Source organism: Haliaeetus leucocephalus, unplaced genomic scaffold, assembly GCF_000737465.1.
Source record: "Haliaeetus leucocephalus isolate CR32 unplaced genomic scaffold, Haliaeetus_leucocephalus-4.0 Scaffold687, whole genome shotgun sequence".
NCBI classification, from domain to species: domain Eukaryota; kingdom Metazoa; phylum Chordata; class Aves; order Accipitriformes; family Accipitridae; genus Haliaeetus; species Haliaeetus leucocephalus.
The window spans coordinates 4,125,446-4,177,130 of record NW_010973123.1 but is presented as its reverse complement, the minus strand read 5'-3'; the positions used below and the strand labels follow the sequence as shown (position 1 = coordinate 4,177,130).

At 47.8% G+C, this 51,685-nt stretch overlaps 3 protein-coding genes across 3 annotated transcripts; 1 reads left to right on the top strand and 2 right to left on the bottom strand.

Annotated features, from left to right (window-relative positions):
- Positions 1-6,527: 6,527 nt before the first annotated feature.
- On the top strand, positions 6,528-27,680 carry LOC104839578 (core histone macro-H2A.2). Its single transcript, XM_010579942.1, has 8 exons — positions 6,528-6,752; positions 14,926-15,032; positions 16,399-16,596; positions 18,215-18,325; positions 20,086-20,185; positions 21,135-21,224; positions 23,222-23,396; positions 26,951-27,680. Exons 1-8 carry the CDS (start codon positions 6,581-6,583, stop codon positions 27,114-27,116), a joined length of 1,119 nt encoding a protein of 372 aa, XP_010578244.1. The 5' UTR covers positions 6,528-6,580; the 3' UTR covers positions 27,117-27,680.
- Positions 27,681-28,090: 410 nt separating this feature from the next.
- Positions 28,091-34,283, bottom strand: AIFM2 (apoptosis-inducing factor, mitochondrion-associated, 2). The gene is made up of 8 exons (XM_010579941.1): positions 34,105-34,283; positions 33,128-33,243; positions 31,561-31,680; positions 31,069-31,161; positions 30,645-30,753; positions 30,281-30,433; positions 29,314-29,514; positions 28,091-28,550 (listed from the first exon to the last, which is right to left on the bottom strand). The coding sequence occupies exons 1-8, from the start codon at positions 34,277-34,279 to the stop codon at positions 28,396-28,398; spliced, it is 1,122 nt and encodes a 373-aa protein (XP_010578243.1). The 5' UTR covers positions 34,280-34,283; the 3' UTR covers positions 28,091-28,395.
- A 9,302-nt stretch (positions 34,284-43,585) lies between these two features.
- Positions 43,586-45,140, bottom strand: CHST3 (carbohydrate (chondroitin 6) sulfotransferase 3). The gene is made up of 2 exons (XM_010579940.1): positions 44,974-45,140; positions 43,586-44,816 (listed from the first exon to the last, which is right to left on the bottom strand). The coding sequence occupies exons 1-2, from the start codon at positions 45,108-45,110 to the stop codon at positions 43,586-43,588; spliced, it is 1,368 nt and encodes a 455-aa protein (XP_010578242.1). The 5' UTR covers positions 45,111-45,140.
- Between the last annotated feature and the right edge of the window lie 6,545 nt (positions 45,141-51,685).

Sequence of the window (51,685 nt, the reverse complement as noted above, 5' to 3'; positions counted from 1 at the left end):
CCTCGGGGAGGTGGGGTCGGGCGCGCGGGTGCTCTGAGGGGGAGCGGGCGGGGCGGAGGTGTCCAGGCAACGGCGTGGCGTGCGCGGGGCGGGGCTGCCAACGGCCGGTAACGGCTGCGCTCCTCAGCCGGCAGCGCAGCGCAGGGCGGCCGGGGTCGGTCTGCCGGTACGGGCCGCCTGGCCCTGAGGTGGCTCCGGGAGCCTGGCGGAGACAGGGTTGGCCCCCGCGAGCTCGGCGGCTCTCAGCAAGATCAAAAGAAGACTCGGTCTGAGTCAATCGCGAGGGTCATCCCCTCAGCCTGCGAGCTGTGTTGTGCCGCCGAGGGTCAGTCTCAGCAGTTTGTGAGGAGAAGTTGCCTCTGCAAGGAACCCCCGGGTTTTTCTGGCTTCAGTGTGCCCGTGAAGCTTCTTTCAGTAGGAACACGCTGTGTGTCTGCCAGTTTGGAGTAGGTTGAGTCCAGGAAGCTTACTGCTTGCCTACTGAATAAAGCTATGTTTGTGCATCGGTTGTGCCTTGCTGATTTATTCAGGTAACAAGCTTTAGGTCTTCTGAGTTATTTTCACAAAGTGGCATTTGTATATGAGTGCACAGTCTAAGCTGACCCCTAGATGTAATGTCTTTGGGTTGCTTGTTGATTCCTAACTGTTCAAATAGATCTTAAGCTGGAGATGAGGAAAGTGCAGGCATGTTAATAGTCCTGCGTGTCCTTGGTTTCAGTCTTTGTCTGCTGACTTCAAGTTTTCTCAATGTTTGGAATTCAAGACTCCTAGATGCCAAGTACATGTGAACCATCTGTAAATGGTGTCCAGTGCATCTGTGGTGAATAAATTTGGTAGAAACGGTTCCCATACAAAGCCTTGCAAAGGCTCCGGTGTTAGTTCTGTGAGCCAGGACACTGAGGTCAGCATCTAGCAGTGCCTGAGCATTTTATCCTGTGTCAGCTTCTGGTGTAGCTCCCAGTGTAATGTCCACTTCTGAATCTCTAGTTGTCTGAGGGAGGGCACTTGGCGCACTGTGCTAAATTTTAGTCTGCCAGATGACGTTGTAGCCACCTGTAAAGTCCAGAAGGGTAAGCTGTAATGCCAGCTATTTTAATCTGACCAGGAATTTACCTAATTATTGCTCAAATATTTAGCGATAACTAGTTGCTAGTGTGCGTTTCGTATTTGGTGTAGCTGTTACCTTAGCTTGCCTCTGTCTTTTGTGTGATCTGGGATGTGAAGAGGAACAGCCAGAATTTACTTTTCTCCACCAAGGCTGCAACAGTTTTGGTGCACACTAAGCTTTCCGTTCTTTTGCTGTTTTCTGTGACTTTTCTTAGAGAAAAATTTAGATTTGATGTAGCTTAGGCATTTTGTACCGCACTGAACTTTCTGATGTGCACCCGTGCTTTCTTGCCAGATCTTGATGTGTTAATCTCTGAAATTGTTTCGTGGCCAGCTTTTGAAATTCAGGCTCACTTGGAGGTTGCAATGTGTTTCCGTGTCTGCAGGCTGTTCTTACTTTTCTAAAAATTATATGTGTCCTTACCACCTAAAGATGATGATGAGATTTTGTTCTTCTGAGCATCTGTGTAAGAAGGACTGGAAAGTGGTTTTAAGGTTGCTTTGGTAAAACTTGATCCGTTGGGATGTGGTGTGGGATGGGGATTGCACAATAGTGAGAGGAATGGCCCGGGGTGGTCTGTTGTTCCACTGTCCTTGTGCAGCAGTCAGCACCCTCTGCAGATAACCATGGTGGAAGAAAACAGGGTGGTGGTGTCTGTAGTGGAAGGACCCACCTGAGAGTGGCAAGAAGGTAGACCTCTTTTCCCAGCACGCAGAAGGAAAATATTGCTGCTTGTTTTGGGCTCTGAAGAAGATTTAATTCACAGAGGAAGGCCCAGCTTGCAAAAGTCTGCCCCATTTTCATCATGCTGTAGAGAGCTCCTGGAGATCTGGTAGCTACTAAATCCCCCATAGCAACACAGGGATGTTGGAGTCATGGCAGAGTAGGAGTGTGCCGTGACCAATTAAGGGATTGGAAAAAATTGCTTTAAATTGCCCAAGCCTCATGATGTTGTCGTAGCCAGATATAGATGCAGTTGTTCTAAATCAGCGAGGATGGACCACATAAATGTCATGGCTGTATTTTTTATTGGAGACTGTAGTTTATAAGGGCAAATGTAGAGATGATGAATCAGCTGGCAGTGAGGGAACTAATATGGGTAGACTCCAGTGCTTTTCAACTGATAAGCCCTGAACGCTTAGCTGTATCACCCAAAGAGAGCAATTAGGACAGCAGTACTCAACTTGTAGCTCTTCAGCTGTTGGCAGCTTTAGAGCAGTTCAGGTGAGTGCCTCATGTAACTGTGTCAGGGCTGAGCTGATGTGCATCCTCCAAGGTAAACCAGGCAGGGACCTGTGGGAGGAATGAGCCGGCAGGGCCTGAACTCCTGGGGCTTCGCTGCAGACCAGGCGTAGCTCTTCTGTGCAAGAGAGCTGTGAGATCCCAAGGACTGTTGGTCACCTGAGCCTGTGAACCATTCCCTTAGCGTCCACCCTCCAAGGTGCCTAGATCGTTGGCAACCCCAGCATACCACATTTCTTTGTCCAGGTCCACAGGAGTTGTATTCTAGTAGATGTGACTATGCCATAGCTTTCTACCAAAATTTGCCTCCCTTAGGATCCAAGACAAGATAAGAACATACTGTTGTATATGTCGGTCCCCAGTATACCCTGATCTACTGTCTTGGTTTCGGCTGGGATAGAGTTAATTTTCTTCCTAGTAGCTGGTATACTGTTATGTTTTGGATTTAGTAATGTCCATAACACACTGATGTTTTCAGTTGTTGCTGAGTAGTGTTTAGACCAAGTCAAAGATTCTTCAGCTTCTCATGCCCAGCCAGCAAGAAGGCTGGAGGGGTGCAAAAAGTTGGGAGGGGACACAGCCAGGGCAGCTGACCCAAACTGGCCAAAGGGGTATTCCATACCATGTGATGTCATGCCCAGTATATAAACTGGGGGCACTTGGCCTGGGGGCGGATTGCTGCTCGGGAACTAACTGGGCATCGGTCAGCAAGTGGTGAGCAATTGGATTGTGCATCACTTGTATATTCCAATTCTTTTATTATTATTATTGTAATTTTATTATTGTTGTTATCATTATTATTTTCTTCCTTTCTGTCCTGTTAAACTGTTCTTATCTCAACCCGTGAGTTTTGTTTTTTTTTTTTTTCCCCCGATTTTCTCCCCCATCCCACTGGGTGGGAGGGAAGTGAGTGAGCAGCTGTGTGGTGGTTAGTTTCTGGCTGGAGTTAAACCACGACATCCACATAAGTTGCAAAGAAGAGAGAGAGAGTGTTAGCACAGTTTTGAAACCTCTTTTGTATTTAGGCTCTCACAAAATCCTGCAAACATACCTGATCTGTTACCTGCAGTGTATTTGGAAAAATATTTTGGGATTCCAAAGGTTGCCTTGGCAGCAGGGGAAAAAATGGCTGAGACTTGCTGTGAGAGAGAAGGGAGAAATAAAGGGATAGACAGGGGTGGAAAGTTCAGTGAGGCAACAGAAGAATGAGCCAGAAGTGATTAATTAAACAGAAATTTATATAATGCAACAGTATGCACCAAAGCAGTGTGCTTAGTTATGCAAACACGTTTTGATTTTCTATAACAGAGATCAAGTGCAACCACCGTATTTTCTGTAGATGTAATCTCATGATGCTTGCCTTTTTTTTTCATTGATTTGGTACTATAGGAGCAAATATACAAGAGGTTAGCTCAATATGATTGTGATACATAGTTGGTTGTAGTGTACTCTTTCAGCATGGCTCTCTGTAGGGATTTCAGTGCAGGACTGAACTCTCGGGTGATGAAACTGTTGTGCCGGTCTTGCAGGAATCGGATTGTAGCCTAGTGCATACATTTATTAAGTTCCACCTTAAAATGAGTTATTGTTGCTCATATTACTCATAAGAGAAGGCTGTTCCAGAAGTTTGCTCCTTTGATGGCTAGAAACCTAATTCCCAGCCTACGTTTATTCATTAATTTGAATGTCAGTTATCACGAACTGAAAAGGACACTTTATAAAGGTTAATCAGTAGCATAATATGAAATTGAAAGTTTATATAGGGTTCGTCACAAATTGCAAATTTCATTGAGCAAAAGGGCTGGGAGGAAGGGACCTTGAGAGATCACCTCATCCAGCCTCCAGTCCCAAGGCAGATCCAATGCTTCCTGTGCCATTTCTGACATATATTCTCTAACCATTTTAAAGTTGTCCTGGCAGGAAGATTCTGCCACCTCCCCATCTGACCGAGTCTAGTGCTCTGCTCTTTTCCCTGCTACACAGCTTTTGTAACAGTCCTGCTCTTCTCCTGTCACTTTTATAGGGAACACTTACTCCTTCCACCTTTGAAGCAGCCTTTTACACCTCTGAAGACTATTATCATGTCTTTCTGCTTCTTTTTGCCTTCCCTTTTAGTTTGTGTCAGATGTCTGATTGTTCTTATCATCCTTCTTTGGATTCTCATTGCTGCACATGCCTGAAGTGTGGTATCTGCGGTTGGACATAGCTTCTCAGCTCAGCACTGGCTGTCCTCTTGCTTATACACCTTGATGCAAGGTTTGCCTTTTCACAACAGCTCTTCCCCCCGCCTCCTGTAACCTGCTGGTCCTAGTCAGCGGAGCTGCTTCCTAGCAATTATTCCCTGTCCTGCACACGTGGTTACTCCTGCATCAATGCAATTAATGGATTGCTTGGGAATCTTTTCCACTTTTATCTGTTTGAAGTGGCCATTGCCTTTAATCTGTGCTTGCAAGTGGTAGTTTATGAGCTCTTTTACCACCACTCGTGATTCCAGGTTGGCAGTTTGCAGGGAACTTGGAGTGGGATGATGAGCAACATCAATTTTGAGGTGTCCGTGTCTGATAAGTTTACTGGTTTAATCTTTCCCAACTTTTGTTATCGTGCCCACATAATATACTGCATGCAGAAAGAAAAAAATTATCTGGCTGATAGACAAGGACATGCCAGGGTGTTATAGATCCCTGCAGACCCTGTGGTGATTTTATTTCCTTGATATTGTAAGTGAAACCAGCATTCAAGTTAGGTTATCACAGAAACCAACCCTTGACTCTGGCTTTTATGGATGAGCTGGTTTCTGTGAATGTCTGGCTTTGTATGGGACAGGTACTTGATTTGTAATAAGCAGGATAAGAACAAAACTCAGCTTTCTATCCCCTCCTCGGATGAATGTTAATTGTTTCCAAGGGCTTGCAGTGGTGTCAAACAACTTTTTTTTTAAGGATATTTTGCAGATTGTGATAAAATTTAACAATATCATCTGAAGTCATGATAATGTTTTTCAAATTATCTCCCTCCTTTTGTTTCCTTGTTTCATTGGGGTGGAAGAATACTGGGAATTACATAGCTGTGCCTTCACTGACAGAAATACCATCTGTGGCAGACATACTCGTCATTTACTTCAGAGGAGTAACCAGGATGATAATTAGGCCACCAAGGCAGCTATCAAAATGGAGTTAAAAACAATTCTTGTAAACAGTTAAAACTTCCCCATTATCTGAGTGAGAACTAGGGGTGTAACTACGACCACGTGCACACTTTGAAATGGAGTGGCAACTCCAGGGTTTGTCAACTGTTTGCCTGCAATCTCACAGCTGCCAGAAAAACAAGGAAAAAATGAGATTTGTTTTCTTTGCTCCTATGTATAGACTAGATTTGGCTCTTAACGCAGGGAAAAAACATATCTTCAGGGATCTTGATGGACAGAAGAATGTGGTAGCCAGTCCTTTTAAGATGAGAGATTAAAGACCTCCTCTTAGCTCCGTGGAGGAAGGCTTCTGGGGCTCCCAGGAGCTGCTGTGAAGGTGATCTGGGGAGAATTACGAAAGTGGTGAAGCCTGTGAGCTGGCCTCCAGGGCTCAGTTCCTGAGGCCAGAGCAGCACAAAGGGAGGTGCTTGAAGCATAGCTGCTTGCCTGCTTCTCCTCTTCAGCCACGCTTATGAAATTCCCCATATAAAAGACCTGTGAAGAAGCAGTGTGTTTGTAGGTAGGTTTTATCTTCTCCTGCGCGAACAGTATGACTTCCTCTACTTATAGGTAGCACCAGTATCTGCTTTTCAGCTTGTTTAATGCTGTCCGTTATGCCAGTACTTCTCAGCTGTTTATGATTTGTTAAACTTAACAATCAACATGGAAATCTTCCACGCTGCAGATGTCTGCCTTGGTGTGATTTGGTTTTGTTTTTAAAGATTCATTTAATGTGCATTTGATTTTTTTTTTTTTTTGTTATATTGTCCAAACGACTTTTCCTGTGATATTGCAATGCTGACAGTGCAGTAGTCTAAAAAAAAAGTTATAGCAAATGTTCCAGTTATTCAACTTTGAATGAGTAATTCCTCAGCTTTAATAGGTACTGAGAATGGGTTTGAATTTTTTCTTCTGGAAGAACAAGGTAATGTATAAAGATGTTTCTCACATGCTGAACACCAATCCTGTTTCTTTTCTTTTGCAGCTTTTGGATTGGAGCAAGGGATTAAGAATCACCAGCACATTGAAAAGCACAAAGCTGCAAGATGTCAGGCCGAAGTGGGAAGAAGAAAATGTCCAAACTCTCACGCTCAAGCAGGGCGGGCGTTATTTTCCCTGTGGGGAGAATGATGCGCTACTTAAAGAAAGGAACATACAAGTACCGGATAGGTGTTGGAGCACCAGTTTACATGGCAGCCGTCATAGAGTACCTAGCAGGTAAACCAAGAACCTGATCCTGGAAGTGCTGATCATGCACAGAAGCCAGGGATATCCATGGGCTAGGATACAAATGTGTTCAGCACTTTTGGTGCAGGATTTGTTGAAATTTGCTTAAAATGCTAAGGAGGTTAGTTTGCTTCTTGAAGAGGCTAAGGATGGAAATTTTCTCCTTTAGAGGCACCATGCTCGGTCACTAGTTGGAAGGATTATTTTCTGTTGCTTTGCAGAGTAAGGAGTCATGTCTAGATAGTTTCTGTCCAAGAGAAAACCGATATGAAGTAGGCTTTTGATACACCTGGATGTAAATAACAGGAGAAAAAAAAGCAAACCCACCTTGTACATCTATGGTGCTTTTTAAATGAACAAACTCTATTTCGCTGGCTGCATTTCTCCTTGCAGAGCAGTGTCAAAGTGTTATGAAGTATGGAGGCTGTTAATTTGTATTTTAAAAATCCTTTTGGCTTGCCTAAGTGTATGAAGAAACTATTTCAGGCTTTAAATCTTCCCACATACCCTGAGTTTTCTTTTCCCTTCCTTTCTGAAATTGACCCCAAAGGAAGGGGCAAATGTCACATGGTGATACAATATACTGCAATATACTGTGATGTATTATAATATTTCAGACTGTCCTACGATCATATCTGTTTGGTTTCTTTCTTCATTGTGGAAAATAGCACCTTAGCAAATTGTTACAATGCCCAGTGCAGAGAGGATTCTGGTTCAGGTTACTTAGGTGTTACAGATCAAGACTGAGGTGCATTAGAGAATCTGTGAGGAGTCATAAGCCTGGATGGAATTAGTTGAGAGGGTCGTGTTTCAGAAGCATAGTTTATTGCCAAAGTGGCATGGATGGAAGAAGCAGCTTGCGTGGAGCCTAGTTGTCCATATAACAGCATGCCAGTTTTTATGTAAACATTGCTGTCTTTTTTACACATGAAAGCCTGTTCTCGCTACCAAACGGTAAAAGCACTATTTCCTTTCAAAGGTATAGAGAAAATCTGAAATAGTGATAATTTCACTATTAATTTATTAAATTTATGATTATGCGTAATAGCATGTTACAGAAACTTCCACATCTGTACTGATTAATTGCAAGAAGAGAATCGATTTTTTTTTTTTTCCTGAGGCTACTTCTGGAGTTGGAGTGAAAATGTATTGCTTATGTGGAAGAAATGTAAACAAAATGTTTAAGCTTGCATTTATGTTCACCCCCAACTCCTTCAAGAGGTAAGTCCAGAAAAGGAGCTGATTTTAAAATAAAACAAAACACCACTGAAAAGCAGAATCAAAAGCCAAGATGGTGAGCCTTATCTCCCACTCGTTTGATTTTATTTTATTTTTTTACTGTGTAAGAACAAACATGTTTGTATTAAGATCATTTCATCATAGAGAAAGATTGGTTCTCTAAAGTGATTTTGGAGAAGATCTTTCACTTCATTAAGAACATATGTATACTCATATTTGCACAATCCAGTTTCATACACTTAGAGTGAAGTCTTGTAACTGCAGAAATCTCTCTTTCAGTGAAGCTGGTGCAGTTGTGCTGCACCGGGGAAGTCTGTGACTTGTGGAGCTTGTTTAGCTGGCTGCAACATGGAGTGCGACTCAGCAGGGATGCTTCAGAGGCTGCAGGGAGTTAGGGGGAAAGGTGGAGACAGAGGATTCATAGCTCTTGTAGCTCCCTTGCTCTATTACAGTGATTTTCAGCCTTGTTTTTGTTGGTAGGCCCCTGTATGTTTGCTAGTGGAGGTTCAGGCCTCCTCAGGAATGTTGTAAATACGAATTTCTCTATAGCAAGTTGTGTTTGCTTTACTTTATCATCGATTGTGAATTGCTTATAAGTCATCTACAGACTTCTGGATGGCTGGGTATTGCAAGATGAAAACCGTATTATATGGGTTTTGGAAATTGCACTAACTTTTCTAACTGAATAACATGCTGCATAGTGACTCTGCTGACCTTCAGTCTGGGGAGGAATACTTTGCTTCTTTTCCCACTCCACAGGGATCCATAGCATTCAAAGGAGTTTCTAGGATAAACATTTGGAGGAGCTTGTTCTGAGCTGTGGCAATTACTACAAGGTGTAGTAATAAATTGTCAACAGCATATCTGGTATCTGCAGCACTTGGGTAGCGCAGACTGAGTTATGGTCATCTTTCTATAACACACAGCACAGCACTGTTTACCTGTTACTTGAACTAGAACAGTGTGTATCTTGGCTCCACTTCTGGCTAGTAAGTGCAGTTTAATTTAAATCATTAATATGGTACGGGCAGATTATGTGTGGGCCTACATTTTGTTTTAGAAAAAAAGAATGTGTAGTCAGCGGGGCAAGAAAATTGCTAGATGTGTAGGCTGGGGGCCTACACAAATTGTTAAGAGAATGTTATTTTAAGCTGCTTGGTTCAGCAGAGAGGGAACCCCCTCTCACCCCAACCCTTTATATATTGTAACAGAATGGAGTAATGTTTCTGAGCAAACACCTATTGCTTGTGGATAGTGGTCTTTCCAAACCAAACTTTCTGTACTCTATCCAGAGTTTTGTTTGAAAAGTTTACAAAGGTGGATATTTCAATTAAAACATCTAGCAAGGCCTAACCCTGCTGATCTAGTTACTCCTAATACATATGTGTGAATATAGTCCTTGCTTTTGGCAAGCCTTTAGAAACAAAATGTGGTTTTCCAAGGCTGTTGTCGGAGGGCTTATTATATATCAAACTGGTAACATTTCTTAACATTATCTGATACTTCCTCCTAAAAATTCCAGTTCTGTCTCATGGACTTGCAACTATGAAGTGGTGGCTACTCAGAATGAAAGGCTGCATACAGGGGAACTACTTCAGGCTAAATCTGGGAGGGTGGGACTAAGGGAGTCTGGTTCTTAAGCTGTTTCACAGAAGCGAGTTGAACCATGTTTTTTTGTTAAGTTAAAACAATTCATGTGAACTTCTCTAAATGCCTGAGTGCTTCTCTGCGTTTGAGCAGAGAGTTCATGCTTTACAAAAGGGGGAGGGTGGTCTCTGCCATCTCAGAGAAATCTGCTCTGTTTGGCCAAGCTGTAACTTTGAAGAACCACAGGTTGCTCGTGCTCAGAAGACACTTTGATTTTTAACAGCTAAAATCTCTGAAGACTTGGTCCTCACTGAGCATGCTCCAGCCTCTCTCAGCTCCCAGTGCTGCCCAGACTGCCTATGCCTTGTCCCCCTGGAGTGATGGAGCATGTCTCAACCTCTCAGCTCCGATGTGTGACAGGACTGCGCATAGGCCACTCCACGCAGTGGCTGAGCATGCTTCAGCCCATGGCTACAGGTGCTCAGAAGGACTTTCCTCTCATTGCTGTCCCCGGCTGCTCCTGGTCACAGCACTGAGAGCAGGGAGTCTGCTTTCTGTGGTCTCAGCGGTACCAGGCAGCACAGGGGAGGAAGCTCCCTGTTGTGAAGGCAAAAGTCGCACCAAGGTGGGTGGCAAGAGGTCTGGGACTGAGGGCAGGGAGTACATGAATAGGAGTTGAAAGAGAGGCTAATCCTACTTACTCTCTGTGAGGTGGGAAGGGCAGGCTGGAATTAACTGGATAAGCAGACTGGGAGACTGGGAACAGGTTCTACACTGGTCAGAGAAGGAGACTGGGAACGGATCATAACATTCTGGGGAGACGATGGTAATGGGAGAAGGATATTAATGTTAGAGACAGAGCCGGGAACGGATCTGGCTAGTGGGGAGAGCTGAACTGATGACCAGTGGGCAAATAAATGGCAAGGCATGTCCAAAAATCCTGCCAGGAAGTTGAAGAGGAAGTTGGAAAAATAGGGTACAGGCCAAGGATTGGATGGAGGGGGTGCTGATAATGAAGAACCTAGAAAGGAAGATTGAGCCTGAGTGTTAAAAAAGCTGAGAAGAGTAGACGGGAGAGACAGAGACTGTCTAGGAAAGGCAACTGAGATATAAATCTCAAGTGTGGATTGCCAAGGAAAGGAGAATGGGCTATGGAGCTGGGAAAGCAAGTCATGGCTGGAATAGGGGCACGGGGGATGAGGCTGGAAGGGTCAAACAGGACCAGAGTTGTCTGATTGCATTCATCCAGGGCCTAGCATGGACCAGTGATTCTCCTGTGAGTGATCAGCCATGCACATGGTCTGTTAATGGCCTATATTTGTGTTGCCCTGAAGCACTAAGCCTCTTGACTAGCATCATCCAGATGGTGCATATACCTCTTGAGCATTCTTATTCCCAGTTGCCGCATGGTTCAGAGTGCCTTTTGGCTTTGGTATGTGTTCCGTGTTATGAGCCAATAGATCCCCATTTTTTCCCTTTGTATGCAAGATTGCTGCACCCCACTGCCATTATCAAGGCCAAATCTGCGCTTTGGCTTATCAACCCCATTGTTAAAATGCCAGCAATCACCGTAGTGTGTCTCGAGAAGAGGTACTTTTACCTCGACTGATTAGCTAATGTGAAGAAGATCTCATCAGTGTTCTAAGGCTTTTTTTTATAATCTCTCTATGCTGTTTTATATCTTAGGCTTGAATATCATATTGCAAAACTGCAGCTTAATTCCTATCCAGAAGGTTGTGTTTGCTGGAACAGTGTTGGGCTCCACTGGCTTCAGAGTTAAAACTCCCTGAAAAATTGGCCTCGGTTCCATTGGATTTATGGACTTTGCAACAGATGCATGCCAGACTATGCTCTGAGTGTGCATGGGGCTGACTACAGTCATCATCATCTAAATCAAACATCAACTGCATGTGTCCCATAATGCACCTTCCCAAAATGTAGGCAAAGAATACAGATGCCTCTTGCTTAGGAAGCAGAAGACATGAATGGTGTGCTGGTCAGAGGAACTCACAGAAGATGTCAATGGAAAGCCATCTTCAGTAAATTAGGGCAGAACACAACACCAGCAAATACCTCCTCCTTCAAAGGACATCAGGTGGCATACTCCTCTGTCTGTTTCACTCATCTGCCATCAAGAGAAAATCGAGCAGATGCTTTTCCACTTGCAAATGGAGGACCAAGGACTCCATCATCTGATACGTCTTTTCAGAGAAAAGGTATTATTGGGTAGATTTGTACGTGGTAGTGTAACAGCAACTGTCAAAACCTATCCTAAAGGGGAAGTGGAAAACAAGGTAACCTGTCTGAAATCTTTCCAATTCTGCTATCAGTAGTTCTCATATATCTTTCTTATCAGTCCAGCTGAGCACTTCACAAAAGCAGGCTGAGCTCAGCTGAACAAATAGCTTTGGCCTAGCTAGGATGCTTTTAATTTCCAGACACTCCAAATCTGTTGATCCATCTGCTAAAGAAACCTCTTTTTCCTGTATGTCACAGGATGAGAAGATGTAATCCCATTCAGGTCATAGCATGGCTGCTGTTTGTGTTGGCTGGAAGACAGTTATGTTCTTCCTTGGTCCCGAGCGCTTATCAAACAGGAGAAAAGTCTCCTTTAAAAACACTAGGTGTTGTGTAGAGTCAGTGGATAGTTCTGGGCATTACTCTGTTGACCAGCATTCGATATCTATCTGAGGCCAAGGTAAACTGTGGAGGGCATAAATGAGCTAGTTTGCTTGTAGCTATCTACGTTGAAGATGTCTGAATGTGAAGTTATGCTTCCAGTGTGGAGGTATCTTTGTGGATTTTGAATCTTGAGGGAAGCAGGATTATTTCAGATTTCACTTTAATTCTTAATGCCTGCTGCTGAGAGCACATAAAGATAAAACAGCTTACGTCTGAGAATATCAAGATGCCCGATTTCAAGAGAGCTTGTTATAGTATAGCAATTTATTATAGGACCTATATTCTCAGTAGAATTTAGGTAACCTCAGCTGTGAAGATGTTTCCACTTGAAATGTAAAGCAGTTTCTTTAGGGTCCTGTTGTTATCGGCAGAGGATGTGATAACTGAAGCCTACAGATTTGATGTTGCATTTTGCAAGTGCCATTTTACATTCTTAAGACTATGAGTCCCTGCCTCCAGCATTAGAAAAATATGCATATAAACAATCGTTAGAAGGAGGTAAGGCAATTATTCACCTATGCAAATAATTCGCATCCTTTGATAAGTTATATGCGTATTCCACAGTCTGCCATACATCATCTCTTCCTTGGATTCCCTTCCTCCCAATGTCCTGTGGTAGATGGCTGGCATTTGAGTGTTCTGCGTTTTTTGCTCTTAACATTAGGCAGAGGAGATTTGAGTGCACCATCAGGATGCTGCTGGCCAAAGGACCCAGAACCTGGGGGAGTGGGGTGAGCACACAGGTAGCAGGATGTGCCTGTTGTTGGCACATCTGAAAGAACTTCAGTTACCACGCAGGTAAGTATGTGTTGCTTTTTTTTTTTCCTGATGCAATTTTCCTCTGCTATCAGCACACATCTGCAAAACCCACTGGAGAAGTCTGGGTCTCTTTTCTTGCTTTATGCTGGTCTGCAATGGATGGCAATCTGTTCCTACTGTCTTCTGCTGCATTAGCTCCACTGGCAGAGGTCTGGGAGGAGGGTTTGAAACTTCCAGCCCTGCAGCCCTGCAGGGGTGAATATAGCTGAATTATGTGGGATTTCTTTTCAGTCTCCTCCTTTCAAGTCCAAGTCAAATGCTCCAAAGTTGGGAAATGCCAGAGCCGAGGTTGCTGGCCTAACTTTTAATGTAGACCCAGTGTCTGTCTGTGGTGTGATACTATTTCTGATTGTTCCATCGCATACTTTTTCCTTATAGCAGTGGCCTAGTTATTGCAACCATGGTTCTAATATTTCCTAAAATTTAAGTGCTTGTTTTTGCGATTTTGATAATGTTTCTTGAAAATGGTGCATGAATAATTGTGAAAATTTGCAACAGACACTGGCTGTTTCTTAAACAATTCACTGTGAATATGCACATAATTCTAAACAATGGCTTTTACATCTCCAACATTCAGTTAAGTATGCATGCTGTATAGTAGTGAAAACTGGATGACAAGTATGCACTTTTGTTATTCTAAGTGAAATTGAAAGCATGTATTTTTCCCATGAACTAAACCTCTTGTTGAAATCCTTTGGATTTTAGCCAGAGAGCATTAGGTAGATTGCCACTAAATTTTTCATGAAAGTTCTTCTTTTTATAATAGTTATGGTTCTTTATTTAGTTGATAAAAAGGAGTAAGATATCATTAGTAGGACACTGATAGGCTGTAGCTTTCTTACCCCTGTTACTGGTAAATGTAAATACAAAAACAAAAAACAGAAGACAGGGACACTGGATACTTTTAAAATGAAACAAGATGTGAATATGATTTTTATGATTATTTGGAGCAAAACATTCCCTTCTCCTTCCTTCTCAGTGTTTCAATAGAGTTCTTACATGAGAAATAACTTCTGAGTAGGGGCCAAACTGTGTAAGTTAATGAATTATACTGATTGCTATGGTTTAAATAAACCCAGAAAGATGTGTCTGTGTTTCCTCTATAACAATTAGAAAAAAGACCAGTGACTTTAATCACAGTATAAAAGTTACTGCAAATCTACAGAAGCTACTTTTGACGTGACCTGCTGTTCCTGGAGATATAGAAGGAACTTTCTACCAATAGTTCATGCATTGAAGCTCTTACGTTGTCTCTGCTTGCCTATAAGTCAAACCCTTCATATCTTGTTCTGAAATGAAGCTTCTCAGATTTTCAATGTCCTTTAATGCAGAATTGCAGCATTGCCTGGCTAGTTTGTTGGCTTTCAAAGTATTTCTTTAAATGCACCTCAGTCTTCGTCTTACCTGGTCCTGAGAATCCTTTTTGTTTTGTCAGAGCTGTCTGTACTAGGTTTGGGGTTTCATTGCATGCTTTACTGTTTTGTTGTTACAGGGTTACTGCTAAATTTTGGACTGCTGATGTACATTTTTGTAGGGTGTTTCTTGTTTTTTTGAAAGAGAATTCTGACTTGGGACTCGTAAAAGAAGTTATGTGAACCAAGCTTAGCATATTTTCTTCTAGCTATCCTTCAGGGAATTAGGAAGGACAGATTATTTTATGTAAATTTACAAACACATTGAGTGTGGTTTGGTTTCTGCCTTTCTGTAGCAAAGACCATTTAAATCGGGAAACGCCCCTGAAAAGGTAAATGGATGTTAAGAAGGAATGTAAAAAGTGTTTACAGGGTGTATATAAGCTGCATTTTTGTTATTCATTTTTATCTCAATGTGTTTACAGCTGAAATTCTAGAATTAGCAGGAAATGCAGCGCGAGACAACAAGAAAGGGAGAATTGCCCCCAGACACATCCTCCTGGCAGTTGCAAATGATGAGGAACTGAATCAGGTACCTGCTTACATTTCAGTGCAAGAGTTACGTGCTGTGGCATGAATGAAGCTGCTACCATAGAAGGTTAGAAACAGTTTAGTGTGACACATGAATGAGAACACAATTATTAGAGCAGAAGATGACAAGATTGTGCCCACCAGAATAAAAGCAAACAAAAAAGAAGATTCTAAGACATCTCATCTTAAATCCTCTGGATATAAATGTTGCTTCTTTTGTAGCCTGTGAGTCCTGTTGAAGTGGGTAAACTTGATGCTTAATTTTTCCCTCAGGGACATCCAATACTTAAAGAAATAAGTGCCTTATGGAAGACCTTTTCCCAAAAGCTGTAGAAATGTGTGTTTTCTGTTATACTGGCTGCAAGGCCCATCTTGTGTAGGGATCTAGCTCATTCTCTGTTATTGCTGCCTCCAGGAGTGCCTCCCTGACTGTATGCCCAAGTCCTATCAGCAACCAGACTGTGGGTTGCAGTGCTGTGACTCTGAGGATCTCTTGTGGGATCACATCTGCTAAACTTGTTGAGTTGAGAAGAGAGATCATGGCATGAGCTGTGAATTGCAGCATTCAGGGGTGCCAGAAAGGTTCAGTCAGCATCAGAGGATCTCTTCTTGGTTGGCCCCATGTGAAAGATTACTGCACTTAATTTGACCACTTTAAATAATGAAAATGCAGGGCCCATAAAGTCATCTAGCTCTGTTTCCAGTCAAGGTGACTGAAAAGTCAAAACAGAGGCCAGAACAGAGGGAAAAGCATGTTAACACTACCAGCCCATTCCCTGCTCTGTGGTGTTGGTCACTGGCCTGTGAAGTGGGGACTAGATCTAGTGCTGTCTGTTAGGAATTAGCCAGACTTTGTCCTCCACATAATATCACAGCCCATTCCTGTTGTTCGCTACTGCAAAGCAGGTTCTTGGGGCTCATACTTGCTTTCACTGAATGTTTCCCTGCCAAAGGGATCTGCAGCCAGTCCTTCTTTGAGCAGGGCTGTGGTCCAATCATTTTTTTTTAGGTAGCCTGCAGGCGCTTATCATCTCTTACCCTCATTCACTGCTTGTAAGTCACCAAGGACAGGTATGCAGAAAGACCAGCACTGGAAGAGAGAAGAGCGATTGACCAGTACAATGATAGAGTTGTCTGGGGTGTGCTGGCTGACCTCACCATCACCTGTCAGGTTTCTTGTTATTGTGGATTTTCTCCCTAATAGTTTTTTGGGTTGTTTTTTTTTTTTGTCATGATACAGGCATAAGGTTCAATGCTTTAGGAAGTGTGGACTCTACTTGTGTATGTGTAATGTAGTCAGCAAAAATAGCTTGAGTGCAGACTAAGAGAATCTGTAATGTGCTCCTTCATACTGCTTCTGCTTGTAGTTGCTAAAAGGTGTGACTATTGCAAGTGGAGGTGTCCTGCCCAGAATTCAGCCAGAGCTTCTAGCCAAGAAACGGGGTGCCAAAGGCAAATCTGAGACCATCCTTTCCCCTACTCCTGAGAAGAAGGGAAGGAAAGCCATGGTAAACAAAAAGAGTGGGAAGAAGGCAAAGTCTACCAAGGCCCGGACACCCAAAAAGGTAAGCATGAGGCAGATATGGGATTCCAGAGGTGTGGGAGAGGGAGTAGATCAAAGCCAACTAAGACCATGAGGAAGAATAAATTAGCACTTCTGCATTGTTTGTTTGTAACAACTGGAAATAGGAGGTAGGAGTTGATAATAGACACACCAGGATTTTTTTTTCCTCTAAACTTTAGAAATAAAGGCGAACACAGTGTTTTTTTAATGAATTTTTGTAACAAAAACCTTTAAAGCTTTGAGGGAAACTTCAGATTTCCATGTCACCCTTTGCAGTACTTTCTTGATAACTGTAGAATCTCTTTATCTCCACGCTAATTGTGTGGCAGTGAACTCTAGCTTTTAAAATAAAGGAAGCTGTTTTTTAAAGCATTTTCTACTTGAGATATGTCATGCCTTCAGCCTTGTGCAGTTACTGGGTTGCTGTTAAAAGACTTTTTCACTGTCCAGAGAACATGTCCTGACATGGTACATAAATGTTAGTTTGACAAGCTCTTTGTTTCATGTGGTCTTAGGTGTGCTGTTAATGGTTTTTAAGAGTTGCAAGAAGAATAAATGAATCAGAACTTGACCGATGCACCTTCTCTTATGGTTGCCCATCCTCTATCACCATCCTAAACGATTTAATTTGGTAAAGCAATAACCCAGATCAGTGCTCTTGGTTTGTCATTCCAGAGCATGCATCTTAAAATGCTGCTAAATTTTTGATTGGTTAGGATTAAACGATATTAAGCTTTGACCTAAGCTTTTTAAACTTGTGTTAAGCACACCTTTCTGGATGCCTCTAAGTTTAATACATTTCCATAGCTGAGAATACACAGAAACAACTTTTAAAAAGAAAACAGCTGCATAATAAGATGCTTAATAGGATGCCTCTGTGTATTGATCTCAGCTACCACCTTACTTTGAATTGTGCACGTGCAGAGTTTGGGACTTGTTAGGAAGAGTTAGCTTCTTGACATACCTTAAATCAAATATTGAGAGATGTGAATATGTGCTCCTGCAGCTCTGGTAGGAACAGGTTTCCTGCTCCTGGAGCTAGGTTGCATAAAGGAGTGTCCCCCACAAAGGGGATTTTGCCTTCAAGCTTCAGCTATTAGTTATTTCATTTTGTCATTCTGACTGCTTGTATGGAGGTGTGATGACTTGCTCCTGTCGATATGGATTCAGATGTATGATTTATTAGCTGAGACTTTCGATTTTTTTCAGATTATAAAGATGTTTCCTTCAGATTGGAGCATTTGACTGGGTTACTAAGTAACTAAGTTTGATTTAGTATGAGCTCTGCTCTGTCAGCAGCAAAAATAAACTAGCATACACTCACACATAAATACAACCTTAATTGTTAGTAAAACTGCAGATGGATGTGGGCGCCCTGACTCTTAATGTGACTACGAACGTATGTAATGCCTCAGATGAACCTCTGATGTTTTAGCATTATATAAACAGTGAAGACCTCTGTTGTTACATAATCTTTGGGGATTAAAAGGCTATGAGTAATATATTGATCTGAGAAATGAGATTTGTAGTAACTGATTAAATCCATCCATTACTGAATAATGGTAAATGCTGATTATTTTTTTCCTTTGAGAGTTATTGCTTTTTTCTCCCCCAAATAGAACAAACAAAAGGACAATGAAAAAGAAGGGGCTTCAAATTCAACATCTGAAGATGGACCTGGGGATGGTTTCACTATCTTGTCCTCCAAGAGCCTTGTGCCAGGACAAAAGGTAATACAAAGTTAGAACAGATTGGGATCACAGCAATGAAGCCTAGCATAAGTGGAATGATGCTTTTGATCTAACACCAGTACAAAATCTTCTCTACATTCTCCCTTAGTGGTCCCAAATTTAAGGCCAAAACTCACTCAAGTCATGGATGGAGTAGAGGGTCTCAACAAATATGTCTGCAGATAAAAGATTTCCAAGAATAATGTTGGCCAGTCTCTCTTCTGTAGAGAGTGCCATACTGATTCATTTCTTGGCCTAAGCTGTATTAGTTTTGTTCAGTTTGGACTTGGCTGTGTTGTGCCTGGCATACTGCCAAACCAGGTTTAACCTTCTAGACTATTTATTATTTATAAAAGAGTATTTCTGGGCCAGGTCCCAGGATCACCCAGCAACTTCCATGTGTTGGTTTGTGCCAGAAGCCTGGGTGCTCTGTCTGAAAGTGGGCTGTGTGACGCCGCTCTCTCACTGTTCAAATTGAGGACCTCACCAGAGCTGCAGGGCATGCCTACTTCTCCATCTCAGCACAGACTGTGACACCTTGCCTGGCCAGAATTACAAAATTGTCCCACCAAAATACCCACGTGTCCTTGGTGTCCAGCCAACTGTTGGTCCTGTACTTTTTTTTTTTTTTTTCCTGTACTCACCAAGAGGGAGAGTTTTTTGCCTGCCTTAATTTTTGGACCCTTTGAGTGAAGCTAGAGTTTTTCTTACAGATTTAACTATGGAGATACAGCAAAGATTTTATTATTATTATTATTTCAAATAGTAAGGTCATCTGGAAAAAGCGTTCTTCCTGAAATTGCTTCTGTAAGCCCCCTGTACTGATGGTGTACCCTGTTTTATGAAGCAGCACTTAAGAGTTCAGCCTGTCTGATCCTATCTCTTGCTAAAACAGTGGTCTAGAATGTGCCAGACACATAATAGATCCAAAAGATTGCTAAAAGCTGTAATCTGGCTGGGTAGGTGCAACTTTGATCTCCTTTATTAGACTTCAGTCCTGTCCTAAGTTCCTCCAGAATCTGTGCAGCTTCTCACTTTCTTCTCTAAAATGGGCAGTGCTTATTGTTCTGGTTAGGACTTAAGTACCACAGTGTATCTTGGAAGGAATGAAGTGTGCTGGGCACATGTTCAGCAACTGTAAAGTCTTTTTAATGATTTTTAGGGTTTCTGTCCTGTGTTGTTGCTCAAAGTGATGAGGCTGTGAAATCTGGGGAGCAGCCTTTTCTGAGCACCTTGAGACATCAAGTTTTGGCCAGTTCCTATATCCAGATGCATGGGTGGGTAAAGCATTCCATATTTTATTTATGCCAGGAACTGAAAGGGTAATTAATTAGTGGGATGGTGAAGCCTTTATAGATCAGGATAGTGTCCAGCCCTTCTTCTCAGCCCTTACAGTAGTTTACTGGGGGCAAGTGTTTCTACAGAAAAGCCTTCTAATTTTAGTGTTTTTCTCTTTAAACAAAAGCATTTCCAAAGTTAGCCTTTTCTCTTCAAAGTGTGGTGCTAGAACATGAATTTTCTAGCAGTAACTTCCTTTGGAGCAAGCTCCCAAGCTGTGGGCATATCACAAAATGATCTGAGTGGTTTGCAGATTAATTAAAGGCTAAAAATCAGAATCACACATATTGAACACAGTGAGACTACTAATCTCTGAAAGACTGAATCCAGCCTTCTTTCATTTTAGTTTTTTGGTATGAAAATGATTTTGCACTTGGATTACTATTTTATTTTTTTTCTACTCCCTCATTATTATTTTACAGCTTTCTCTGACACAGAGTGACATCAGCCATATTGGCTCCATGAAAGTAGAAGGCATCGTTCACCCTACAACTGCTGAAATAGACCTCAAGGAGGAAATAGGTGAGGCTCTGCTACAGGCAATAAAAACAGATCTAGAGTTGGAACAGTAGCTGGTCTACTAGCTGCCTGCTGAGATCCCATCATGTTTCATCTGAATCTTCCCCAGGCCATAAAATATCACTTACAACACTTCTGAAAATCAGGCTGGATCTGACTAGGTATAACAGGCTAATCACTAATTTATCTTTTTTTTAATGATGCCTTACGACAGTCAAAACACAGATAATTTGTTGAAGCACATGAGCAGCAAAGGTGTAAATAATCATTATTGCAGTCTTTACTGAATTATTTTTGCATTTGCCTCTAAAAATTCCGTGACAAAAATTATATATTAATAAGTTTTCTAATTATGCTTTTTATTGTAGGATTTTACATACTTTAGAAATACTCATGTTCAAAGCCTTATACTGCTCATGTGAAATAAGGAAATATTATTACAAATAATGTAATAATGTGTACAAATATGGAAATTTAAGCAAGGGGGAGGTAAAAAAGATATGCAGTTAGTCACATAGAGAGGCAACAGAATCTAGTAGCGGGCTTTTGGATCATTGTTTTATACAGTCAGTCATCGAGACCTTCACTGGCATCCCAGCTGTGTTTATTTAAGAAAGTAGTAGGGTTTGTATGTTGAGTTGATTTTGGAGGCTGAAAATCTGAGTTCTGAAAATCTCACTCTTCACTATTTTAGCCATAAGTCAGAGTAAGACAGCATTCTTACAGGTAATTCTCTTAAAGTAATTTCCAGTAATAACATGCAGGGGTTTTCAAAACCAATAAAAAGTAAACTTTATCTGTGGCTAGATACAGTGGTAAACATAAACATCAGTTGCCTCTGATAGAGGGAAACAGGATAATATGTGTACAATGTTCTTCTTTTAAATAATGTAGAGTTGTTTTTTCATACTGATACTTTGAAACCAAGGCCTTTTGCTCTGTGTCCTTGCAGGCAAGGCATTGGAAAAGGCTGGAGGGAAAGAGTTTTTAGAAACGGTGAAAGAGCTTCGCAAATCTCAAGGACCTTTGGAAGTTGCTGAAGGTAAAAAGGATACTACGCTCTCTTTTGGAAACAGCTCATTTCATATGTTCTTTTCTCTGGACATTCTGATCTGTTCTTGATTATATACGTGCCTTTGCTTATGTGATGTAAATGTTTCCGTTTCTTCTTCAAAGCTGTTGCTGATATGGATAGCCTGCTTAGATGAAAAGAAAGGAAGAATAGGATACCTGTGTGCTGTGCACATTCTGTCTTTGGGCTTCTGGGTGCCACCATAAGTTACAGCAGGCTGATTAATTTATCTTGGGCAACTCCTGCCTGTGGGAGTCCAAAAATTAAGGAAAACTTGTGCTGTCACCTCTGTGCCATCTTTCCTGTCCTGTTTGTACTGCATTCCTTAGTGAGAATCAAACAACTCTCAGTCTAACATATGAGGTATAAGAACAGTGGTAGTTTTTAAATTATTCTGCTTTATGCATATTTGATGAACAGTATAATCCAAACAATTACCTTACTTTGAACACAAATAAAGATGTGATACAATCTTTAGAACTGGCATGCTTTTTGGGAAAGCAATTACTGCTCTTCTCCCAGGCACTACAGCTACATTATAGAAATACAAATTACAGAAGAGCTCCCTTCAAATATTTAATACATCTGTAGCAGTGAATAGTTTGGGATTTGAGATTATGCCTTCCTTTGTGGACAAATTAAACCAATTTATAGGGGTTGAAGGTGGCTGGAGGGAGGATTGAGCAAAGTTACAATGTATCTTCTAGTGCTTTATTTGGCTTAGTATCTCAATAGTCAAGAAACTAAATGCTTTAAATAGTCTAGTTTTGGAAATTTCCTAAATGAATAGCCTAGTTTTATAATCTCAAATGACAGGGAAATTTTTGTACAAGGTATTTTGCTTCACTTTCACATTGAATCAAAAATATATGCCATAACATCAAAGTAAACTACTTTTCTTTGTCAACATTATTACCTAACTAGAAAATAGACTCCTTTTAAGCTATTAAGGCAGTCACAGGAAAGAAGATAATCTTAGTTTAATAGACAGGAAAATGTATACTCTTGAGCATTGTGTTGTGTTGCTGTATTTGAAATTGCCCCTTCTGGTTTTGAAGCAAGTGATAATAAATTGTTGTTAATCACTGGAGGTCTGCTGCAAACACTTGAGCTCCAGCCTAAAGGGCTTGAATTCAAGCGCTGCGCACAGGATACCTGTGTTGTTTTCAGTCAATTTGTTCCCTATGGTTAACGGCTTGACGATTCTCTCTGATTGAAATTTAAGTAGCACAGTGAAGCATTAGACAGAATTCCTCTGTGCCTGCAACAGACTTCCTCTGCAATCATGGACAAGTGAAGAAATCCAAGTTTTTCATCCTTGGGCTTTAATTGCACAGCTAATTTCAGGCTGTTTAACCTGAAATTCCAGAGACTCAGATTTCCAGAAGTGCTAATGGTCGCAATTGCAGCAAAAGCAAACTGTTGCCATGCTGTGGACTCTGCAGGTCCTGGAGAAATATTAGGCTTACTGAAAAATTAATCTGAGATTTCTAATTGGACATAACTGGTGGAGACTTTCAACAAACATCTTTGATTTTCATGTCATTATCTGAAATTACCCAGCTGTGAAGTGCGTCTAAATATCTGTGCAAAGCATTCAGATAAGGCTGTGACAGCACTGCAGAAATGTCTACTGGGGGATTAGTGATACTGTGTTCAGTGCAAGGTTTTGATACTTTGCATAAAATAAATCCAGAGGCCATGCTGAATGAGAAAGCTAAAAAATATTATTGAATAATTGTGTTAACCAAATAAACCCTGGGTTCTTTGGTCTCTGAAGAAATAATAATTGATTACAAAAGTAATGACGAGACAGATTATGATTGCAAGTGAGCCATTGTGGCATATTTTAATTCCTAATGTATTTCTTTGGAGAGGTAATGTAATTAAGAAAGTACGTTGGATTGAGAGGTCATTGTGGGGTGGTTTCTATTCAAAACTAAATGTTATATTTTCATTTGTGTTAGCTGCACTTACTCAGTCTAGCGGCCTAGCAGCAAAGTTTGTCATCCACTGTCACATCCCACAGTGGGGCTCAGACAAGTGTGAAGAGCAGCTTGAAGAGACTGTAAAGAACTGCTTAACAGCCGCAGAAGACAAGAAGTTGAAATCTGTGGCTTTCCCCCCATTTCCCAGTGGCAGGTATGACTCTTTCTGCATAAGAGGATTCTGTATCGGGTAGCAGCAGTATAATTAGCTGTCAGAGATGTGCTGCTGTGATAGACAAGTACCCTCTGGTCTGTGGCACAAAAGGGGCTGACCCTGCCTCCAGACAGGGCTGTAGCAGGTGCCTTCTGACACTGTGCTTCTCCAGATTAAAGGACCTTGAAGTGCAGTGTTTGCTTGGAACAACCAGTAAGCCTTTATAGAGAGAAATTAGCTAACCCACAGGAGAGCTGAGTGGACTTACTGTGTTTTCTGTTGCTAGGCAGTAATTTTCATTCTTCTACTATGGGCCTACACCACCTCAGTTTTTATGTCCCTTTATTTTTGCTGTGGTGAATCTTATTAAAACTACATTTGTACTAATAAGATTATACCAGCATAATACTGAAGAGAAGTAACAGTGATGCACCCTGAGCTAGGTAAGTGGGGGGTGTTCACTTAAGTCATCCCAAGAAATATATATTAAAAAGACTAGTCACACAATGTTTTCTTTCAAAAGAAAATCACTGTTTCTCAAATACAGTTCTGCTTTAAAAAGGGAACTATGAAACCAACTATGAAACTATACATTTCTTTCTCAATAACTGGCAAATAAAATGTGCTTGACTAAGAAATCCGAAGTATTTATCTTTTTCTTTTTTTCTTTTTTTGTGTTTTTTTTAAACGGACAGTTCATTAGTCTTGCTTGGTCTCTGATCACAAGAAACCTTACACAAACCCTGCTAACTGCAGAAGTTGTTCTTTCATGCTGGAGTTCGCACACTTATGTTTAATTTGAAATGTAACTACTGATTTTGTTAGTAAAGCCCAGAGAGTAGAGTACATAGTACAGTCCAGTTGTGTTGGCCCAGTAGTGAATAAAATGAAAGTAAAACTGCATTTTGATCAGTGAAATCACCACACATCACTGAATACACAGGAGGTGAAAATGCCGTTTTTGCACAGACACTTTAATATTTTGATGGATCAGGGCAACAGAATAAATAGAGGGGCAGTGCAGTTTTTAATGATTTATACACAGATCTTTCTGTTTATAGTGTTCAGTCAAAGCAAAATGTGATAAATTATTTTACCACTCTTTAATAATAAAATTCAGCTTTCAAAAATTAACTGTAGCTTTTAATACCAATAGAAATAGTCTCTGTAGACCTCATGTCTCCTATGAGTGTTACCTAAGAATAATCCAGTCTTGGAGCACATTAGTCGTAGTGCAGATTCTTCTGCTGCTTAGTTCCATTTCACTCTCTGTTGCTCTTACAATTACTCCTGCTAACAGAAAATAGAGTAAGTCTTACCAGGTGCTGCTGGTTTACACTTTATTTGTCAAAGGACCTCAAAGTTATATGAAAAAAGGCAGTGTTTTTCAAATAAGACTTAATGGTTTTGCTATCATTTTATTTCACCTACACGTCTGCTCAAGAAATGCTAGTTTTGTTGAGTAGATCAGGAATTATGCTGTATCGGTTCTGTGAATTTTCATCTTTCCTCTGTCCCATCTTAGGGACTGTTTACAGTAACTGATGTAATGTAGCAATAGATGGGATATCTCAATTGTGCCAGGGTTTTTCACCTGTATGATCTTGTCATTAAAAAGTTGAGAAATGCAGTTTAGATGAAATTACTTGTGCTGTGAAGCAGATATAAATTAACTGAAAAACAGTTTCAAAAGTCCTTGTCAATAGCTTGCTGCCAGAAAGGCGTATTAGCTGGGTTGCTGCAGATGCTGTCCAGGGACTAAAAATAGGAAAATCTGTTTGCTAGTAATCATTTAGATTACAATGAATATGGATACAGCAGTTGTTGATGACTAGTTTCCAAGCTCCTTTTTGGATGGTTTTTAATACAAATATGATAAGTAGTCTGAAATCACTAACATGAAGTAGAGTAAGGAGAAGTGAGTAGTACTACACTTAGAAAGGGAATTATAAACAAATGCACGTGACAGTGCTATCAGTGGGCGGGGGGAAGAAAAACCACTGCAAAGGCAGCAGATGCTATTAAAAGAAATATGTATGTAATTTTTCAAGTGTAAGGATTGTTAGGCACTGAGATGGCTTATCTGTGTATTCTGATGTTGCCCCATCACTGAAGGTCTCTTAAGTATAGGTTAGACAAACTTTTCTCAGAAGCAGAAAAGTTATATGCAATCCTGCCTCAGAGGAAGGACATGGGCTAGGCTGTGCTGGCCAATTTTTTTGGCATGGATCTAACTTCCTCTGGAGCATTATGACGCAGCAGAATATAAGTAGGAGGCATTAAACTCAAGAGCAGCCAGCAGAGTTATGCCCAAAGACCCACCGGAAATCTCAGCTGGGTATTAACTCGCCTTCAGACAATTCAGTATGTCCCAGTAAAGTCTCCTCAAAGGTGCGTGGCTTGCTACATGCTCATGTAGCAAGCACTGCATTGACACTCTTCAGTGTTGTGCAAAATCAGCAGAACTATTATTACAAGCATTGTCAGGCAGCGGAGAAACTCCAGCAGAGAATGCAGGAGAGTGTCCTTCCCTCCAGATGTCAGTGGCAGACGCACACATGTATTGCTTCAGGAAGGGATGCTTTCTAGGTCAAGAAATCTGTTTAGTGTTAGACAAGTAGAACAATGTGGAGACCTTCCTAAGCATGAGCATACTGCAAGGCAGAATATTTTGTTAGATAGGCATCAAGTTCAAACTGTAGAACAGTTCTTGAAATTATGTCCAGTATTGTAGCAGTCGTATTTTTATATAAACAGAGATGCAAAGCAGCTGACCTTCATGATAACTGTGTTCTTTGCCATGTGCTCTCAGCCAGTTACCTTGTAGCATGGAGATGAGGGTGAAGGAACTGTGTTGCAGCTGAATGGTTTTGTGACTTGGAAAAGGAGGATGAGAATGATTAAGATGGAAAAAATGCTGCTGCCAAGAAACTTGAATCTCAAGGATGTGGGCCAGGTGCCCCAAGAGATGTCAACACAGTCGAAAAGTCCACTTACTCTAAAGACTGGTAGCTTTTAGCTTCTCAGATTGTAGGTTAGAGTATATTACCATCAAAATGAATGAATGAATGAGTCTTGGCCTTAATTTGGCTTGGGGCTGTAATTCCAGTTATTTTCACTGAAGTCTCATCAAAGTATTTTTAATGACAGAGTGAGGAAGTCAGTTAAGTAGTTGAGGGGGGTTGTTTTTTTTTTTCACTTTTCAACTAAAAAAATAATTATCCCTTGAACTTTTTAGCCTGCCCAGCATGGCATGGAAAAGTTTAATTCAAAGGGAGAATGTTAAAAAACTTTGTGTGGTTATAAAAAGTAGAAGCAAATGAAAACAGTAACTATGCCAGCAAGGAAACTAATACAGCAGCAGATGAATGTTGCTGTCAAAACCTTGGGGTTTGCTTCTGGGATTTACACATTGCAAAACTGCAACTGGCACTGTCTTAACAACAGCCTGTTGTTATTACAGCTATGGCTTGTTCCTTTCAGTGTCACGTGTGCATAATGCTTGCGCAGGTGGCTGACACTCACTTGTTCTGTTTTCTTCCCCTACCGCATAGAAACTGCTTCCCAAAACAGACGGCAGCCCAGGTGACTCTAAGAGCTATTTCCACCCATTTTGACGGCACCAGCTCTTCCTCCTTGAAGAACATTTACTTTCTGCTCTTCGACAGTGAAAGTATTGGCATCTATGTGCAAGAAATGGCCAAGCTAGACACTAAGTAGCAATGGCAGCCAAATGAAACTTTATTTTTCAACAAACTTGAGTAGCATTAAAAGCATTAGAGGTGGGTTTTATTTTTTCAATGTGATGAGGAGGGGGAGTGGTAGTAGTGTGATGTGTTGTGACTTGATGAAGAGCTGTGACTAGAGATGAGAGGGGTTTAGTCCGATTTCTTCATGCTGTCAGCATCCTCTAGCCATTTATATCACCTTAAGCAATTGAGTTACCATCTCTTTTCAGGAATTTGTTTAGTGTCCCTTGTTACTTTAGTTTAGGAGTTTTTAAACAGTAACCTCATTTTAGATTTGTAGTGATGAATTTTTCACACACACACACACACACACACACACACTTTAAAGAAAGCTCTTAAAAATGTTCTGCTTCCTTTTGCTCTCCCTTGAGGGTAGATGGTAAACTTCTGCCTCTAGCCCACAGAGAGGGGAAAAGGATTTTATAAGTAAGTGATGCATGAGGAGCTTCTGTTTTGCTTTTAACTCACAATAATCTCTGTAATTACTGAGAATATTTCATGGTGATTTTGTTTGTTTTATAAGAAAAAAGAAAAAGATGTGTCAAGTGTGGTTATTGTTATAAACCCTACTTTTGCTATGGGAATTTCTCACCTTAAAAAAACCAACCAACCAAAAAACCCAGCAGCATCTGTAACTAAGTGCTTGCTGTGTCACACTTAGCATGCAACTAACCAGCTCTTCTGGCTGAAGTACAGTGCTATAAGGGACATAATTAAAGCTGCTGTGGAGATGTTGACACAAAGCTGCATTATATTCTGTTGAGTTCCAGGATTACCATAGCCTCTTAAGGCTTTAGGCAGGCTTTCCCCAGGCACTGCTGCAAGCCATTCTTCCTGCATGCTGCAGAGCAGATTCCAGATCTGTAAGAGGCAGGTATTTTTTAGAAGAGCAAGAGCAGAGAAAGCCAAGGAAAAACCACATAACAAAAAAACCCACAGAGATTTTGAAAACCACAGTGTTTATTGTTACAAATCAAGGTAAACCAGGTTTCTTGCTCAGAGCTATCTCAACAGGGAAGTAAAAGAAACATTCCTTCCCTGTATTTTTTAATCCTGAGAACTGTGCACTTCATTTGGAAAGTGTCTCCTTCCCCTTGACAGCAAGGCAGGGCACCCCTTTAATGCAGCATGCTGACAGGTGGCTTTAGGAGGTGCTGCAGGAGACAGTATCAGTCTGTCCAAGCAATAAAAGTGCACCCTCTCCCTCTTCAAGTTGCTGTGTTCCTTGCTGGTTTTTTACTGATCCCCTCTTAAGAGGGCATTGTCTGTCCCATTGTCTTCCAGCTCTTGGAGACAAACAGGTCCCGGCTTTTAGCGATGGTCACCAAAAGACGTCCCACATAGTAACCGTTCACCTGGCCTACACCATCATTCCTGCCCATTGAAAGCAGGAATGTTAGTGACCCTGGAAAGGTGATATGGAGGTTTAAGTTAGGCATCAAACCCTACTACATGTAGGTGGTGCACTTCCTCCAAACCCTCCCTTCCCATCCCCACCCCCTCTCACGCCCACACCTACTGCTAAGCACAGGACCCATGTGCTGCATGACAAGAAAAGAAGCAGGCCCAAGGAGAACTACTTGCAACTCTCCTTTCTACCATCTGCTCTACCTCTTTCCATAATGGGACTGCAGGTAGCCTTTAAAAAACAAACTGCTCTCCAGATATCCTCCATCCATGTGGAGCAGCTTTCAACATGGTTATGGTAAGTGTTTACATCAGTTGCTTATTAATGACACCCATCGCCTAACTAGATTTTTGAGGCTAGATTGTTCAGTTTGTGTTTGTTGTATAGTTTAAGGGGAGAAAGGAGGAGAAAGTCAAGTCATCTCCTTGTTCCTAGGATTCAGTTGGACACTAAGCAATTTAAAGAAAAGGAAACAAATTTGATGAATAGCAGACACCCACCAGTAGATTTATCAGGAAGACATTAGTGAAGAAAGGACACGTTGCATCCATAGACTAACACAGGTAATTAACATCTACAGTATCTTTGGCAAGAACTAAGATGAAGCCTGAACTATAAGCTTATACAGTCAACCCCAGTTGTGACTTCCTTCACCTCTAATCAGTGTCCCATGCAAGTTCTGATATATATGTGTTAAATAGCTGTTCCCTGCAGAAAAGCAGCCCAACAGCTAAGGCCAGGTGCTAGGAGATTACCTTACCTGGTTCATAGGTTTTAAGAGGCTTATGTGTCAGGCTGTTGATGATATTTGTCACCACAATGTTGGCATGGAGCCCAGCGTGGTAGGCCATCTTCGGTTCTTTCAGATCTGCACAGTCCCCAATGGCATAGATGTTCTCATAGCCTTCCAGCTGGAGGTGCTTGTTGACTTTCAAAGCACTGTTACTTGCCATTTTGTCCCCTGTTTTGCCAAACAGTAAGTTTTCAGAAGGAGCTTTGTGTTGCTTGTTGTAGCCCGAGACCCCAAAATGCTGCTGATGTTATCAAACATGTCATTGACACAAAGTGAGGAGTTGGTTTTTCACCCTCTTTTCTACATGTCAGGGAAGAGGTGCTTTTTGCCTTGCTGTAGTTAATTATTGCAGTCTCATGCAATGAATCGTCCTTTGGTATTTCAGTAGAGACATTAAGAGCTAGCATACACAGCCTGAGAAAGAGACTGTATAATGGTCATACTGCTCCATAGTCGTAGTGCCATAACTGAAACTGGGCTGTAAGAGGACTCAGACTGAAGATGTATCACTGAATAACTAATCAGCTGAATGCCCTGTGACACTGATAGTTCAGCAAGAACGCTGAATCTGCTGCGCCTATTCTTGCTCTGAAGTCAGCAAGCTTATATCTAGGATAAAATCCTGGCCTTGACAGCAGGAGTTACCATCAACTTCTAGGTGTCATCTGCCTCATACTGAACTAGGACACTAAGGTTCCTTGGAAGTATTAGCAGAAGGAGCTGGAGAAGACTGTTGGCCACTCAATCTATGGTCTGTAAGTTTCCAAAGGTCACATTTCACAGTTAAGTATTTAGTGTTATCTTGGACTATTTGCTGTATCATGGAATTACCACTGCAGGTTGTATAAGGTTGATTCCTAACCTCACAGTACTCAAGTACAAGACATTGAAGAACTGTGTTGTTTCCCCCCACCTGGTGTTTTCTTCCACTTACCAAATGCAGCAGCGTATGCTGAAGAGTTAATCTTTATCCCCGTGCAGAGGACCACCATGTCAGCAACCACCTCTGTGCCCTTTTCTGTCCTTACTACCATGTCCTTCTGGAACTGGTTTGGTGTGAGGTTTTCCACATTGCTGACCCTTTCACCTGTTGCAACAGAGAGCCCGGGGTCACAAACCTTTACTAGGCTGCCATTTCCAGCTAGCCCAGATGTATCTAGAGAAACAGGAATTCAAGGGAGCCATGCTTAGTCAAAAAAGTCAGAAAGAGGGCATCAGAAGGAGATGCTTTGGCTAAAGGAAGAGCAGCTTATAGACCTTCAGGGTCTAGATCTTCAGAGGCATTGTTAAGTACGTACTTAATAAGAGGCGCACTCCTTTTCTGAGGAGAATCTCTTTCACCTCCTGACGGACGCTATCTAGCAGCTCTGGATCAGCTAGTGCAATTTTTGAGTGAACGAGGGTGACCTGTTGGGGACAAAACAGCAAGCGGGGGGACACAGGAATGGGACAGGACTTGCCGCATGCTGGGTGGGAGCAGCTATAGCTAGCTTCCACCCCGCTTAACACCCAAGGAGAGTGAGCCAGTGAAAGGCATCTAGTGCCAATAATTGCTGGTGATGGGCTATAGGGTGCCCTCAGAAGAGGAGACAGCAGGGGTGAAGGCTGCCATTGCATGGAAACTTCTGATTTGCAGTGATCTTGGATACCTCCAGCAGGACCATCACAGAAGAACAGTCTCAGAAACAAGGATGAAGTTAATTGTAACTAATATGCTACTACCTCTTTGGCTGGGTACTCTGTTTTGATCTCTGCAGCCATCTCAACTCCAGCAGCACCACCTCCCACTACCAGGACGCGCTCAGATTTCTCAATCTTGAAGTAAAGAGGAAACTCGCGTTACAAGAGAACTGTTAAATGCAGGAAGTCAGATACCTTCAGCCACTCCATGAACAGACCTTTCTGAGATACATCACTGGCCCAACAGCAGTAAACCACCTAGTTCATTAAGAGGAAACAAAAACCGAGAACCCATGTACACTGTAACACTGTTGAGTGTTTCAGGTGTCCCCTTGTGTGGACAGCTGATCTTCCCCTGGGGCATGCAGAACGCTAGACAAGCTAGCACATGCTCCTTGCCCTGGCCTGTCCCTGCAGGCATCATGGTCTCTTATTCTTAGACACAGATGGCTCCAGATATCCATAGTGGTGTCTGGGACAGGGAAGCTGAACAGAGGCAGGCAATGCTTCCTAGGAAATAAGTTGATTCCTCACCTCTTTAACCATATCTTCATAGGTCTGGATGGCACTTTCCATGTCAATGACTTTGTTGAACTTCCCAGGGAATGGCCCATCACTGCCTGTTGCAAGAATGAGATGGGAGTAGTGAAGTTCCTGGGAGGGCAAAAGGTGGAATAGGATGTTAGACCTCTTAAAAACAGAGCCTAGAACACAGTTGTTGCCTCCTAGGTACCATTTACTCATTTCCTCTCCTCCAGCCCTTGCTGATAACTAGGAAAGGACTTGCCACTGTCAGAAAGTGACTTTAGGAAGAGACCTGGTCCAGGTGACACCAAATGACTGCCTTACTCAAGGTCTGAGAGAAGCACCACTCTTCAGGTGAGCTGAGAGCTTTAAAGAAATTACTGTAAGTTTACAGGAAATAACCTGATATTTATGCCAGACACTGAAGCTACCATCACAGTTGGGTCCAGAGGCTAACTTCTCTCCTTCACCCTCTTCCATACAGAGGTGAAATGCTCTGGCTGAAAAGAGTCACCAGAGCTGCTGCCCTTTTTTCTTCCTGCAGTTAGATAAGGATTTGAGCTCCAGGGTTACTTGTTGAGCTCTAAATCCAGCTCTAAGAATAAAAGCTCATCCGAGCAGTAGATGGGGTGCGGTATTTACTGCACACCCACATCCCAACACAGCTCTAGGCCACTTAGCTTGGCTAGAAGGGATGGTGCCATTCAGTGCATGCCAGGAAAGATGGTCTCTGTTGCCAAGCTCTTCAGGCTGATTAAACACTACAGTATTTCCCCACACTGCCTCTTGGTTTTAGAGGAGATGGCTGGGAGTCTGCTTCTCTCTGGGGCAGCGCTCCATAGAAGTAGGTCATGGTTTCATTCCTCCCTACCTCCTAGCATTACAGGGCTGGTATTACGCATGAGCATTTGTATATCTGCCCACAGATGGCAAAAACCTAGAGGAAAGCAATCGGTGACTTCCCAGAGGGCTTGGGCTATGGCTTCTTTGGGGTCAGGCATTTCAGCCAAGCTGGGGGTTACATCAGAATAGGAACGCTGTTGTGCATGTGAACTCTAAGCCAGGGGCATTGGGTAGGTCAGGGTTCGTGTGCTCAGCTGACCCACACTGTAGGAGATACGGGGATCTTTGCCACAACTGGACAGCATTCCCAGCTCTTGTTCAACTCGATGGCAAAGGTCCAGTTTGTTTTTCCCAGAACATCCTTCTGTCCTGTACACACACCCCCCCCCGCCTCCTCTGGCAGATGAGAGTTACGCTCCTTCCTGCTCAGAGGCACATTTTCTGTAGGTGCCCTGTGGTCCTGCTCGTCTTGCTCTTTCCCTCTCAGAGGACTCCAAGCACAGACAGCAGTCTGGAACCTAAATTCTAAGTCACTTTTCCAGCCAGACATCACCAGTCAAAGCCAACATAGCCTAGATTTGGAGTACTGCATTCTAGCAGCCACGACACAGCTGAAGAAAATCCCCAAGGAGGAGAGATTCACAACACACCCTGCTGAAGGCTGGCACCCTGCATTAGCAGGTGATCCCATAAGGCACCCAGGTTACTCATTGCAAGTTATTGCATCACCCACCTCGCCATCACTGAGCAAGACTTGTTGCCTCCCAGGGTCTATGCCAACAACCTTGCCTTGTCGGAAGCTGTCCCCAAAGGTGACAGAGTAGGAGATGAAAGTCTTCTTGGCAAATCCTGTGGTAAGAGGAGACAACAGAGAAGAGATCTTCCTCTGTGGAGGCTAACAAACCCCTCTCCCATTCTGCCCTCACGCCATCCTTGCTCAGACAAAAGCATTGTATGCAACTGGGACGGCGGGCTGGGCCTCCGCTGTGTTATCTCTGCCCAGCAATGAGCTTCAGGACATTTGCCTCAGATCTGGTGACAAGATCAGCTCCTCAGAGGCCAGGTGACAGCCTCAGCTAGGTTGCTTTTTCTCTGCTCCCCATACAGAATCTCCTGTACTGGTTTCCCAGTAAGTGCTCCACTGTGGTCCAGGGCATTTCAGGCAGGATGTCAGAGGCCTCTCAGGCCAAGCTTTTGGCATCCTTTTGATGCTTGTTCCCAGCCTTGAACGTGAGATTTTCGCCCTAAATCCCCCGCAACTGGAGTAATGGGGTTAGCCCAGTCTCCCAAGTGAAGTCCCAGACAAGCCCGAGCAGCTCACTGACAGAGTTTTATCAGCCAGGGCCTCACTGCTGAGCTGCCCAACATTTCAAGTACCAGATACAGAAAGACATCCATTCATCCCTTCCAGCTGCTGCTGGTTTTAGCTTAGTCACCTTCTAAACTCTTGAAATAAAAAAAAAAAAAGGGTGACCATCTGAGTAGTTTTTGCTCTGTTTTCCCAGCAGACATGCAATTAGCTTAACACAGACGGTCTGTAGGTCCTCCCAGAGCCAAGTATTTGTTTTCCAGATGGAAAACATCAGCTCTTTCACTCTCACCGGGGCAGAGGCGGCACTTTCAGTACCCTGTCCCTTGTTACTCCCCGAGTATCTCCGAGCAGCCGCAGTCACTGCTGGGGGTGACTGTGGAAGTCCACGGAGCTCTTACCACTCTCCACGGCGGCACGGAGGGCAGCGACGTTGTGATGAAAAGCATCTCTCACGTCCACCAGCACGAAGGGGATGGCCCACGACTTCAGCAAGCTGGCGGCCGCCGTGCCTCCGAACCCCCCCCCGACCACAACCACCCGCACGGAATCGTCCACGGACACCCGGGATCCCATCGTACTGCGCTGAAGCCCGGGAGGGCGGACCGAACCCGGGTCAACCCAGCCCAGCCCAGCCGGGGAGCTGACAGCAGGGGGCTGGCCCCATGGAGCTGGGGCGGGGGGGCAGATCCTTCCTCCTCCTCCTCCTCCTCCTCGCTCTCCGCCTCTCCCCGCGGCGGGTGGAGTCACGTTTGCCGGCTGACAAGTAAGCTGTTGCAACCGCAAAGCTGCAGGAGGGACTTGGGATTTTTCTAGGTCTGAGTCCAGCCTGCAGACTTTGGTCCTCCCGGGTGGGGCAATGCTTCCTGCCCAGAGCACAGCGGCTGCCCAGGTGAGCACCAGAGTCCCAAGTATAGAATATTTTCCCTTTCACCTTCCTTAGATCCCCCCCTCCCCATACAGCCTCCATGTGAGAAGGGGACCCTAAGGGTCTTAGGAACCAAGGGCTGTGTTTCAAGCAAACACCCAGAGACCGGGGGAACTACCCCAGCTGAGCCTGCCGGCTCGGGGATGGCAGCTGCAGCCTGGCAGCGGGTAATGATGCTGTGCGAGACAAGAGGCTCTGCTAATGCTGAGGATGTGTGGTCAGTCCTGCCAAACCCCAGCATTAAAAAGTTATGAGCTCATCTTTAAAAAAAAAAAACAACAACAAACTAACAAACAAAAAAGGAGATGGTTTTGCTTTGTTTTGGAAAGTTCACGAACATCAGGCTTTGTCTGTCCACCTTGGCTTGTCCTTTGTCAGCTATGAATGTTGGTTAAATGCATGTTGGTTCAATGCCCCCTTTTGGGGGGGAACAGAGGGGTGCCCTGCTCCTGCCCTTGCCAGGGGAGTTCATGTTCCACAGCCCTTAGCGGCTGTGGCTTGGAGGGGCTCGTTGGGAAACCCACAAAGTGGCCAAGACTGCAGGCTGGGTGAATAATGGAGCCAGAGGATGGCCCCCCCCTTCACCAAGAGAAACTGCTCCCACGGAGAGAGAAGTGAAGACGTATCTGCTCCCAGCGGCAGTGGGAAAAGGAACCCAGAGAGGGCTGTGCGAGAGGGATGAAGGGAAGATGAGCCCAGCATCGCCGTGGTGAGACAGTGGGATGTAAGGAGGAGCAGGGAGAGGCTGAGAAGGTAGCGAAAGCCCCTGGAGAAGGTGAGCAGGGAGCAGAGAAGGAGGTTTACAGTAAAAAGGACATCCAGATCGTGTTCTTCCACAGCACGGAAATTACCCCGAAGGCTTTCGGCTCCTGTGGCATTCCAGATAAATATAGCTGCCGGCCCTGTGGATAAATATAGCTGCTGTGCACACTGCGGCGTTGTGAGCTGGCAGAGCTGCCCCCACGCTCCCCTTCCCATGATGGTTTGAAGGCTCCCTCTGCTCCTCATTCCTCCTCCAGCCAACACTGGTCCAGTGCCGAAGCCCCCTTCCCAGTGTGGTCCTCAGCAAAAGTCCCCCCAACCTGGTGGGTGGGCGACAATGAAAGAATTCGTATCTTTTCCAGGAAAAGCAAGGCCTGGAATCAGGGTTGCCACCAGAGGGTGCAGCCGGCTCGGCCGTGGGGACGTGGGGACATGGGGACACGGGTGTCCAAGTCCAGTGTGTGGCGCCGGACACTCTCCCCTCCGTCAGGGACTGGGGAAGAAGGGTGACAGAGGGGTTGAAAGCAGGGGGGTATCTCTCCACCACACACCTTTCAGCCTGGAAAAGAGCTGGGAGAGGAGGGATGGAACGGCCGACAATAAAGCCAGGAGTGGAGGAATGTCCTTGGTAGGAAAGCCCATGGCCTCAGCTGAAATAAGCTGAGGGCAGGTTTGTGCTTCTTGTTACACAGGACTCGGCTGCAGGATGCTAAAATTTTCAATGGGGGAAAACTCATTTTGATTAATCCAGGGAAGATAAATCCCCCAGAGCTGCCAGACACAGAGGCACCCTTTCTGGCCAGGAAATCCGGGAACTTACGAATGTCCAGAGGCTGGGAGTTTTTTGGCTTTTCATGCCAGGCATTTGCATCTATTTTACAGCATATACCCGCTGCTGAGAGAAATTGATTACTCCAAGAGTACTCCCCTATTTCCCCTATCACATGGTGTTTTCCCCCTTCAGGTATATTTGCACCAGACCTGGCACAAAGAAAAAGATCCTGTTCCTGCCCTAAGTCTGCTGCTCACAAGGCAAATGTCTTCATCTGCCTCCAAGACAAAGGCAATGTGTTCCCAGGCATTGCCAGCGGTGGGTTTGGTTGTCCTCTGCTTGCCTTCAAATTGAGACAAAGTCACTGGTGAGGACAGCCCTCCACAGCATTGCTCCCAGGCAATAAGGGCTATCATCAGGTGAATCCGGTTGTACACCGAGAAGATCACCTTTCAAAAAAAGGGTAAAAAACTTTTGAGCTGGCCAGTTGGAGATGCACCAACAAGGAAGACAAGGTCAGTGGCAAAAAGAGTGCCCAAAGCTAACAGGGCGGGTAAAAGGAGCCTTTGTGAAAACCTCACATCCAACTCCAGGCAAATGGGAAGAAACTCTGAATGCTCAAAACTGTGGTCAGAGGGAACTTTCTGCATGCAGGTGTGTGCTCAGCATTGGCAAATATGTTGTTTTGATGATATTTCTCCAGCCGGCTGCAAACAGATGGCTGCAGTAAGAGCTGGTCAGCTTCAGAGAGGGTTTTGTTTTCTGCTTGTGCTCCATACGGCGGAGGCATGTGGGGAGGCTGGGGGCAGCGCTCAGTCTGCCCTGGCTTCTTCCATGCTCCTTGGCCTTTTCATCACAGCTGCCCCGTGGACCGTACGCTCCCTGCGGGATGGCAGGGGTCCAGTGGGAAGGAAGGGGCATAGGGAAAGGGCTCTGTGGGATGCTCCTGCCCCTCCTCTGCAGTTCTGAAATGCCACGCAGGCAGCGTGGGTATACACCTGTCTCTGCGTGCTCCCCTCATCGGGTTTAATCCAGCATCAGCCAGAGCTAATAGGCATCCCTCCGAGTATGATAAATCGAAGAATGGCTACAATGTAGGAAGACCTTAGGATGACATGAATGCCCCTGCTCTGCACTTGCCTGAACCCCCGATAAGCCTGTGCCTCCTTGTCCTGCCCACCATGAGCATCGGAGCAGGTTAGCCTCTTTAACTTTGCAGTAGCCCTCAACAGCCTGGAAGAGCGTTAACATCCCTCCCTTCACTCTCCTCCGGAGAGTTGCTCTCCCTCCTGGGCCAGCCTGAAGACCCCATCCCTACCGGCCAAGTCTGAGCTGCTGGAGGGGTCCTGTTTGTCCCCCCGCTGACAATGTCTCTGCCATAAAACCAAAGGAGACTTGTCCCAGCTGCAGCTCCTCCTGGCCTCAGTGTGGGAGGGAAAAACGTCCCTCACAAACACAAAACAAACAAATGGTTCAGGACGTAACAATAAATGTCACCAAACGCGCTGCCGAGTAATCGCTCCCAAGCAGACTCTGTTACTGTACATCTGGCTAGCAGCTATCTCTGCAAAACCCAAGGACGAGTGTGCTCATCCTCTTCTGTATCAGCAGCGTCACGCGCCACATTCCCTCTGCCCGCAGACGTTGCCTGCACATCGTCCTGCAACAGCCCCGGTGGCAGCAGCATCACTGCAGCCCTCCAGCTGCACAGCTCCAAGGAAAGGGTATTTTTGGGTCTTCCAGGGATGAGGTGAGGGATTGCTCTCCGCTAGACAAACTGTATTGCCCATCCTTGGCACCTGCCCCAGTGTTTCCCATTTTGCCCCGGGTGACCTGGTCACCCCCGCATGCCTCGGGGATCTCTGCCGCAGCTGGGGTGGAATCGGGTCAGTCCAGGGCAAAGAATTGCCTGGAAAAACCAATTCAGACCAGTACCTGCTGCTTTTAAGCATCAACACTGGCTATTTTATACCTTAAAAATAAAATTTACTTTTAGCAAAAGTCAACAAGGTCCCGTTTTATTTAGTCTCTCCCCAACAAACCTCATTTTCATTTCCAGTTTTTCAGTGACATCAGCTTGAGAAGACCAGCCACTGGCCACTTCCCATAAACCACAGCACCAAAGTCACCTTATTTTGGTCAGGCTGGACCAGCCAGTTGTGTATTTATAGGCAGTGCCTCTGTACGTGCCACCCCATAAACTGGTCGCAGATCCCACCCAGAAAAGGGATTCAGGAAAACCCCAAATGTGAAACGCTATGGTCTCTGTGAATCAGCTGATCTTTGTATCCAGAAGAAGAGCCACAGGGAGCTGGTAGCGGGGGTCCACTCTGTCCTGGGGCCGTGCCACAACGCTATTCTCCTTGTTGCTGGGACTGAAGCAGGCTCTGTGCCGAGGTGCTCCCCAGCTCCTCTTCCCCTGCACGATGCAGCAGGGCACAGCGAAAATCTCGCTTCCCACCTAACCTGCTACCACACGTGGGATGAGTTTGCCAGGCTCAGTGCGCTCCGGCAGCAGGGTTCATCTCGCCTATCATCAGGCACCTACAAATTAGGGCTCTCGAGAGGCTCACCCCAATGCAGGTTTTGGGGAATTGAAGCACGGCCAGGCTCACGGCAGCCCCTGGCATGGGGTGAGCGCAGGCAGGGCCAGGGCTCTCCTTCACCTTGGAGAAAACCCCTGCTCAAACAGCTCCAATAACTGCCTTTGGTTATCACGCGGGACAAATCTTCACTATCGCTCCAGAGCCAAGTGCGTGGTGGCCACTAGGAATTTTATGGAAATGCCTTTTTGTGGGAATTTATCCCTTGTTGTGCTGTGATCCAAGCAGGTGCAAAGAGGACCTTAATCAGCTTTATCCAGCTTAGCTGGCTGGCTATAAGGATTGCAAAGACCTCTCTGACAAGGCTCTGCTCCTGCGGCAGAGGAGCCTGTGGCTCGGCAGCACCTTTCTCTTACGGGACAACATGGAGAGGAGTTTTGTGGCATGAATCCTCATGGGGTGGTAGAGAAGGAGAAAGGATGTCAGCGGTTGGGTTTTTCTTGAGAAAAAGAAGGGAGAGGGCTTAGGCAAGCTCCTTCGCTCTTGGGGCAGGTTTCGAGAAAGAACAGCTTTCACCCCCAAATTGTGGAGAGTTTTCTCCCCCCCTCCCCAGGATTTCATTACAGTGAAAGCACAGCATATAATAAAACTGTATCCTTAAAAAAATCAGTCTCACAGACAGGCAGCCTTTGTCCGAAGGTGTAATTACAGGATAAATATGGGATGGAGACCAAGAAATGCGGTCTGGTCAGGCACGCAGTCTCTTAAAAAAACACAACAGAAAACAAGGCTGTCATTTAATGTTGAAATGTCCGTGTGTGCTGCAGCCCCCGGTCCCTCGCTGGCCCGCGGGTCCCCCCACCGACCCGGGGTTCAGGTGGCGAAGCCATAGCCATGCACCAGCTCCCTGCGGGAACCACACCGAGCTCCACAGTGGAGCGAAGAGCGAAGGTGGATCCGGCCTCCAGCAGAAGCCAGTGGGGCTGGGTGAGGGCATGCGATTGCTTGGACAATGGGTTTCCTTCCAGCCCCGGTGCAGAAATCCCATCCGATAGCACTGCAAGGGGACACGGGGGATTAGCTCAGCCGATCCCATTAAATGGAGCTAGAGCAAGCGAGGGGAAGGGGACGGGGTGTCAGGACAGCCAGCGGAGCAGCCATGACTTCTGAGATTTGGGACAAACCTCGTGCCAAGCTGGAAAAAGGCCTTTTTATGCATTTCTGTGGGCCAGCCAGGCAGCTCGGCTTCGTGGCCCGGCAGACATCCACCGTGCCAGCTGCTGGTAGCAGTTTGCCACCTTGGCCTTGCATTAAACAGCACAGTGTCTACGGTGGCATTTCAGAGACCTGCCTGCCTCGACCACTCTCTTACTTGGTGGGCACCGGCATCTTCTGACTCAAGCAAGAACTGCCTCTCTACAGCAAGGTCAGCCATGCCAGCATGGCCCCAGCGAGCCCCAAGTGTCTCCGAGAGGCAGGCAGAGAAACAGCAGGGTGTACCTGCTGTCCAAAGTCAAGTCTGGATTAGACTGGTGGAGGGAAGCATTAACTAGAAAGATCCCATTTAGAAGGGAACAGTGCATACATAATTTATTAAAGCTCTCACTGGTGCTATATCATCTCGTGTCACCTGCAATAACTCCGAGAAGCAGGCTTCGGCTGGTGGCCCTGTCCCATGGGACACGTGTCCCCTCGCTGCTCTGGGCTACTTGCAGAAAATGCCTCTCTGGTGACAATAAACATCACCACGATGGGCCTAAATTTCCTCTAAAATACAGCTGTGGCAGGCTGAGCAGGTGAGCCTGAGGGCAGCACAGCTGCAGGCACTGACCTGCACAGGGCAGGTTATAGAAGGGGTGGGAGCTGCCCTGGGATGGGGAAGTGAGGGGTTTTTTCTTTTGTTTGCTTGTTTTAAGGCAAGCCTGGTCCTTTCAGGAGCTGTTTTATTTCTGAAAGCTTGAATCCTTTGAGAAGAGGATGGGTTTTTTTTGGCATTGGTGTGGATGGAGGAAAGGTGAGGCTGCATCTCTTGTGGCCCCTGCTGTGGGCTTCCTGCGTGGCTCAGCTGAATGCAGGTACGTCCTCGCTCTAAGGCATTGCCTCTTGCTATGGCTTTCCCAATGTGTGCTTTTTCTCCCAAATCCATGCCTTTCCTCCTACAGGGAAGGACTGGGGCAAGGCCTGGCAGTGGCTGGAGCAGGGTAGGCAGGAGGTGCCTCTCTTGGGGGGACAAACCTCCCCCCAGTTGGCACAGGGTGAATTTGGCTGCTTTGGTCTCAAAAGGAGCCATGTGTCCCTCGTGGCTTCCCAATGCATCTGGCACCATGTTGGAGTCACGGCTGCGTGGGTTTAATGAGAGCAATTAGCCCCTACAGAAATCTGCACGGCTCCGGGGCGCGTTTTCTTTCTGTCCTATGACATTTTTGACGGGAAGCTGGAGGGTGTCCAGGAAGAAATGCTTGTGCTTAGCTAGAAATGACAGGCTGGAGCCAGCCAGGGCTGAGGCCGTGCAGGCAGTGCAGGTGAGAATGGGTGGTTGTCGTTATCCCCTCTGGCCTCACCTCAGCCCGGTTCCCCCTTCCCTCACCACTTGCTTTGTATTTTCCTTTATTTGTCTGTCCTTGCGCCCTAAACCTTGCTTTGGCCAAGCCCCAAGGCTCCTCCGTGCATGGTGGGATGGGAGGGGAATGCTGGGCCACCCTTCCGACGTCCCATTCCCAGCTCTGGCAGTTGACCAGCTATTTACCCCTCGTGCTGCTTTGCAAAGCAACGATTAATTTAAACTTTATTTGCTTTGCAAAAGCCAAACTAGTGGGTACTTTTGCAGAAGCACAGGAGAGGCGTTTGCCTGTAACTGTTGCCCTGGGTCCCGCCGTGTTCCCTCTCGTGCTGGCTGAGCTCCGTGGGCTTTTCCCAGCGCGCAGCCGCGGGGTATCCAGGCGACCTCGGCGACCCCGCCGCTTTCCCGGCGGGAAGCCTCTAAACAAAACCCAATTCACTCGGCAAATCCAGTGATGTCGAGAGCTGTGTGCAAGACAGGGAGGGGGTTGACGGCTCTCCATCGCCTGCAAGTGATGAGCGTATCACCCACACTGCTCAATGCAAAGAAAACCCCACTTTTGCACCCTCTTCCCAGCCAGCCGGCGTCGAGCACCCTGAATTCACACCTTGAGGCCAGATGCTCCCCAGCGAGCAAGGCGGCCACGCTCGGAAAACCTCCTTCACCGGCGGGAGCAGGCGGCCGCCCAGGGCTCCGGTGTGGCTGCTCCCCGCCGGCCGGCCCCGTGCTCCTCAATGCCGCCTCTGTTCTCCCTCTTGGGTCAAAAACACGGCTTTTGTGAGCTCGCCCCAGCCGCGGCTCGTCGCCGGGGCCCAGGCGCGTTCCTCCCAGCTGCCCTCCGCCGGCAGAAAGGGAGCCCAGCTGCGGCCAGCCGCCGCCTGATTTTACTTATTTATTTTTGCTTTTGGCTGACAGCTCTAGCTGGGGAGAGGTGACGTGGGGCTGCTGGCCGCACCTGGGGGGTAGCGGGGACCCCTCGGGGCTCCCTCAGCTCCCCAGCAAGTCTTAGGCAGAGACAACCCCTACCCTCCACCGAAAAGCCTGGCTTCTCCCTTGGGTGGCTGCCGTAACTCAAAATACACAGGGAGTAAAAGGATGTGCTGCAAAGCGGGCTAAAAATAGGTGTCTTAATTCATTAAATGTGAATTGGAGGGGGCAGCTCGGCACCAGGCTATTGCTGGGTGAACGTCTGCATGTGGCAAACACCCCAAAACTCCCCGTGCCTCTACCAGGTATCGGTCACCCACTGGTGACCAGCACCTTGCTGCTGGCAAGTATTTCTGGGGTTCCCCCCCGGGTGTGGGGTGCACACCAATACCAAGGAGACAGGAGATGCTTTGGACTCCGTGCTGTTGCATTTTTGTTTTTAATTAAATAAGTCCGACCGTCTTCCAGCAGGTGCCGCGTTTCGCAGTCGCTCCCGCCTGAGGTGGGTGCAGTCCCGGTACCGGCCGCACTCTGCTGGGGGTCTGGGGGGAGGTTATAGCCTGTCGGTCCCCGGGGGCTCTCCCAGGATCTTGTGGTAGGGCACATGGTGGTCTCTGGCCAAAATCTGACCTCCGCCACCTCGGCTCTGGGTGTCTCTGTGTTTCTTTGCGGTACGTTGTGTTGCTCTGATTTTTGGGCTTAGCCCCTTGACCTGCCTCCCCCTCTTTTTCATGTAATAAATAAATAAATTTGCCTGGTGACCCTGGTATGCAAATACCCAGGAAAAAAGGAAAAAAAACCAAACCCCAAACCAACTTTGAAGAGGACCAAACTACAAAGTCATCTCATTTCATTGCAGCCCAAGTGCTCCAAGGGCTCCGCGGGTGACTCCTGCCCCAGCATGCCTCTGGGGCAGTTCCCAGTCTGTGCTGGTGTATGAAGGCACTAAACCAGTAAGGCCACTGGGGTCTGGGTCCTTGTTGGCACCACGGAGGTCTTGTCCTTGCCTCATCCTAGCTGGGGGGGGGGGGGGCAATGCAGAGGTGCTCGGTCCTGTCGCCCTCTGCTTGCCCTCACCCTCCTCTTCCTCGGCACAGCCCCCAAGCTGGGGAGGTGGCCCCAGTGCCGAACCCCCCCACACTTTTCCCCACTGCCCCTCAACCTTGCGATTTCCCCATTCCCGGAGGAAATTGTGTAATTCAGGCTCTGCGGGACCCCGGGGTCAGCTCTGGCAGGATGCTCCGGCTCCCAAGGCTGCCGATTTCCACCCGGCAGCGGCGAGGAGTATCTCCGGGAGCAGGGACCCTCGGGTCTCCTCCGGACCGGCCGGGAGCACGGCCGCAGCCCCTCATTCCCCCCCGCCGCCGTCCGTTCCCCCCTCCCTCTGCCGTTACGTGACCCAGGAGGGCTGTGCCTCCTCCAGCAGGCTGAAGGAGCGGTTAGCCAGCGCGGCGGGACTGCTGGCCAGCTTGTAGCCGAAAAGGCGCATGGCCGGGGCGCAGGCATCCTGCACCACCTGCGCCAGCTTGAAGGGGATGCTGAACCGCCACTTCTCAAACTGCTCAGAGGAGTTTTTGCGGGTGGAGTAGACGCCGCTGCCGTCGCGGGGCGCCTGCGTGTTTTTGCCGATCCACTCCTTCACCTGGGGGGTGAGGGGGAGCCCGGCGAAGCTGTACATCTCCTCTGCCTTCTGTAAGGGCGCCTGCGCCACGTCCTCGTAGCGGACCAGCATGTAACGACCCCGCAGCCAGCCTGGCCGCCGCAGCCCCAGCTCGGCTGACAGACGGATGCTCTCGCAGTTGCCCCGTAGCCGCTGCACCTCCTCCTCGCGGAGGGGAGCCTCCCCTTCGGATGCCCACTTCTTCCAGGTCTCGTACTTGCCGGAGAAGGCCACCATGCGGGAGGCCAGGACGGCCCGGGGATCCCGCACCAGCTGGATGATGCGCACGTCCAGGCGAGGGTCCTCCACCAGCGGCTGCAGGAACTCCAGCTGCCGGATGCGCACCGTCTTCAGGGCCACGTGCTGCTTGCGCTGGCACGCCTCAGCGGCCAGGGTGATGTTGAGGGGGCCGCAGCGGCGGTTCTTGCAGTGGTACTTCTCGAAGACCTTCTTGGCGCTGGGTGTGCAGACAGGCTCCTCGCAGAGCGAGCGGCTCGAGCCCCGCCGAAACATGAAGGGCGTCAGGTGGTCCTCAGGCGCCGGTAAGATGAAGCTCTCCAAGATGTAGAGGTCGCAGAGGAGGAGCTGCTTGAGGACGTCCCGGTAGACCAGGGCCGAGCCCACCGCGTTAGCTCCCCCTGGCTCGAAGGTCACCGTCCTCTCGATGTGCCAGAGGGGCTCGAAGAGGTAGAAGATGCTGCCTTGCTGGTTGAAGAACTCTCCCACGAAGGAGGAGCCGGTGCGGGTGGTGGCCATCAGCAAGACGTGCCGCCGCGGTCTGGGCTCCCCGTCGCCCACCAGCTGCAGGGTGACGTTGCGCAGGTGGGACCTCAGCTGGGAGAAGGCGGCGTCCAGCTCTTGCAGCGAGGCCAGCGAGCCGTTCTCGGCCAGCGCCGGGCTGGCTTCCGTGCCGTTGGCCTCCGCCAGCGCCTGCGGGGACTGCTTCAGTTTGTCCGACACCCTGTGGGGAGACCCGGTCCAGCCTGGAGGGGAGCGGGACCACCCCCGCGTCCTAGCGGGGTGTGTTTGGGGGGGGGGGGTCCCGCTGCACAGGAGCTGGGGGTGTCGGGGACAGAAAGGATTAAAAGCATGAGGTGACTTGGGCACCCACTCCCTACCTGGAGATGAAGTTGTTCTCCTTCTCGATGATGACGAGGCCGACGACGAAGACCAGCAGGACGGCATACTTGCTCCTCATCTTCAGGCAGTGCAGCAGCTCCCGGGAATCCTGGGGCAAAGCGCGTCGGATCTCCATGGGGGGGACACACACGTGTCCCTCCCGCCCGCTGGGGAGGTGTCCTGGGCTAGCCGCCTGGCATCGTCTGCTCTGCTGGCCCTGGCCCGGGTGGCCCTGCCTGCGGGGAGAAGGAGGGTCAGCGCGGTGGTGGCTCTCTGCGGGCAGGGGGGAGCGGGCAGAGGTCAGAGGCTGAGCCTTCCTGCAAAGGATGACCAACGAGGTCTCGACAAAAGCAGTAAAAAGGGGGGGAGCTCCTTCCTACCGCTCCCATCCCGCCCGTGAGGAGCAGCTGCCCAAAGCCCCCATCGGCTGCGCCTCCTCCTTCCCGAAATACATCTCCCCGACAGGACCCCTTCCCGCGCCTCTGCTGGCTGCCCCTGCCAGCCCTGAAACCCAATCCCCGCCGCCCCAACAGCTGCTTGCTCCCTGCTGGCCAAAAACCTGCTGCAGGCAGCGAGGCCCCCCCGCCCCGGGTGCGAGAGCAGCTCCTCATCCCGATCCGCTGGGCATCGTGGCTCCCAGCCTCTGGAAAGAGCTACTTCTGGGGAGGGTCGCAGGCTCTGCCGTAGGGCCCCAGCGTGGGGCCGCGTGGCTTCCGCCTTCCTGTGGCACAGCGTCGGCGGCTGCTCAGCCACGAAAATGAAAGCCAGAGGTTTTCCAGGAACCATGGCGGGCCAGAAAATGTTGCTGCTGCCGCCAGTCCCACCCGCTCAGGGTGTAAAATGCTCCTGGGGGTTTTTTCCGAAAAGGAAAAAAAACCCCAAATGTCGGTGCAGCTGCTCAGTGCAGGATGCAAAACCCACTGGGAGACTCGGCATCCCCCCCGCCGCAGCCCTCCTCCTCCTCCCGGGGTCGACGAAATGGGGGTGATGATAGGAGCTGCTCCGAGTTGCACAAAACCCACATCCCAGCTGGGAGGTGGTGGAGATTTTGGGGGTCAAAGCTGCGGTTTGGGACCCCAGGGCAGGTCCCGAGCATGTGTTGTGTGTGCAAATTTACACGCGTAGGGCTTGCTGGTGCCTGCTACCTGGCCGCTGGTTCGCACGCCCGGCATCCAGCTGGCCACGTGGGTGATGCTGTTTGCTTGTCCTGCTTTCTTGGCCAGACTTTCGGTGACTCAGGGAAAGTCTATTTAGCTTTGGTTTGGCTCCTGCCAGCATGACCCCTGCAGCCTGTCGCACCTCTGCTTTCAGGGCTGAAGGTGAGGGAGCCCGGCAGAGCCCTGTCCTTTGGGGGGGTCCCTGAGGTTTGCTGGAGGGGAGATGCCTTGGTTGAGCCGCGGTACCCACGGCATTCGGCAGGGTGTGGAGCAGGAAAGCCCTGCCAGGCATTGCGTCACGCCCAAACCTCCTCAACGCCGTCCACGGCCAAAATGTGCGTTTTTTTGGTGTCGCTCACTGTATGCCCCTCCCGCTGGGAAGGAGGGAGCGTGGGCAGGAGGAGAGGGATGTGCCCCACGGCCAGGGCAGCATCCCAGCCCTCTCTGCGGAAGGGCCAGGAGTTTCCCAGCTTGAGCAAACCACTCGGTTCTCGGGGCTTGGCTTTGAGCCATCTCCTTCCCAGCAAAAGCTGCTAAAAAGAGACACCAACACTTACGCACCCAGGAAACCGGGAGCTTTGGTGGGACGCAGGGATCCTGGAGATCCCCGGCGGCTCCCAAGCTCTTCTGCAGCGGCTCCCCGGCTCCCCCCTTCCCCCTGCTGCCAGTGGCACCAATATCCCCCTGCACATGTATGTGTGTGTGTTTAACAGCCCTGTTAGTTTAGTTTGTCAGCACGCCGCTCCTTGGGGACAGGCCAGCAGCCGGGGCCGGTGCCCTTTGCCGTGCCGTCCCCAGAGTCCCCCCTTGTCGGTCCCGCTCGGTGCCCCTGTGACGACAGAACTTGTCGGAGTATTTGAGCAACCGAGAGAAGAAATAAAATATACAAAGCCCTCGGCGTGTGGCCACATCTCTCGGCGCCCCGCAGAGCTGCTGGCTTTGCCGCTGCAAAGGACTTTTGGGTTTGCGGCATCTCGGGGAGCAGCAGTGGTGGTCTGCATCCCTGCCCTCGCCTCCCCGGTGCAGGGGACCGTTGCCTTGCTGCCCAGAGCACGCACGCAGCGGGAGGATGGCATCAACCACTTGCTCAGACAAAATCCCTGGGGAAAGCCAGCCTGGGGTTTTCCCCCCTCTAATGCCCCCAGCCAACCGACCACAAATGAGCCACAGACCAGGAATTACTTGCGGGGATGACACAGAGAGCCATTTCCAGCAGTGCTGGCAAAACCCCCCGATTCACAGGCCCCGGGGCAGACATAATTCCTTAAATAAACAGCCGGCTGCAAATCTCCTGCCTGGGACCCGCAGGGCAGTGGCGACAGGCGTGGGGTTCCTTGCAGAGCTGAGCCACGGGGCTGGGGGACACGCGGGGTGACCCGGCGAGGCTGGCTGGGGCCTGCTTGGCATGCTAAAGCTCTTCCTCGCTGGGGCCCACGAGGCGCAGCCCGGCCGGGGCAGCGAGCAAGCCACAAGCGTCCCTTTGTGAGTGGGAACAGAGGGGCTCTGTGCGCCCCGCACGTTCCCCTCCGGCCGCCCGCCGGGGCTCCGCCGGGTCGGAGGTGCGAGGAGAGCCGCTGGGATGCTGCTACCGCCCTAGGGACGCACCAGCAGCATCCGCTCCCAGGGGATGCGTGCCCGGCAGTGGGAGCAGACGGACGGACATCATCTCTGGCGCTGGCAGGCAGCGGCCAGCCAATGGTCTCCTCTTACGCTGCACATCTCAAAGCAAGATGGAATAATTTCCACGAGCGCTAAACTGAGACGCCCCAGAAGGCGGCACACGTGGCTCGGGGGAACTCCCCCGGCACTGCTCCCTGCTTTTTCCTATCCCTCAGGCTGGAAATGCTTTTCATTTCAGCAGGGATGGCTACAATTCCCACTGGCAAGATGGTAAAAGGCTTTGCAGGTTTCCCAGCTAAGTCAAAGCCAGCAAAGGGGCTTTTTCTTTTGGGTGGTGGTGGGGGTTTTGTTCCCATACAAAACTGCTCGGGTGGATATCCGCCACTGCTGGCAAGTTAACTCAACCCTGCCACAGCAAGAAGGAAGGACTCGGACAATTACAGAGATGCCAAACCATTCAAGTCTGCCGCAGCAAGTCAATTCATCGGATGGATGCTCCCACCGGTGTTGGAGGTGGGGTGAGAAAAGCAGCATAGCCCCAGAGCAAGGATGGCAAGGCTCCGTGGTGAGAGGGAGGAGGGAAGGGATGCTCTTGTTATACTTCCACAGGGCGTTTCACGGCGCTGCCTGCCTGGGAGAGTGGAACTGGTTTTTTTGGCTCAGTTTTGGGAAAGGGAGGGTCTTTCACAAAGCCTTAGGGCTCTCATCCCCCTCCTCCGGCTGCCCTGAACACCTACTGGGTGGGATCCAGGAAAGAAAAGATGCCTGCGGGCTGGTGGGGGAAGCTAGCTGGAGGTGTGACTGGATGAAGTCACATTTTCCTCCGGTGACTCAACAGGCAACAAATGAGCTCTGGACAAGGAACGGAGGCAAAGCACCTACTTGCAAGCTCCCTCCCTGCCTGGACTCTCTGGGCCCCTCCGCCCCCCCCCCCCCGCCCCCATGCATCCCTGCCTGGCTCCTGGGAGGAAGGAGCCTGTGGGGACCTGCGGCTGAGCTTGCTGCCCCCGGAGTAATTCCCTCTGCGATGCTTTGCTTCATCAGATTAACAGCGGCAACGCGAGCCAGCAAAACACAGGAGAAGAACAACAAAGAGATAAGGCACAGGGGCGCTTATCTGCTCTCCCCGCTGCTCTTTGTCTGCAACCTGGGGAAAAAAAAAAAAACAAACCCAACAAAAAACCACCCTGAGCTCTCTCTGTATTTACTCTATCAACTATTTCCGCTCCCCACTTCCTCCTGAGGCTGGCCTTGGGAAATGTGCCACTGACGCTTCCCACTTTGCTTTCATCTCCCAGCAATTTTGATCCTGCCCCTGGCTTTTCTCCAAGGCATGGCACAAGCGCAGCACCACTTCGGTTTGCCCCCAGGCGCAGCTAAGGAGGTTGCCTGGGCAGGTATTTTTTGCTTAAAACCATGTGTATTCAAGCTAAAAAAGGGAAAAGGAAAAAAAAAAAGTCACCTCCTACTATGTTTATAAAGTTGCCTAGAATAGCCCCGAGACTCGTTAAATTGAAGCCTGAAAACTGCCCTTCGGAGGAGAAAGTCGGGAATGCAAAGTTCTTCTGGCTCGGGCAGGGACAGGGCGTCGGTGCCTGCGGCAGCCCCAACCCATCCCACTGCAGCACAGAAACCTGGGCATGAGCAGGGACTGTGTCCCCCAGGGAGGACGGGAAGGGCAGAAGAACTGTCCCCCTGGCTTGGGCAGCTATCCGGGTACACGGCCAGGGGTTTGCTCCTCCACATGTTCGGTCCCTCAAGTTAACGCAGGGGCCACGCTTGTTTCTCATCCTGATTCCCTTCCTGGCTCTGCCCCTCAGTCCTTCAACCTGCCTTGGCTTGGTCCTCTGCTCTCCTCTTAACTGGGCACCCAGGGCAAAGCCAACCCAGGAGCTGAGGCATGCAGGTGAGGGCAGAGACCGGAGATTATGCTCAGGAGCAGCAGCAGTGGGCGTTGGTACAAACAAGCACCACTTAAACAATTTGTTTTTCATTGCATGTGCTCTCAAACTCCAGGTGTGCGAGGTTATCTTCTGTCCGCTGTTTATTATCCCCCTCGAGGAGGCACACAGAGCTCTGGGATGACTTACATGAGCTGTCTTTGCTCCTTGTGTCCTAAAAAGCACTGCCCAGAAGGGATTTAGAGGCTGGTGTCAGGCACAGTAATGCTAGTGATAGGACCAGCCCAGGCTTCGTGGCCAGGACGGAGCAGTCTTTGCTCTCCCTCACCTTGGGTGGTGTCCAAAGAAAGGTGTTTTCTCCTGACCCAACAGAGAGAGCTGCTGCTACCGCCTGAGCCCCTGGTGAATGTGATGGGATTTCAGAGACATCAGTGCCGAGCACGGGGGTAAAATTGCACATCTGCAGGCGTGCTGGGCTGCGTTGCCCTGGATTCATCTGGACCAGGAGCCAGCGAGGACCAGCTGAGCTAGCTAACAAGCCTATAACCTTGGAACCAACTTGCTGGAAACCACGGATGCTGGTGGGGTGAGTTTTGCAGCACCACCTGCAGCAAAGGTGCGTGACCAAGCGCGCCAACCTGCCGGGCGACGAGGGGATCCGGAGAGCAGACCACCAAGACGGGTGAGAGGACCGCCCAGCCCGGTTTGCTTGGCGCCGGCAGCACAATGCCAGCCGCTGTGCGTGCCGTCGCCCCCCGGCCGCGCTGGGAACCGCAAATGCCCGTCCCTGCTTCAATGAGCCCTTTCTCTGGGGCGCAGAGCCCACGGTCCCTCCCACCGTCCCGTGCTCCTTCTCCCCACTGCTCCACGCTAGCCTGGAAGCTCCTCTGCCAAACCCATGCCAAAAACCAGGGACACCACTCACTCCGTGCCCTGCTCTGCTCCCCTTTCACCCCGAGACAGGCGTCTGTAGCCCTCCAGGGACCTCTGGGAGGGACTGGTGGCAAGAGATGTTCACCGGGGGAATAGTGAATCCCTGTTGCTTTTGGGAAAAAGCAGAATGTGCCCAGGTCCTGGCAGCACAGGGAGTCCAGGGATGTGAAAAAGAGTCCTGCACTGAAGCAACTCGGTAGATGTGGGAAAATCGTGGAGTTAAATCCCTGTCTTGGCATGGTGTCATAAATCATTGACTGTGGAAAAGGAGACACTTTCCCCTGGGGACCGAAGCCAGGCTCGGGTCCCGCGGTGCAAAGGCCATGGGGTGCAATCAGCTTCCCCAAACGTGTCTGGGAGCGGCTGCCGAAATCCCCTCAGGTGCTGAGCGAGGACTCTGCCTGGAGTGGCCCTTTCCCCCCCAAGGTAACCCCATGCCAGCCAAGTCCCGTCTGGGCGCCTGGGGCTGTTAAGGTGCCGGTGCCCCAGCACCAGCAGAAAAGCCACTGGTTCATGGTGGCCAGGAGCCGGCCGAGGGCCAGGGTGCCCCAGCGGCCCCGGGGCAGGAGGGGAAAGGGTGAGGACAACTTTCCAGTCCTCCCTGGTAGGGGCTGACAGGCCGGATGATGCAACTCCAGGATGGTTGTGAGAAAGTCTCCTTTTCTCGGCCCAGACACGCTTCGCTCCGGACGGAAGCTCAGCGTTGCAGCTGAAGAGCTCGCCCTTATTTATTTTTTTTTCCCACCTTTTTTTCTTTTTCTTTTTCTTTCTTTTTCCCCCGAAAGAAAGCAATGGAGCGAGCTGCTCGGTATGTCCAGAGGACTTTCTTTTCCGAAGGCAGGGCTCTAGGATCCGGCAGCCCGGGCCAGCGGGAAGACATCGCCGGCTCTGCCCCGCTCCGGGAGCGGGCGGCGGGGGGGCCCCGCACGGAGACAAAGGAACGGCCGAGGCCGGAGAGAGCACAAAGGAGCCGGGGCCGCCCCCGCGGGGGGGATGCGCCCGCCGACCCCCCGGCCTCCCCCGGGGCCCGCTCGCCCCGGGCCCGGCCCCGTTCCCCCTGCTTGGGGGGGGGTCGGGGCGGCGGCCCCTTCCTCCACCCC

Excerpts from the sequence above, each read along its gene's own strand:
- LOC104839578 (XM_010579942.1), top strand. The coding sequence starts at position 6,581 with ATGTCAGGCCGAAGTGGGAAGAAGAAAATGTCCAAACTCTCACGCTCA. Across the intron at positions 16,597-18,214 it reads AGGCCCGGACACCCAAAAAG|AACAAACAAAAGGACAATGA; the intron begins GTAAGCATGAGG and ends TCCCCCAAATAG. Across the intron at positions 21,225-23,221 it reads ACCTTTGGAAGTTGCTGAAG|CTGCACTTACTCAGTCTAGC; the intron begins GTAAAAAGGATA and ends CATTTGTGTTAG.
- AIFM2 (XM_010579941.1), bottom strand. The coding sequence starts at position 34,279 with ATGGGATCCCGGGTGTCCGTGGACGATTCCGTGCGGGTGGTTGTGGTC. Across the intron at positions 33,244-34,104 it reads CCGTGCCGCCGTGGAGAGTG|GATTTGCCAAGAAGACTTTC; the intron begins GTAAGAGCTCCG and ends CTCTTACCACAG. Across the intron at positions 30,754-31,068 it reads CAGAGTACCCAGCCAAAGAG|GTCACCCTCGTTCACTCAAA; the intron begins GTAGTAGCATAT and ends TGTCCCCAACAG.
- CHST3 (XM_010579940.1), bottom strand. The coding sequence starts at position 45,110 with ATGGAGATCCGACGCGCTTTGCCCCAGGATTCCCGGGAGCTGCTGCAC. Across the intron at positions 44,817-44,973 it reads GAGAACAACTTCATCTCCAG|GGTGTCGGACAAACTGAAGC; the intron begins GTAGGGAGTGGG and ends GTCTCCCCACAG.